We start from the raw sequence: 72,089 nt of genomic DNA on the forward strand, positions 1-72,089 counted from the left end.
ACATGAGTGTGTCCTCAAAGGGTGTGGAGACAAAGTAACCAGTGGTGGGTGTAGTTCTGGGGTCTGACCAGTAGCCAGTGGTGGGTGTAGTTCTGGGGCCTGGCCAGTAGCCAGTGGTGGGTGTAGTTCTGGGGCCTGGCCAGTAGCCAGTGGTGGGTGTAGTTCTGGGGCCTGACCAGTAGCCAGTGGTGGGTGTAGTTCTGGGGCCTGACCAGCTTGCACAGCTAACTGGTCATTCTGGGCAAGCTGAAGCAACAAGGGTAATATCCTTCATGTATGACTGGCAGGGTATTGGGGCTGTGGGGTGATCAGTTTCCATTTCTACAGTTAGCTAAAGGCATTCAGGAGATGCAGCTTGCATACCAAAGAGACCCATTGACTAACTGGAATGTTATCCTAGCCAGAATGATGCTGGGAATATTCCAGTAGTGGAATGGTTGGTTGTCTGGTTGTGAAGGAAAGTCTGTGAAAGGGCTGTCACAAACAGACTTGCCTTTAGATCTTTCCAATGCCTAATTGGCCTGTGGGTGGAGTTGTCTATGTTGAATGTGGCAAAAAAAATAGCACAGCTCCACACACATATACATTTGAAGATGATCCCTGAGCTTTGACAGAAAAGTAAAAAGGTTGCAGAGGATCAAGCATTGTACACAGAAGCCACTATCTCACAGTCAATCCCCAGCCACAATAAATAATCACATACAGCAAGTTTTACCTCTTGTTTACCATGGCATATGTCCTTATAGGGTTGTTGGAATTACTACACAGAACACCATATTGGATTTGGAATCAAACCTGGGGGGGCTAACCAATGTTCACTCAAATTTCTTTGGGCACTGAGCGCAAACTTTAACGTTGTTAATATTCTGTGCAACTTCGAGCAAGCATATTGGCTCCCAAGTGGCGCAGCGGTCTAAGGCACTGCATCGCAGTGCTTGAGGTGTCACTACAGACACCCTGGTTTGATTCCAGGCTGTATCACAACTGGCTGTGATTGGGAGTTCCATAGGGTGGTGCACAATTGGCCCAGTGTCGTCCGGGTTTGGCCAGTATAGGCCATCATTGTAAATAAGAATTTGTTCTTAACTGACTTGCCTAGTTAATAAAGGTTCAATTAAAAAATAAAATATATATATACTGTGAACACTGAGGCTGTACCTGCTTTAAGTTACAGTTATGGCTATTTGATCATAATGTAAGCCTACCAGAGTGGCCTACCATCAAAAACAATGGAGGAAATGCATCCCATAACATGGAAATAGCTGTTCTATCCTTCAGCCTACAGTAGCAGCAAACGTGTGGTGTTCAATGTAAGCCTACATTCCATGAGACTTTTGAAAAAAACATGCAGGGCTTGACATTAACCTGTTTATCAACTTGTCCTTCAGACAAGGAGGTGACTGGACATATTGTTGTGTTGTTTGATGCAAGAAACCACTTTACAAAATACAACTCATTATTATTCCCATAGCCTTATTACAGAGAATCAGACGAATTATGCTGCCCTCTGCCTATTGGCTACTTACCGTAGTTTATTGAAACCGGTCTCCAAATACACCACTGCACCATTAACACACACAAACAAATGCTCATTACCTGACTTACTTTTCAAAGAAATGTTCACGTTTTGTGCTCTTGTAGGAAGCAATCACTCCCCTGTTGCTGACTTCAAATGATCTATAACTGGGCCAATAACTCACTAATTAGCAAACAAAATGTGCGCAAGTGGCTACATGCAGCTCTTCCTTTGATCTCAAAACAAGCGCATGTACTCATGACCGCTCATTCTGTAAACAGTCCAGTTCAAAATTAACTTCACAGATGAAAAAAAAGTAGGCCTACTGCAGCTCTGATTGGTTATACCGCACTGGTCTGTGCAGATTACGGGCTGTGTCGTGCGTGTCACTGCAAATCGTGCGTGTCTGATGCGATCTGCCTTCAACAAAATCTCCTGCAGTTAGTATTGCATACTAAATCTTGCATAGTTCGTTTTGTTTCGGTATGTTGCATTGAAAGTGGCTAACATTGCGTTGATTCGATCACAATTTCTACAGTAAAGGGAACGTTGATATTGTTACCTAACAGGGGAAACTCTAGAAAATTGAGTGAAGTTCGATCTCGTGCTTCTCTGCATGGGTTGATAATGTTTTCTTCTGCGCGGCAGTCCGGGGGGAGCTGGGCGGCAGTCTTTAGAAGCGTAAATTGCCCCTAACATAATTTCAAGAGTAGGGGCTAAACAGGGCCGGTTTCAGGCATACACGACGTAAAAGGTCGTTTAGTATTGGCCACTAGCCTATACTCTTCTTGACAAAGGTGGGATAGTGACAAAGCCACTGACACATCCGCTAAATGAAAAAAACATACTAGGCTGCACGACTGAAAAACTAACCCCAAATGTGCAAAAAAGTATCCCTTTATGTTTACACGTAATTCACCAATTTGCGTGAATGACCTGTTGTAGAATATAAAAGGTTGCCTATAATAAGCCTATAATAACAAATAGTTCATTAATCTCTCTACTCTGGCCCTACATTTCATACAAAGGTCAGTCAGGTGGGCAATTTCTTATACAACTCCAGAAGTGGAATGAAAATCTGACCTTGAATTATAGGCTACACAGTTTACATCCAATCAAATACGTTCTGTATCTTCCTTGATGTGGAAAGTTGCATCGACCTGCAATATTCATTGAAGAGCTTTATATTCTTTCCCACTGGTTCAACGTCTTGCTTTGATTTACATTTGGTTAGTTGTCAACTATGGTCAATTCAACAAAAAAATGTGTGAAAAAAATACGGAATGTCCTGATGATGATGCCTTTTTGCAAATCCAATCAGTTTCCACATGATTCAACTTTATCACATAGATTTTTGGGGGGTTGAAATGACGTGGAAACAACGTTGATTTAACCTGTTATTGCCCGGTGGGTTGTGCGGGGAGCACGAATTTGTTCAACTCAACACCGAGCCAAAGAGAGTTAAGAGTTTCCCTGCACAACAGTAGGCTACTCATCTCAGAGAAGATGATGCTCTTTGCTGATTGGCCCATCTCCGTTTCCACCCGCTGGTGCTACTTACGGTCTGCAGGAGCTGACTGTCACTGTTCACTGTAGAGAGCACAGTCAGCACTCAGGCGATTTGCTACCTGTTTCAGAAAGACGCACGAGTGCGCTTTACCTCTCCAGGCACAGCCAAATGGACCCGGCGGGCTAGACGTGATTACATGTAAAAGGCACCGAAAGAAATCAGCAATGTCTTACAGTTTCATTATCCGCTGCCACAGGTTATTACTTCTGTGTTTTCTGAGGAGGTAACAGAGGAGGTATTGCATGCCAACATGGATTGCCTTTTTCTTTTGATATGGACTTTGCCTATCCCACTTGTCAGCTGCACATCAGTGAAGATTTTATCCACTCTGTGGTTCTGGAACACATTGAAGGCAGGTGACAATTAACTGTATCATCAGATATACTTTTAAATTGCAGTAGGCTTGCCTGTTACAGTAGTACACTGTTGCGCTAGTTGTGCCATTAACTTGTTGCTACCTGTCGTTTTGCAGACGCTGCATATCTACTGCTCACATTCCATTTACTCTGTTTCGTCCACTTTTGCCAGTGACACCAGTGGACTGAATCATGGTTTGTATTTTGCACGGGCCGGTTGTTTACTTCTCTCCATAACTGATAAGACAATGGTTACTAACAGCATTGTAGTCTTCAGCAGTCTGTGACTTTTACAATCCTTCCGAATGAAACAAGAACAAAGCTACTGTTCAGAAAGAATAAAACGCATTACTTGTATATGTTGTGTCAGGTTTATCGATGAGTCACCAGGTAAAGCGCTCATGGTGCCTTGCGCGCATACTGCCTCTCGTCTTCTTGGCTGGTAAATTTAAGCCACGCGCGTTTTGCCGGTGAAGGAATTCCCTGCAGAAGCGGCAGTTTCCTCCTTGAGCAGCCGGCAACGGGGCGGGTAGAGTTTAGATGATTTACATTCTTTGATTTACCAATGAGAGTGGATGTGACTGTAAAAAACGATTTGGATTTGTTTCTGGGCGTTCCTATTAAGCCTACGTGGCGTCTGATACTCATCCTAACTGATGGGTGTCTTTGTGTTCTTATTGAGTAACTGTTTATTAGATTAATATAGCCTATGGTAGTGTAATAATGTTTACAACTTTTGGATCTGAAACTTGGTTTGATTATGAAAGGCCTGAATACACAAGCCAGTATGATATCAAAGACTCCCCTCATAAGTCACTTAAATATTATAACACTGTTTGATCAATTATATGTGATCAGTATAAATAGACTAGAGGGAGTTGAAATGTGTGCAAATGCTTTGTGCCAATAAGATGAACTTCTTGGATGTGGGTTTGGTGGTGACCTTCTCTGTGGTTCTCCCCCAGATTACATGTTTGTGACGCCAATTGAGGTGGATGCTCGGGGTGGGTATGTGTCCCACGATATGCTGCGGCGAGGTCGGAATAAGAGGTCCCTGCCGTCCATGGGGGGCCCTGTACACTACAGGATATCTGCCTTCGGGAGGGACATGCACCTGGACTTACAGCCTGCCATGGTAGTGGCAGAGGGCTTCACAGTACAGGTGCTGGGGACAGAGGGCATCACCACATTGGCACAGGAGCCAGCCCACCAGGACTGCTTGTATCAGGGATTTATACGCAACCTCACAGCTTCCTCTGCAGCCATATCTACATGTTCTGGCTTGGTAAGTGTCCCCTTGAGTCTTTAAACTTTATCCTGCGTCAGGAAACATACACCTGTTTTTTTTCTCGTGATTTAGATTTGTCACCTTTTGTCAAACCACCTTTATAATATGCAATGTAAGCAATGAAAGAGAAAAAGTGTGTGTGTGTGTTTCTGTGTGTGAGGAAGAGAGAGAGGGAGAGAGGGGTGTGTGTGTGGGAGTGAGAATGAGAGAGAGGGGGAGTGGGGAGAAGAAGGGAGGAGAGTGGAAAAGAGACAGTTCTGTTTTTTTAAGTTGCTGGCCTTAGTGCCTCTCTCACTATTTTCTCCCTTAGGCGGACAAGCAGATCACATGTCCCACCCCGGACACTAGGCCTCCATAAAACATGCCTTTATTTTTGCCAATAGCCTCTACCTCCTTTGCTCCTTGCTCTTTTGTCCCTTGTTTGCCCTGCTTCCCCATCTCCGTTGTTCAGTGCAATTAAACCCAGGGTGAAGTTTCAGCCGCTTGGCTGGCAGTGCTAATCTTTGTATTGTTCTTTTCATTAGTAGTAGCTTCTCCACAATAAAACAGTAGTGACCCATTATTTTAAAACTGTGCAAGGACACAATGTCATTTGGGAGCAGATGCATTTGAATAGACTGGAAGGACTCTTTGATCTGTTTTCCTCCTCCCCAGTTTCCTTATTCTTTTTTTTCTTCCCAAGGATGACCTGAGGGCCATCAGAAATTCACTTAGTCTATCGTTTCTTAAAATGTGCTTCTACTTTTAGATTTCAGATGGAAGGGAGGGAGAGCCACATTAAAAGACCTACTTTTACAGTAGTACATTAAAACTGAAAAAAGGGGAAGAGAGAGAGAAATGCACAAGAAAGAAGGTCTGTCTGTTGCACTGAAAGAGGGCATAGCCTGGAGGAGTTTAACCCCACATGTCATCTCTCCTTCACGAGGAGCTTTGGATTAAGTACAAATGAGGACCCATTCATCCCCCTTGATCCTCAGCAGCTTCTTTTGCCTGGAAACAGAGGATAACTGGCAGTCTGTTTGGGTGAGAGCTTGATTTTTTGTGCAAGAAGAATGTTAATTCCGAGTTTGGAGTGGCGCTCCGAGGGAGGATGGTTGCTCTCTCTATGGGCCTATGGAGGCCCTCTTTGTGGTAGTGTAGGTCTCCACTGCTGGCACGCAGACAGACGGTCGGTCAGAGAAGCCCCAGCCTCCACAGTCCACCCACGCTGGTCCTCTTAACTACTGTTTGAGTGCATCATGCCCCAGCAGATGGAGGGGGATTCTGTTTTTAAATCAAGAACAGGCAGACTCTGTATTAAGACCGGGGATAGGGGATTTGCTTAGTAAATCCTGAATAATTTAACATGGTGTTTTTAATTACACTCCTCATGAGAAGGACATGTACTTCCTTTGTGAGTCGAAATTATTTTCTCTTTTTCTCTTTTCCGCTGACCTCAAATGACTTGAAGGCATCCGTTTAAAAAAAAACAACTAGTACAGCTATTGCTGGTTGCACACAGGAGTTCTCTGCCTGCATTCTCTGGTCCAGAGGTCACGGTGGTTGACCTCAGTCACTCCCTCTTTCAGGGTCACGCTGGTCTCAGTTCCTCTGTAGTGCAAGTTCAAAGCTGCTCTCCCATTCCTCTGTGAATGCAGGGAGAGATAAATTAGAGCTCCGCTGTCCTCGCCAGGTCATCGCTCCGTACACTGGGTGACAGAGCCAGCCCTTCCTCACAAGGACCAGTCCCCAAGAGCTGAACCGAACTCAACAAGAACTGTTCCAGCCCATTACCAGTAGGCTTGGATGCACTCTCTGAGACCTTCATTAATATGTCATTTATTATCTTATTGGACGGCGGGATCATTGGTGTGTGGGCCAGCTATATTGTTTGGCTGTTGAGCCATTAGATTGCCCCTTCAGCGGATTCCGGTTCTCTGGCTAAGCGTGTCCGACCATGACAAACTCGACCATGACCTTTCCCAAGCCCCCTCTTCCACGTCAGGGTGCGTGTCTCTCTAGTCTATACAGTTACAGCCACACCTTTGAAGGTTTTAAGTGTTAGCTGAGAAAACGATGAAACGCGCCTCTGATAAGACTTCAAGTTCATCTAGGGGGCATATTTTATGTGGTTGAAATAGTCTGCTTGCATAAAAGTGTCAACGATAACACGTTACGCACGCATTCACATTTTCTCAGGAGATGCTGAAAGAAAGAAATCATATTTCTCCACTCCTGTTCCGAGACAAAATTGACATTTGTTGTATAATTTTACTGCAAGAAATGCATAATTCTGCAAGAGTTAATATTATATTACTTTACATGTGAGAGGTTATAGGCCTGCAGTCAGTGTCCAGATTTCAGTCACTATTCCATTTAACCCAAATGAACTTCAATCAGGAATATTCTGTTTATTTACAGATACAGAGATACTCGCGAACGGGATATCAACGGTTCATGTAAACAGCTTATCCCGAGTAAGACCGAAAGCGGGATATGAGCTACCATCCGGAATACTGTGCGCATGTAAACGTGGTCTCTGTCAGACATCTCTCCTTTCAGTGTTTCCTGTGGTATTAAAGCAGGTCACGCTCTCTTAGGTAACCACATATATTCTGAGAACTCGTTTTTGTTGTTCTTCTTTATTTTATAAAAGAGGCTGGGAGGGTTAGGTGTATTCATTTCCCACAACCCCTGTAGAGTTTGGTGACCGGTTCTAATTAGGGAGGTAATTGAGTCTGTTTTGATGTGTTCTAGGGGTCTTTTTAATGATCCCCATGTACTAGGAGATGAGTGTGAAAACAAACCTCCCCTTTTCCTTTTCTTTCTCTCGTTCCCCTGCTTGTTGCTCGCAGACACCTCAAAGGAGGTTGTTTATTTTGCTCGGGGCCTTATTGCAGGGACAGTTGTGATGTCCTTTAACAATGATCTGAGGAAAGGAAACACGTCAGCAGACATGCACATTTGACCTTCTCAACAAGGTGTAAGTCGTAGGACGTTCCACTGTGTGAAAAAAAAGACACTCATTCTCTTCCCGTGGTGTGGTATTGGTCATGTAACCGGTTTAGTGGGATTATTTTTTATCAGAATTATAGTCGTACATATATTACTAAACATGAGTTATAGGTGATGTAGTGGCCATAAATGATTGTTCTGGAGTGAACTTTTCTCTGGAGAGTATCATATTTAAATGCTGTGCACAGGCCTGAAATAAACAAGATGGCTGATGATCAGTTCTTTCTCAGCACCTCATATGACCTACTGTAAACCACAACTCTCTCTGCTCAGTGTCCCATGGGCGCCATCTCCCCACAATGGGCTCCATATGGATGCAGGGCATACAGGGTGTAGGGCTGAGTCTGACACATGATGAGGAATTCTCAGGTAAGACTTTGGGCATTTGTACTTGTCCATTTTCATAAGAGGACCGGACCAATTGGAACGTCTGTTGGAACTCTGTAGTTACTATGGCTCCCTAGTCCCACTCATAACTCATAGGCTGTTATGCCACATACGATGTGAGCCGGTCATGTTGTGAGCACTGCAGAGGGAGATTCCCTGGTGGTCTCCGTGGTGACAGTGATGTAGTGCCCACCGCTAGATGCCAGTAGGCGAGGGAGCCAGGCCCTCGCCATTCTGCTCTTGTCACAGGCATTGTGCTCGGGTTTCTCACACAAGACGAATGAGGAGCGCCGAAGTGGTCGTCACTTCACAAAGCAGAATCCATACATATTCCTCGACCCGTCTGTGTCAGCACAATAGATGCAGTACCCCCTTTGTTAGGCAATATGTTATTTTCCGACAACGGTTCTGGCTTGTCGTCAAATGAGGATAACGTTTTGACCTGTATGGCTGCTTTAGTGAACAATTTTTCTCTGTGTATAAGACGTGCACAAACATGGTTGCAGAACAAATCAAATCAACATTTATTGGTTGCAGATTTTGCAGATGTTATCACAGGTGCAGCTAAATGCTGGTGTTTCTAGCTCCAACAGTGCAGCAATACGTAACAATACAAAATAATACACACATAATCCCACACATAAAGTAAAAATAAAGAAATTAAGAAATGTCGTAACGAATCCAATTAACAACCCAAATAGCAATGTAACAGTAATCCAAATGCAACCTATACGTATCTACACTGGATTAATTTACACAAGGAATATTCTAGGAATGATATGTACAGCAGTAGATATATTAGAGTGAGCTATGTCAAGAATCCAGTATATAAATAAATATGCGGTGTGCATAAACAGTGTAACTAAAATGCAATGTACAGTAGTAGAAATATTAGTATGAGCTATGTCGAGAATACAGTATTTAAATACACAGTACACAACCCCATAGCAAAATGGATAGAATTGCAGGAAATTAGCTTCCTGAGTCCGGAATATAAATGATACATATGTATGTGAATGGTGAGTATAGACAGTATGGACAGTATGTGAATAGAAAAGGTGTGTATAGCAGTAGATTTTTTATTTATTGAACCTTTATTTTATCAGGGAGTCATACTGAGACCAAGGTCTATTTTACAGATGAGCCTTGAATTACAGAAATGGCAGAAAGTACACACATCAAAATATGAATACAAAATTCAAGTAGAAAGAAAAGCACAGTCATAAAAAACAAACACATTCATCAATAAGAAGGTCCTCAATCAGCTATATAGGATGAGCCATGTCTAGAATACAGTATATACATATAAAGTGGGTAAAACAGTATGTAAATATGATTAAAGTGACTGGTGTTCAATGACTGTACATAGGGCAAAAGTCTCTAAGGTGAAGGGTAGAATACTGGATGGTAGCCGGCTAGTGACCGTGTCCAAGGTTCAGGGCAGAGTACTGGAAGCAATGGAAACAGTAAAGATGTTAGCTTAAATTGAACACAGAACCATATACAGTATATCCCATATTTACTTCAATGTCTCTTTTCCCCTCATATCCTCTCCTTCTCTCTATTTCTGACCTCTGGTGAGTTTGGGAGGGACTGAGTGCCTGAAATAGTGGACTTCCCAATTTGGCCACCTGCAGAGTCATCATCCACTGTCAGAGGAAGTTGCTTCGTCGCAACTGGGCTGACAGGAAAATGAGGTGAACCTTGCCCATTCCATTCAGCTGATAAGGGGGCTGTATAACATCATTAGCCATGGCGTTTCCAGGCCCACCTGTGCTTTATTTGGAGAACAAGAGCTGCTCAGTGGGTGTCTATGCTCTTTAAAGGCAATTAGTGACGCCACACACTCTGTGGAAGGCTCTAGGCTAACGCTGAGGGAAACTCAAATCATTATTGGCCAGGTCGAATGATAGACATGGAGACATAGGCCGCTCACACAGACGAGGGCTGTATTTTGGACTGATAATGGCCTGTATCCTTTTACCATAGCTGACAGACACTGAGTGATGTGGATGCTCTGGTCTGCATTCGCCGACCCTGTTGTCACATGTAACGTTGAGCTGGAGTACAGATGTGTTTTAGAGCTTTATAATCACTGGCTTTGGGTTTCTCACACATCTCTCCCAGTCAACAGCATGTAAGCACTTACTAATTTAAAAATATAATGTCATGGTTGGGAGCCTTAAAAGCAGCTACAGTTTACACAAAGACAAGCTAATTACGTTTTCCCCCGCAACAGATCCTAAGGAACAAGCTGTAAATTGTGACCCGCACTTACACTGAAGACATGCATGGTCGAAATGTGTAAGGTTACAGTATGTAGTCACAGGCCTCAGAAAACCACATGAAAGCAAAAGCAAAGTCATGTTGTAATAGCTTCCATAGGAAAGTCCTCTGAGACCATTGGTGTATTAGCTAATTCCCAACATGTAGACTGTTGGGTTCGGAAAACTGTCTACTCAGAGTAACCATGTGCATTTTATGCTGTAAACTGAGAATGGAGGTGGGGGGGGAGTCAGTCGTCTGATGTCTGCAGGTCTGAGGAGAAATAGACTGGTGTTTAAGAGAGGACATCTCCCTCTAATCTGTGTAACTCTTACAAGTGTACATTTAAGGAAATCACTAGAGGTCTGCCACATCAATATTACTTGAAGTCTGAGGACCTGGTGTCTCTTTACTCCCTGTGAAATTCCATACATCTCAAGTACCTTTCAGATGATATATGTTGTCATGAATAACATCCATTTAACAGCATGTTACTATACATAGCAAGACATGTATTAAATGTAATGCCAGATAGACGTTACTATCGGTATCTGCTTTTTCTGATATTTCATGGCTACTACTATGCTTATGTTTTCTTTGCATGTTGTCCCTCCAGTGTTCTACTTTTACATTTCATCTGGCAGTTCTTCTAGTCTTCTCAGGACTCTCACAGACATACAGTTCAGGCAGAACAAGAAGAGAGACGCACCACATCCCGACAGATGGAATCAATTTCCTCCCATTATCAAGCATAGGCACCTCCATCTGCTAACTGCTGGAAGATGTTGCTAGATATTTTACAGTAACGTTTGGTATGTTTCTGAGACAAATGGAATACATGTGTGATAATTGAGTGTGAGGTGGTGTGGGGGGTTGGCAGACAATGGGAAGCGCTAGCTAGCTAACAGTGGATTTCCTCCAGGGTGTTGGTTAACGTTTGTTGTGGGTTAAAGAGATTCCAGGCTAATATGCTAATAGATTTACACAGATAGAGGTTGGAACCTGGAAGAGGTTCTTTGTCTCCTCCATCTTTGTCTCTTTTACAGTTTCAGTCTGTGTGAGTAATTCGGTCGCTGTCAGATTTGTTAATGCTACAGGCTTCGTTCAGGGTAGCTTTACAAAACATATGCAAATGTTAAAAATGGGCTCATCTGGGGTGAGGTACTACTGTCACCACTGCAAAAATGAGCAGGAAAGATATATCTTTATTGATGTAATGCATAGCAGAGATTTATACAAATAGCATCCATATATCCATGCGTAGGCCTATATTGCTTGACAGTTTGCTGAGAGTTAGTTGGTGAGATCCCTAAACTCGTCAGTTCAAAGGGCTGGAGCAGTCACCAGGCTGCCAGATCTTTACAATGCAGTGGAAAAGTGTAATGAAATGACAGTGCGGGTTACTCTCAAGTCTTGTGGCTATTAAGTAAGTGGAATGGTTTCTAAGTCCAGAATAGCATTGTGTACCCTCCCCAAGTTTGTCAGTGTCTCCCTGCTCTCTGTCCTCACGCTGTCTACTCCTAGATTACGGCCTGCGTCGGGGGCTAGCTAGGGCTGGTTCATAAGGAGGGGTCCTGGCTGTTCTGGCTGACCAGCTGTGATGAAGACATGTTGTACTGTTATTCTCTCTCTGTCTGGACACAGTGTAAGGCCTGTGGGGCTCTGCCGAGGTCACGTTAGAGAAAAGAGGAGGAAAATGTGACACAGGAAGGCAAGGCACACAAGGTACCCTGTGGCTCGGCCAAAATAGACGTCACTGCATTTAGTGTAAACTCCCTTTTGATTGAAACCCATCAGTCGGAAAGAGAAATCACTCTGCCTCAACAAAGCACCGGAGCAACACAGAGAACGAGGCTGACAGACATCGACGGACGCCCGACGCCATTACTGCCCATTGCTATCATGGGAGAAACAGAACCAAATTTGACAAGAGCCTTTTGATCCTCATCGGGGGAGGAATGAGCGATACGAGGTGGTTTGGTGGTTCCGTCAGGTCCTGGGAGAAGAGAGATGGATGGGGTTATGGTGGACTTGGCCTCCCCAGAGTGCCCCTGTTGTACCCCTGTCCTGTCCCAGGAGGTGGGAGTCTGGGAGCGGATGCCTGTGCATGGTGGCAGTCTGCCATGGCCCGCCACTGTTTTCACAACAAGAGCTTCTGCGTGGCTCCCCCTTTGTGCGCCTATGTTTACTTTGCCACCTGCTAGTCTGGGGAAATGTGGATCAGGAGGGTGAAGGGGGAGGTGGGTGTCACACATAGAAAATGGACAGGGGTCATGGGGGTGTGAGGGGTGTGGATGACAATGCACAGCTATTTGGGCTGGATTTGGAGAGTAGGAGGTGAGATTAGATGGCATTCCATGGCCAGACAGAATGTGTGAGGTTCAGCACTCTAGTGATCGATCTCAGACATGGTCAGAGAGTGGAATGAACTGCTTAACGTGGTCATCAAATGGGAGAAAGGACAGAGGTTTGGTGAAACCAAACAAAAACAAACAAATTACCAGGTAATACATAATAATATAGTAGTGCTGCCCAAAAGAAAATACATATTTTTTTCTCTAGTCTGCCAATGCTCATAGAGTCCATTTCACCATTATTCCTCTGTTTGTAACTCACTGTGGATGAGGCCAAGTGGATACACACCACTGTCTAACGCTGTCTAACCCTGCTGACATGAACATCCACAGCAGTGAACGGATGGTCTGTCAGAGGCCAGGGTGTTTATCAGCCTGTCTGTCTGTCTGGTAGCTCTGCCAGGCGGAATAAACCAAACCACTGCTTCTTCATTCTACAGCAACACGACACATTTCACGGACTGAGATAAATGCACGCTCAGCTAGCACAGCACAGCGAACTCTTCCAGAACGTCTTGGATGCGGTCGTTGCTGCCAGATTAATGTTAACTCTGTTCTTGTCTTATATTGCAAACCTTAAGCTGGAGGGCTGTTGCAAATGCATTACAAATGCTCAACTATAACTAACCAAAACTACACTGAACAAAAATATAAATGCATCATGTAAAGTGTTGGTCCCATGTTTCATGAGCTGAAATAAAAGATCCCAGAAATGTTCCATATGCACAAAAAGCTTATTTTTTCTCAAATGTTCTGCCCAAATATGTAAAGATCCCTGTTAGTGAGCATTTATCCTTTGCCAAGATAATCCATCCACCTGACAGGTGTGGAATATCAAGAAGCTGATTATTAAACAGTATGATCATTACACAGGTGCACCTGTGCTGGGGACAAAAATGCCACTCTAAAATGTGCAGTTTTTTCACATAACACAATGCCACAGATGTCTCAAGTTTTGAGGGAGTGTGCATTTGGCATGCTGACTGCAGGAATGTCCACCAGAGCTGTTGCCAGATCATTTAATGTTAATTTCTCTACCATAATCCACCTCCAACGGCATTTTAGAGAATTTTTTCAGTATGTCCAACCGGCTTCATAACCGCAGACCACATGTATGGAGTCGTGTGGACTAGCGGTTTGATGATGTCAACATTGTGAACAGAGTGCCCCATGGTGGCGGTGGGGTAATGGTATGGGTAGGCATAACGAACACAATTGTATTTTACTGATGTCAATTTGAATGCACAGAGATACTGTGACGAGATCTTGAGGCCCATTGTAATCCCATTCATCTGCCACCATCGCCTCATATTTCAGCATGGTAATGCACAGCCCCATGTTACAAGGATCTGTACACAACTCCTGGAAGCTGAAAATGTCCCAGTTCTTCCATGGCCTGCATACTCACCAGACATGTCACCCATTGAGCATGTTTGGGATGCTCTGGACAGCGTGTTCCAGTTCATGCCAATATCCAGAAACTTTGCACAGCCATTGAATAGGAGTGGGACAACACCCCACAGGCCACAATCAACAGCCTGATCAACTCTATGTGAAAGAGATGTGTCACGCTGCATGAGGCAAATGGTGGTCACACCAGATACTTACTGGTTTTCTGAACCGCTCCTCTACATTTTTTTTAAGGTATCTGTCACCAACAGATGTACTGTATATCTGTATTCCCAGTCATGTGAAATCCATAGATTAGGGCCTAATTAGGGCCTAATACATGTATTTAAATTGACTGATTTCCTTACATGAACTGTAACTGAGTAAGATCTTTGAAATTGTTGCATGTTGCGTTTATATTTATTTTGAGTATAAATTAAACTGTCAGCCTGTGGTGATGTTTGAAATAATATTTTACACCTCCATATAATGTAATGGTATAAATAAGGATTCTACAGTTGTATTGTATGTATTATAAATGTTTTATTAATTGGAAAGTGTTCTGTATCAATATGTCAAACTTTCAAAGATGAATCATATTGCTATGGATTGCCAAATGTAAGACTTGGTGCTGAGGCAGTTGCACATGGCCCATAGACAGAAAGCTGACTAGTGAGTAAGTGAAATGCATTCTCAGAGGTGTTACAGTAGCTTGTTGCCTTATGTTCTGTGATTGACCTTTGCCTAATTTATGAAACAATATTTTCACTTTTGACTTGAACATCAACCCCTCTCGCCACCTCCCTATTGCTCCATGTAATCATCAAACTGCACGCACACACACACACACACACACACACACACACACACACACACACACACACACACACACACACACACACACACACACACACACACACACACACACACACACACACACACACCACAGGGAACAAAGGGTGTTGAAGAAAAGCCTAGGTATCTGCCTCGGAGGATGACAAAGAGCCAATTTTGGATCTTTTCAATCAGTGGTTGTCTTGCTGACAGGGTTCCATAGAGAGGCTATCTCATACATCGTAGCCCTCCTCTAACATCTGAAGGGAAAGTGAATACCGCTGTGTTTCAGCTCTTTTCGCTAATCAAATTGATTCAGTCCCCTCCAGTGCTAGCCCCGATAACAGGACCATGCTGATGTTGAAGATTAATGGCCTCCCGCCTTAATGTGTTTTTACAGGCAGTCTCCAAGAGGTTGTCTCAACACTTTATTCCTTTCTTCGGAGTGTATTGGAATCCTTTACATGAAAAGCTGGTTAATTAAAGAGCAGTTTTTGGCAGAGGTCTGTTCAAAGGGACTTTTTTTTTGAGTTGTTGTTTCTGTTGACCTGCAAGCATTTTAAACACTACTAGTTAGCAACCTTTTACCAGTTACACTCTGACTGCACTATCATATATAAAGCTCTTGCATCATGCTACTAAAGTAATCCTTCTAACCCCCCCTTAAAAGATTTAGATGCACTATTGTAAAGTGGTTGTTCCACTGGATATTATAAGGTGAATGCACCAATTTGTAAGTCGCTCTGGATAAGAGCGTCTGCTAAATGACTTAAATGTAAATGTACTTTATATATTTTTTCACTGTATCTGACTGCTGTATCCATGGCGACTGCCAGTACTTAGGTTGTGCACAGCAGTTTTTCTACGGCCGTATTTGAGAGGTAAACTACACTGTAACTGAAGACTGTAATTTATACAGTAAATTATCAACAGTAGAATGGTACTGTTCCTAGAATACTAGGGCCGGTATCGCAATACTGGTTATTATCGTGACGAAGGAAACAAAACACAAAGCATACTTAACTTCTTTAGGAAAACTGCGCTAATGTTGGAAACAAACACCATTATGTTGTCATTCAGAGTCGCATGTATTTATTTTCCAAGCTATAGCCCACAATATTTTACTTACAGCAGGTTTTTAAAGGACCGAAAAGTTTGGTCTGCTTCATGTTTTCACTTTTGGGTACCGTATCATTGGAACGCCAAAAACATTTTGGGTGCATAGAATTGTTGTTTATGGCTCATTAACATGTTTTGAGGCGTGCCTTGTTTAGAGGCTCTATTTGTTGTGATCTAAAACACCAAATATGCATAAATATGTTGTAATGTGTAAACACTTTGCCTAGCCACCAACCTGCTTTTACCAATTCCTTGTAATTATAGTAAAATACTGTGAAATACAAACTCCTCCCCTCAATGAATTAAATGTATCCATTCATTCATTCTGACTACGGTAGCATTGACTTTTGTACAGTATAATACAGTCAATTCTACAGTATTGTACTGTGTGTAATTACACAGTACTTTCTTTGATACCGTATTTATATTACAGTAGGTGTACTGTAATATGAAATACATCATTTTACTTGCCACTGAGCTGCCTGTAAGTTACTGTCAAATTCACAGCAACCCCTTTACAGTGTAAGAGTTGGTTCTAGATTGTCTCAGAACCCACTACCCTTCTGGGTTAGGAATCCTGTGTTGAGGAGCAGCTGCCCCAGACTACCTCTGATATCCTGTGTTATCATCCTGACAGACAGTAAGTCACATTCCTGTGGGAGCCTGACCTATGGAGACACCACCTTGTCCCAGGATTTCTTGTGTCTGTGTCTGGTTTGACATGACTCCTCTCCATTTTTATGTCCCTTTAGACCTTATCTAAAAACTGCTGACAGACCTCTTACTTACGCCATTCCTTAACACATGACAATCTACCTGACTTATTACTGATCCGACGCTCGTCTTCCTTCCACCATGATGACTGTTTAATGTTGATGAATACATCTAAGGCCCAGGGATATCTGTGCTCTTCAGTCAGGTCTGATCCGGATGTCTGATGATGAGTACTTCATCGCCCCCTTGCCCCAGCACCTAGCTGCAGAGCACGACTACAGCTCCCCGAGTGGACACCACCCGCACGTGGTCTACAAACGCTCGGCTGAACACAAAGTCCACGGTGGCCAGAGGTCTATCCACAGCTCCCAACCTGACAACCCATATCTACAGCGCCATCACCAGCATCACCACGACTACCAGCACGGGAAGCTGCAGAGACAACACTTCTGTGGACGCCGCAAGCAATGTATGTAAGGGAACTTCCTTATTATTATGACTGCCTTTGATCCGCTCACATGAGAAAAACACATTACAGTCACGTGGGACTGTGTGTTCAGGACAGTGGTAGTAAAGATGGTAGAGAGACATGCTTTGTAGTTTTATCACAGGAACAGAACGATAACAGTACAATGACAAATAAAAAATGAAGGTCAAAATGTCAAAATGTTCCACTACTGATTGTTTATGATGTAATAGTATATGATGTGTTTTGAAAGAAATAGTGCTAAGATAGTGTAGGGGTATAAAGTAGCTGGCCTTTATTGAAATGAATACTCAGAAGCAGCATGAGGAGTGAATGACTTTGAATACTTCCTGCTCTTTCAACGCTCTGCCGGCCCCGTGCTCTTATCAGGGAAAGGTCCAGGAAAAAGGAGGCGCTGTCATTTGAGCTCCTTTCCAAAGCATTTCTCCCCCTGTCTCCTCTTTCTCTCTCTTCATATCTCTATCCCTCCCTACCTGCCCTCTATCTGTCTACCATATCTCTGCAGACACTCCCAAGCCCCCTGCTGAGGATCGTCTCGTCATGCCTGATGAGTTTGAGCTCCCAGGCAGGGGGAAGCGATCGCCCATCACGTCTAACAAGGTGGGGACCCTGAATGTGGAAACTCTGGTGGTGGCAGACAGGAAGATGCTGGAGAAACACGGCAGAGAGAACGTCACCACCTACGTCCTCACTGTTATGAACATGGTGAGCAGGGGAGGGACACCAGTCAGTCAGTCAGTCATCAGTCATGTAACATATCCCAAAGTAGATTCTATCCTCAAGCAAAACCCTGGCCTAATGCTTGACAAGCAAAGAAAGTCACGATTTATGTATTTACATCACACAAAATGTTAAGCAACGATTCATTTTAACCGAAATGTTAATCTACAACTGGCAATCTGGGTTGGTTTCGTTTCAGGTTTCCAGCCTTTTCAAAGACGGCACCATCGGAACTGATATCAACATTGTGGTGGTCAGCCTACTTCTTCTAGAGCAAGATCCAGTGAGTCACATTGATCTGAGTGCTTGACAATAAAATCACCAGTCTCCCCAACGTCATGAATTCTCCAGTCTCCCCTTCTGATCTCTTCCTCTCTGTCTCCTTCCCAGCTCGGCCTGTCCATCAACCACCACGCTGACCAGTCTCTCAACAGTTTCTGCCAGTGGCAGTCGGGCCTGATCGGTAAGCGCCACGACCATGCCGTGCTCCTCACCGGCCTGGACATCTGCTCTTGGAAGAACGAGCCCTGTGACACCCTGGGTAAGAAGGGGGGGGTGTTAGGGGCGGGGGGAAGTAGGTCAGCCAGAGCTCCTGAGGGGACTGTTGGAGATTAGAGCCCTTAGTCATGGTGCTGCTGGGGGATTAGACAGCACCAGAGATCATGGGGTCACTTCCAGGGTGGGCGGGATCCTGCATGCTCTGCCTGGACTCCCTCCGGCAGGGGATTTCACCTGCACTAAATACACCCTTGTCAAAACTCACTCACACACACTTACACACAAGTATGGCCATGCATACATGCACGCACTCACGCGCACACACATCTTACACCCATCCCGTTCTCTTCTTCTCTTCAATAGTGTGAAAGATTGGCAGCATTGGCAGATCAGTTAAAACTGAAGCATCAGCCAACTATAATTAATTCATCTCAACGGCCCTAAACCACAAGTATGCACTTTGGGACGTACAGTGTGAGGAGCAAGCGAGGCTTTGATTTAAATATGCTCTTTGTAACACAACCCACAGCTTTCATGCTACAATCCATAGCGTTCATGCTCTCCGTGGACCATTTAAACTGTAAAGACTGCCTTTATTGCCATGTAACAGCAGTCTTTGCTCCCTCTAAAAGCAAGATTTGCATTTTTTAGGTTGGCAATAGTAATGCCTGTATTGAAAATAAGTTTGTCTTGTAACACTGCTTACGGCTTTCCTTCTCCCAGAACAGTTATGTTGTCTGATGGTTTTTGTAGATAGACACAGTAGCTTTGTTTGAATACATATTTGAGCCTGATATCTCCCTTACAATACTCTTTTAAATTTCCTCCTCTCCTTCTCCTTCTCCTTCTTGCTCTGCTTATCTCTGCAGGTTTTGCTCCTATAAGTGGAATGTGTAGTAAATACCGTAGCTGTACGATTAATGAAGACACAGGACTGGGCTTAGCGTTCACCATCGCTCATGAATCAGGCCACAAGTAAGTCCATAAATGCCCTCGCAATTAGCACTAGCCATTAGCTTTACCTTCACATGCAGCAGAATAGACCCCCATGCATTTTAGGAGAACAGGAGAACACCTAGTGCAGGTGATGAACGTGTTACAATATAGCAGTGTATTCTTGGGACATTAGTCCTAAGAAATGCATGCAGGCTTAGTTTTTATAGAAAGTCGTGCTTAGTTTGCAATGTGACGGCTTTAATCTACAGTACTACATCAAAGATGCAAAAATACGGACTGAAACAATAGCATTACGCTAGCAAAGCACTTAATTTGCTCCATGACAATGTGTGAAACCATATAAAGTGCCACAGGCGATGGGTATGCTCTGTTTGTGTTTACACGTTTCCATCGAGATAAGAGGCAGTTTATATTTGACATTTGAGATTGAATTATTATGGTAAAGCCCTTTGCCTGCTTGGCACTCTCTCAACACAAACGGGAAAGAACCTGTTCCTTCGATACGCCGAGCCGGTAACATGTCAGAATTTATGTCATTTTCATTGGCTTAATCACTTTGGTCAAATTAATAGGAATCATTCCCAGAATTTGCACATTGTTCAGAGGAAAACCACTTCCAGGCCAAATACCATTCATCACTGACAAATTGAGGGGATGTCATTTCTAAATAGATGACGTCGTCTTTTACAGACTAGTGAACCTCAGCTATGTACTGTTCTGTAGGAGGGTAGACCTTAATGCTGTGTCAACACATGCCTGGTTATAACACATCTGTTTCTGAAACGAGCGTGAGGCAATGTGTGACCCATCGCACTCCATGGAGCGTTACGACTTTTATACAAAAATAAAATGTTGTAAGGTTACTAAGGTAAGAGTTCAAACCTCTCTCTCTCTCTCTCTCTCTCTCTCTCTCTCTCCTTCTTAATGATCTGTCTCTCTGGCAGCTTTGGGATGATCCATGATGGAGAGGGGAATCCTTGTCGGAAAGCTGAAGGAAACATCATGTCTCCAACCCTGGCAGGAAACAATGGGGTCTTCTCCTGGTCTGCCTGCAGTCGCCAATACCTCAGCCGCTTCCTTGGGTAAGCCTTATATATTGACCCCTGATATGGCTGCTATGCATGTAATGATGTAGTGTGGTTCTCATGCACCTGTTCGTGTTTAGGAGTCTTTCATTCTAGGTCCCTGTCTGATTGTTCAGTGTTTTTTGGTTTTATTCCACAGAACAGCTCAAGCATCGTGTCTGGTGGATGAGCCCAGGCAGATTGGGCAGTATAAATACCCAGAGCAGCTCCCAGGTCAGCTCTATGATGCTGACACACAGTGCAAGTGGCAGTTTGGCTCCAAGGCTAAACTTTGCAACCTGGACTTTGTCAAGGTACCTGACACTGATAGGCACATTCGTTACTGGGTTGCATGAAACTGCCTGACAAGGGTGCTACTGGGAAAACTAGGCAGGGTTTAAAACCAGTATTATTTAATTTGCATGATCTTTCTGGGACAAACCATTCTGTCTAAAACAGCCATATTTAATCTCCAATTACAGTATTCAAAACGGGTCCAACAGACTTGAACACAACCCTAAGGGAATGGGCCTCTATAAGCTTCCACTATAATACATTCAACAAGAAATGCATTGACATGCAAATCCAGCATGAATAAGGAACGGGTCAAGAAAAGGAGGTTGTGTGTGGGAAATCAACATCCACACCAGTCCATCTGTAGGATTAGTGCTCATGGTATAGCCTGCTCCATTGTATATCCCCCATACAACCTTTTGTGTTCTCCTGAACCCCAGCCCTAAGTTTGAATCCGTCTCCTGAACCTCGACGTAGGTGACTCTACATCTTAATTAACAAGGATTTGGGATGTTTGCCTCCCCGTGTTTCTTCCCCCTGTTGGGATTCTGCGGTCGTTTCGCACGGTGCAGAGGAGAGCTAATTAGCCGCGTGCTCTGCTCTTATGGCTGGCCGTGGCACACTAGCTCAGTCAGTCTGCTGCAGAGCTAGATTAGCACGGGGGGACCAGCTCTCTCACAACCCCGGTCTCGCTAGCTGTCTGCCAGATGCAATCGGGCGGCACGCCAGCGTGGCACAGGTCCACTGCCTGGCTCCCAATGCATCATCTCTCCATACATACTGCATTGTGGGAAGAAATAAAAGATACATGAATAGCGTGTTTCAGGGAATACAATGATTCGTTTTGACAGGTTTTTTGGAAATGGGGGATTATTGTGTGTAACCATGGCAGTGGGGTGTTGGTGGTGTAGTGGTGGTGTTCTGATGAGGGGAGGCAGATGCTGGACTCACTGTTTGGTGTTTCTGGTCACTCGGCAGGACATCTGTAAGTCACTGTGGTGCCACAGGACAGGTCACCGGTGTGAGACCAAGTTCATGCCCGCTGCCGAGGGCACCAGCTGTGGGACTGACATGGTAAGTGTACCATCTGTTTCCATGGCAATGTTGCCCATCGTGAACGGGATGGGAGGAGACAGGGATTTCCCTCTAACATTATCATTCAGCATAACACACTTTCAAACACACACAGATGTAAAAACACACAGGAACGCTTACACAAATGTCCAAGGCCCAGGCACAAAAGACAGGTTCACTCACAAATCCACATATGCACACACCTGCAGGAGCGTTTTGTGCATTGTTAAATGTCCCATAAGGACACAAGGCTCCTATTCTTTTTCCACAGTGAAAGATGATATTGGGAGAGAAAGAAAGGTGGTGATGTGTGTGAGTGTGTGGTTTGGCTCAGATAGACCTAGGTCTCCAGGTGTGGTGCTGGGCATTCACCCAAACCAGGAACCTCAGCACTGGGGCAAGCCAAAGATCCTACCACCGATACTAACTCTAGTTTTTCCTCTCCACCCCGCCCTCATCTCTCTCTCTCTCTCTCTCTCTCTCTCTCTCTCTCTCTCTCTCTCTCCAACAGTGGTGTCGGCGAGGCCAGTGTGTGAAGTATGGTGACCACGGTCCGAGAGCTGTTAACGGTCAGTGGTCAGGATGGTTGGAGTGGTCGGACTGTTCCAGGACCTGTGGGGGAGGGGTGATGTACAGGGAGCGATCCTGCACCAGCCCCAGGTACAGTACTGTTAGTCATACTAGGGGGTCGGGTGGGGTCATAAGAGTTCACTACTGATTTAGAATCTCACTCTGGGCTCTTTTTATGCATAGCCTACTAAGGGAGAGTGGGGTAAATTGAGCAATTTTTTACGTTTGGTATCACTTTGTCAAGGGAAATATGGTATTATTTTTAACAAAGATATCTACATATATTTTAGGATGTTGTGTATCCCTGTAAATAATCCGAATTCATGTAAAAATTACAGTTTTTAAAACAAAGCTTGTCCCAAAAAAGTGGTATCTTGGCCGAACTTACCCCAGGGATGAGGTAAGTTGAGCCATGGGACAGGGTAGGTTAAGCCATCTACAAATTAACATAGGTCAGGACCTGTTGTTACCTCATATCCCAGCGATAATGCCTTGCATTACGCCTGTAATGAAAATACTTACATTTGCTCAACTTGCTCTTGGCTCAACCATTGGCTCAACTTACCCAATGGCCATTGGCTCAATTTACCCCAAGACAAACATTTTGACTATATTAGCCCACAAAGCTACAAGGATGCACTTTCATGCTAGGTTTAGGACCTCATATTCACACTTATAGAGACCCCAACTGCTGTATAGAACAATCTTAAAATGATCTACTTGAAACATCTAACACACCAAATTCATTTGACTTGGTGAAAATCCGTTTTTTTGGACCTAATTTGACTCCATAAAATTATGACCTCTTCCTAAATATTTGGTCAAATTATTTATGTTGTGTATGGTGGCTTAACTTACCCCTTTGGCTCAACTTACCCCACTCTCCCCTACCATAACAAGCCTAGATTTGCACTGGGTGAACTCAAGAACCCCTGGTAATACCCCAGAGAGGATTATTACTGTGATAGTTACTCCTCCCTCTTTTGAGGCACTTTACCTTGTCTAGCAGAGGTAACGCTCCATACAAGACGGCTGATGGATAGATGAGCTTGAGGCATGATTAGCCACATTTTACCTCAACTGTTGCTTGTCTTCGCTAAGTCTCTACCAGCACTACCATAGAACACATGAAGAGTTCCACATACAGTGTGTCTGCTCTGTGCAAACAGAAGAGGGTTGGATTTGGACAGGTAAACATGGCCTTCCTCCCAGTCAGCTCCCCCTGACTTACTAACTGAGCACCTGAGAGCGTGGCCTGCCTGCCAGTTGGCTGTCAGCCCATTAAACGCTATTATCTGTCAGTCTACAAACAGACAGCAGGCCAGATTAAAGGGTTCTCTCTCATGCCAGTTTAACCTGCTCAGCCCATGGTGTTACTCAATGCTCTGCCTCAAGCTACTCGTCCAATCTTCTGACTTCCCTAGGAAACACGAACCTCTTCTTCTTCAAGCAGTCACAGTCGAGGCAGACACTGAACACGGACACACACAAGTAAATATAGAGACGTAGCACACAAATGCCCCAACACTAGATTCAATTCTCAGGTCCATATTAGTTTGTCAGATCTTCTGTGCACTTGGGGGCTCCCAAGTGGTGCAGTGGTCTAAGGCCCTGGTTCGATTCCAGGCTGTATCACAACCAGCCGTGATTGAGACTCCCATAGGGCGGCGCACAATTGGCCCAGTGTCGTTAGGGTTTGGCTGGGGTAGGCCATTGTTGTAAATAAGAATTTGATCTTAACTGACTTGCCTAGTTAAATAAAGGTAAAATAATTATCTCTTTGCTAGATTGTTCTCATAATACGTCTGATTGATGTCAGGCTTTGTGTGCTTGTTGCCTGGTACACCCACTAGTAGTCAGATTGATGTGAAAGCTCAAGAAGATTCTGGATTAATTTGAGATTACGACTCCCTCTGAGGGCATGTTTGGCTTTGGAGGGCTTGGCTGCTTCAGAAAAGGACAAGGAGCTGAAAGAAGGAGGGACATTATTGATGGACAGGTGGCTTAGATTTCTTAGCATCTGGCTTGTTCTCAGGTTTGTGTCTTGCAGGATGGGATGTGATCATGCCTATTGGATAACATCCAGGCACTCAACCACTTTGATTGCATCAATGATATTGAAGACCTCAACTCAAACCTTTCCAGTGTGTTGAGAACACTGATTTCTTTGTTCCATAATATTGATGAATATGATGATCTGTTAGCCACACTAATTAGACTATGATCGAGAAATGTAATTCAATAAGACTATGATTTAGAAATGTAATGGCAGATATGATTTCCAGGACAGTTTAGTGTGTGTGTCTGTTTGTGTGAGTGAGTGTGTGTGCGTGCGCGCTCGTGCGTGTGTGATGGTGTAAGCCCAGGTGTTTCCTCCCAGCAGTTGCAGCAGGTTGATGGAGGACCTCTCCTCTCAGCACAGGCATGATAGAGTAACCTTCCCAGGCACAGGTGTTCCTATGCTGTCACTGTGTGTAAACCATGTGGCATGGGAAGTCCACCTTACCTTCCTCACTTACGTATGTCTCTTTTCGTTAATGGCGTAACGTCACAATGGCTTTTACTGGTACCTCAAATCAATACATGCAGTCAAAAGCAAGACAAATACAAAATCCCACAAGTGGGAACCCTCAATTGGATTGGATGTAGTGGCTCAGCAGAGAGTTGGAAACTACTTCTCCCTCTCCCCCAACAGTCTGTCCAGTCAACAAGCCATGTGTGTTGGAGGACTGGCATTGGTGAGGTGCTGTCCTGTCTGCTGTACCTGATTGTTCACTTAATCCAGCTTGGACCAGCCTGGGGAGAGAGAGAGCCAGACGCAGACAGACCCTCATGATGTATAATGATACTGACTGTATAATGATGCACATTATACAGTCAGTGATTAGCAGACAGACCATACATGGAGCTGTAGAAGTATAATCCACTTTAAGAGTCATGTTGATTAAAAATGTTTTGGGGCATTTAAGATGTCTTTTTAGTAAGAAGCAACCACTAAATCCTGGTTGATGTTGCGAATTGGGAGTCATGGCGAATCATGACCTAAAATTTTTAGTTTACCTACAGGACCTACATGATCTTAATTTGATCACCCTTTTGCAGGATAACTTTTCTGCAGTGCAGGAAATGTAAAACTTGTAGTGTATTTGATGTTTAAAAAGGCCTCTGAAGTTTATAATTTCCACTTAAAAATGTTCCCTTACGAAAAATGCATCCACCCCTACACAAATGTCCATTAATTATAATCCACATAATAGTTTACATTTCCTCTTGCTGCAGGATTATTTTCCTGCTATAGCAAACTGGCTCAAATTAATATCCTACATCTATACAGTATGGAGCAATGATATTTATGATATCATTGCCCTTTTAGGGCTCCTGAGTGGCGCAGCGGTCTAAGGCACTGCATCTTAGTGCAAGAGGTGTCACTACAGTCCCTGGTTCAAATCCAGGCTGTATCACATCCGGCTGTGATTGGGAGCCCCATAGGGCGGTGCACAATTAGCCCAGCATCGTTAGGATTTGGCCGTCGTGTAAATAATAATTTGTTTTTAACTTGACTTGACAAGTTAAATAAAAAAATCTAATATAAATGATACTTTACTTCTCTGCTGACTACTTTCTGTGTTTCTGACAGTTTGTGGTCCATTACAGTATTAGAATCATATCTACAGTAACTCCATTCTGAGCACAGTGTTTTCCCTTTCACCATTGGACTGTTGGATCTGTTTGTCCCTTTAAATCACATTTTAGCTCTGATCCGTGAGAACAGGAGAGTTTATTTTAAGCAATCTGTCAGATTATTTTGGCAGCCCCCTCTTGGTATAATCTGTGGTTCTGGAGATAGATTGCCCTCAATCTGCCCACTTGTTTTGGCTATCAGGCTGTAACATCCCCATGTAGTTTACAGATTAGGAGAATATGTTCTCTCCTCAAAAACCACAGAACATATTATGTAATGTATTATGCAATTATATTAAGTAAATATTATATCTTTGTTTGCAGAGCTTTAAAACAGTTTCAAAAGTTTCAAATCATCTTGAAGAGACTGTCGATAGCGAGCTAACGTACATCTTTGCAGGTGTTGTAAAATATATATTTTTTATCAGTCTCATTTTAATTTTGTAGTGAGGGAAGCCCCCTCTGAACACAGCAATCACCTGGCAGATGAAATAAATGAACAATCTTGATAAATATGGCAACATAGGTTGGTGTTTGATAGTAAAACCCTTTATAAGGTTGCATGGGACCGGAGATGATCAGATTGCCTGTTTCACGACAGCATCTGACAGGCTCTTAAAGATGCTTTACAAAGGCTAAAACACAGCAGTTATTGGCAGTGTGTATCAGGTATCAAGGTAAGCCCCATTTGCAGATTGTGTGAAGTAACAATGTTTATTGTAACAACAGGGGCATGCAAACGACAGGTCAAGGCAGGCAGGGGTCGATAATCCATAGTAGAGGCCAAGGTACAGGACGGCAGGCAGGCTCAGGTCAGGCAGAGTGGTCAGCCGGGTGGGTACAGAGTCAGGACAGGCAAGGGTCAAAAACCAGGAGGACGAGAAAAAGAGAAACTGGAAAAAGCAGGAGCTGAGACACAAAACGCTGGTAGGCTTGAACAAACAAGACGAACTCGCAACAGACCGACAGAAAACACAGGTATAAATACACAGGGGATAATGGGGAAGATGGGCGACACCTGGAGGGGGGGTGGAGACAATCACAAAGACAGGTGAAACAGCTCAGGGCGTGACAGTGTGTGCAGCCTGTGACGCTATCAGGTTGCAGACCCCTGGGTTAATCGCAGCCTGGCATAGGGGAGGTCCAGTAGGCTCTGAGGGGAGAGGTCAGTAGGGCTCACTGGGGGCTCCGCACCGCACAGAGGGGAGTGTGATCCAGCAGGGAGGCCCAGGTCCCAGCAGGCCTTTGATTCAGGTGGGAGTACTAGTGTGGCGTGACTGGGGAGGAAGCAGGGCAGCAAAGTAGGAGGTCCAGTGGTGGTTAGGGGTGGTCAGGAACCTGAGAGAGATGACCCTGTGCAGTGGTGGTTGCTGTGTGAGGGACAGGGAGGAGGATGAGAGAAAGGGGGGACAAGGAGGGGGAAGGGAGAGAGCAGGTGATGACTAGCCAGACAGGATGACCTCTAGTCCACTGAAGTTTGGACTCATTGCTGTCGCAGTGAGATTTAACGTCCCCCTGGGATGCTGGAGGTACAGCATCTGTTGAGAGAGAGAGAGAAGAAAATAAAAAGGGTATAACAAGAAGTTAAACTTGGCTGCTAGCCCCTCTTATGCATGTGAGTGAGTAGTCAGCTATCCAAAAAGTTTTGGGTGATTTTATTTGGCCACCCCAATTCTTCTGGAATTTTGATATATAAAAAAATGGAATTGTTGAACATGAAAGACTAGAAAAACACCAGCAAATCAGCTCCAAGTGATTTAGATTTTTGAAATCTGTTCCAAAGTATTCCCACACATAACAGAGAGATATATTTGATGGTATAAAAATGTAAGCAAGGTTTGAAATTATTATGTTTTAGTCAAATTTTATATTTGTTTGGGCTTCTTGCGGTCAATTTGCAGTCTACAAATGATTTGTAATTATGTTCCGGCCCCCTGACCACCCGCTCAAGAAAATATTTGCCAGCGGCTGAATGTAGTTAATGATCTTTTACTGCATCTCATCTCCCAGAATGAAACAAGTAGCACCCGAACCCCTGTTAGAACCAGACAACGTCTGGTTGTCTGCAGCCCTCATAAGCAGTCTAACATATGGGCCTGTATGTCTCCGTTCCTAAGCCCTATTAGGATCAGACTGGGAGCTCAGGCCCAGATCTCTGCACACAAAATGAGCGGCGCTCTGCAAACAGGAGGTTTACACAGACACCTTTAATAGAGCCTGTCATTCTGGGCCTTTCTGGCAGCTCTGGGACGCACCAGAAAGAGGTTTGCCACCCAGGTTTTATTTGTGACAATCCACTGTTATCAGCACGTGCATTTCTCTGTGTAAGCTCCGCTCAGATGAGTGTTGACAGTAAAATATATTATGGAATGTGTGCCACTTTGTTGATGAACATAATACACATATCATGTTTTTGCTGTGTGTGGTTTGATAGGTATTAGTGGTTTGAGGTTTTATGCTTTACCACAAATAGGGTTTTTTTAAATTGTGTTTTGCTTTGCTGTTTAGTGTCTGGGCTGATGTTGTTGTGTTAGCTACATATTTGATCTTGCCAATGAAATCCAATAATATTTCCCAGAGCTTGTCTGGGTGACTATGACAAGTGTTGTGTTAATTTGTTTCTATTTTGGTTGGCATTTTAACCCAGACTGTCTACTAATGCACACCCATCTACCCAGGGCTTTTGAAATGAAGACTTATTACTCAGTTACTTGAATGAATCATGGAAGACTTTCCTTCTCATTTAACAACGCACTGTTCCCCATGTGTGAACACGCAAGCACACACACAAATACCAACATCCACACATTCACTTAGCTGTAAGTGAACGCTGGCTCTGCTCCAGCCTAACGGAGATTCATTTGCTTTGAGGTTAGGCAGTGGAAGCCTGCCCAAGAAGTGCACCGCTCCACTTTAAAACAGCCTATCAGGCTCACAACAGGGAAACGGTGTGAGTAGGTTCCACAGGAGGTTGGTGGCACCGTAATTGGGGAGGACGGGCTCGTGGTAATGGCTGGAGGGGAATGAGTGGAATGGTATCAAATACATCAAACACGTGGTTTCCATGTGTTTGATGACATTCAATTCGCTTCGCTCCAGCCAATAATAATGAGCCGTCCTCCCCTCAACAGCCTCCACTGGTAAGTTGTTCCTAAGAACAGAAGGCCTTTTCTATTCATGTGGCTGACTGGAGATACTTGTGGCTGCTGTCTTCACAGGAGTGGTTGGGAACCTGGATGAAAACCCATTAACCTGAGTAGTAGTGTTGTTTTGAGGCTGTCGTCGGATACTTTGTCTTGACTTGATCTTGTTGAGTCTTAAATGTGATTTATTTCATTCTGCTTTGAAACTGTCAAAACAGGGCCCTAGAAATGTTGGCTTGAGTCCCTTCTCAAGCCACCGGACTATTTACATTGATTGGTTTTGTACACTGCTGCTACTCGCTGTTTATTATCTTTCCATAGTCACTTCACCCTTACCTGCTGAGGTAATTTGTGTTGAACGTGAGGAGAAGAGAATGCCTGCCCTAACCTATGTCACATCTGTGTTGAGTCTACGTGGGTTAATTGTCTGTTGTTTTAGGCCACAACACAACGGGAAGTTTTGCCAGGGCTCCAGTCGTCTCAACCAGCTGTGTAACACAAAGCCGTGCCAGCCCAGCGGAGTGAACTTCCGTGCCCAGCAGTGTGCTGAGTACAACAGCAAACCCTTCAGGGGATGGTACTACAAATGGAAGCCCTACACCAAGGTGGAAGGTATGGCAACTATTTGTTCAATTCCCCCTGTAATTAGGAACAGGGTAAATGTTGAATGAGCAAATAGAGTCCATCTAGAATGCACCTCATTCAGCCAGATTTTATAGATTCGCTGTTTGTTAATACAGTGCAAGCTTGTTAAAAGTGCATTTAATTAACATTGCAGATTGATCAAAGCGTTATGTCCTGTTTCAACTCTCAAATTAGGATGACTTTTTGAATCTTTTGTGACAAACCTTGTTTACTAATTTTAATGTTGAAGCCAAAAATGTGCCTCGTGTGCACCATATCAATGTGTCAGTCTACTCATGCCTGGTAGTGCTGATAACCTGTCAGTCTAATCTACATGGAAAACATGTAGCCACCTGCTCTCTCTCAGGGAGAAGGAATATATTATAAAGGAAGCCCTTAAGGCAGGTTTTACCTGTGTCTACAGCATACATACTGTATGAGTGAGAGAGACAGGAGGGAGAGAGAGAGAGAGAGAGAGAGAGAGAGAGAGAGAGAGAGATAAAGAGCGATAGAGAGAGTTTGGCTGTCACACCATTTACCTTAGTGAGACGCTGATTCATGAAGATGCAAGCAGTAGATCCTGAAAAGCCTCTTGGGGCCTGAGTTGAACGGTCGCCTCCGTGATTGTAGAGTGATTCCACACCGCTCGCCCTCCTCTCTCTCTCTCTCTCTCCCCCTGTGGAGGGACACTCCCTAAGGCCCAGCCCCCAGAGCAGCCTGTAGTGTCTGACCGTGGCACCATTTCAGAGGACAAGCTGAGGTATCAGGAGGTAAGGGCAGTCTTATCCTGGTCGAACTGGACTCTAAGCACCAAATCCAATAGACTTCATGAAATCAAGTGCCTTGGCCTACAGAAGTGAATTACTACCATTAAATGTCAAATAGAAATCCATAAGATGCTTCTGGAATGCATTCAGTGGTTCACATCCTCGGTAATGGAAGAGATTGACATTAAGGCAAAACGGAAGGAATCTGAATAGCCTTAGTCCCAAAACTGAAGCTGGTCAGATAATGATGCCCCTGTGCCACCAGGCTGTTGCCATGCTGCTGGTAACACCCCTGTCATTAGACTATGACTGTGTGTTGTACAGTAGAACCCGGGAACCCATGTCTGTAACACTGTGTGAGATCTGTGGAGAAGCTACCCTCCCTGACGTATGTGAATTGTGCCAGAGGTCTGCTACTCCTTTAGTCCCCAGAGGGTCTGCTACTCCTTCAGTCCCCAGAGGGTCTGCTACTCCTTCAGTCCCCAGAGGGTCTGCTACTCCTTCAGTCCCCAGAGGGTCTGCTACTCCTTCAGGCCCTAGAGGGTCTGCTACTCCTTCAGTCCCCAGAGGGTCTGCTACTCCTTCAGTCCCCAGAGGGTCCGTACATTGCACTGCAGTGGACATGCATCGTTAACACAATAGAACCCTGAATACACTATTCAGCATTACTCCATCGATTGGCTCCTAACTTGCCCTCATCCACTGGCGAGTACGGTTCCTTCATTACCATAGGCCTTTCCCAAGCCCCACATTGTAATATGGAGAGTACCAGTGACAGAGAGAGGCCATACGGAGGTTTGTCCTCTTTATGTAGTCCTGGAGACTCACATCTGGGAAGGAGGAATTGGTTAATGCACAGGTGCAGAATTACCTCCATGATCTTGTTTATAACACATGTTAAATCTTCTCTATGTCCTCTGTAGCTGAGGATATCTGCAAGCTGTACTGCATCGCTGAGGACTTTGACTTCTTCTTTGCCATGGCCAGCAAAGTCAAGGATGGGACGTCCTGCTCAGACCACAGAGGGGACGTGTGCATCGAAGGAGCCTGTGAGGTAAAGTGCAGATTTGAGGAACATGATGTACAGCGACGCATTAACTACATCTAAGTCTACTGAATGTGATCTAGAACCCCGGCTGCTGTCTGTGTTATCTAAGTTCCTTCTGTTTCTTCCATCTTGTAGCCAGTGGGTTGTGACCAGGTCCTGGGCTCTAAGGCAACTCTGGATGCCTGTGGAGTTTGTAGAGGGGACAACTCCACCTGTAAGTTCTTCAAAGGCCAGTACGTCCTCCAGCACAGAGCTAACGGTACGTCAAACAAGAAGACTGACGGGTCAAGAGAGTGGGAGCTCTGTTGTAGGACATTTCTGGCACAGTGTTATTGGGGCAGAGTTATCTGAACATGACAGGATGAATTCTCTAGCAGATGCCACTGTGGGGGAGACAGTCCCTTCCTCCAGACCTCATACTATACTCTCACAACTGGCTAAGATCACTGTGTGTGTGTGTATGTATGTATGTGTGTCCGTGTGTGGCCCTTTAAGGGTCCAATAGACAAAGCTCTGTGACTGAACTGAAAAGTGACCGCTTGGCAGACCTAGATGTTGGGTCATGGAGCACAGGCTGGGGTTGCTTCTAATACAGTGGAAAGTTATTTATGTGGCAGCTTGCAGGCGTCGTTACACCAGGGCAGCCGTATACTGCAGAGAGTTATAATGGTTTATGCTGTCTCAGTGAATTAAGCTTACTGTCTCACCTCTTTACTGAAAACACAGCACCATATGATCATGTTATATAAAACACTGTGTAATTCAATGTACAAAGGTAAGATTAAAACCAGGGAAAGTTGTTAGTTGAAAGGAGTTTTCTGCACTGGTAATCTACTTTTGGGTTTGGTCTTGATGATAATGCATCCCAATAAAATACTTGAATATACCCAGGACAGTGTTGCCATGTTGTAAAAAATATGAATCTCTAATAAATCAATTTCCTGACTCTCAGAAGGTAAATGAGCTCTTTCTCTCCCTGTTCAGAATACTACGCCATGGTGACCATCCCACCTGGAGCACGGAGCATCCGTGTTCAGGAGATGGAGATCTCTACCAGCTACCTGGCTGTGCGCACCCTGAAGAAGAAGTACTATCTGACAGGGGACTGGACGGTGGACTGGCCTGGAAAGTTCCAGTTCGGTGGGACGGTGTTTGACTATCAGCGCTCTTTCAACCACCCAGAGAGCCTGTACGCGGCTGGACCCACTAATGAGACCCTGGTCTTTGAAGTAAGCTGCCCCTTCGTCCCCGTCTACCCTGACGTCCGTTAGCGAATTAGCGGTGACAGGGCCTTGGCACAGGGCTCGGATGCTCACTCAGATGAAAACAAGGCTGGGCTGTAGTGCAGGGTGGGCGGGAAAAAAGAGAAAACTCTCAACAACAACGAGTGGTGCAGGGGAGTAACGCTACTGTTCAGGATTAATTGTGTCCTGATTCTGATGTCGTCGGGGCTTTCATCTCTATAATCAAGAGGTCTGGGGTTCAAACAGCTCGCCATGCGCTTTGAACTTCCAGATTCGTGCACTTCATGCAAAAGAAGAAAAAATCTGAAACCAGGCCAGCGGCTTTAACTTCAATAGAATGGCAGGGAGAGGTGTCAAGCATCTCGAAGAGGTGGCCGAGAAAGAGAGAGAGAGAGAGAGAGAGAGAGAGAGAGAGAGAGAGAGAGAGAACGACAGAGTGAGAGAGAGGAAGAGAGAGAAGGGAGAAAAAGTGGTTAATTAGGCTAAACGGGCCGTCATGCTTCCATATTCACCACTGAGGTCAAAGTGGGTGGACACCTCACCTTATGTGTCACAGGCTCTAGTATGTGATCCTATGATTTAGTGTTTTCCTTTTTAAAACGTGTTGTTAATAAGGATGTAGACATAGCAGCTGGTTGGACACTGCACAGTTTACACACCCTTAGCACATTCTTTTGTATTACCTGTCAGAGCAGAGGCCTAAGCTCTGAGGTAAATGCAAGCCATTACTTGTCGTCACTCATTGCTGCAACTGATGGTCGAAAAGAATAGAAATTAAGCTCCTGACAGTCGAATGAAAATAAGTGTTATTGATTGTCCTTGGAGAATAAGTCACTCTCAAGGTTGCTCATGCTTTAGTTTGTAGATTTAAGAGTTAGGGTGTTGAGAGGCAGAGGATATATTCCCCAGATAGCTATGTAAACGGTGGCAAGCTATTTTCTCATGCCCTTTGAACTCTTAAAAACAGAGGGGGAAAACCAGGTGAGTTTGGAAAGTTTGGTTTGTTATCTATCCACCAAAGGCAAGGTGAAAGTCATGTAAAAGCTAGTTTGGACAAAGCCCTCGGCCTCGGGCTACCTGTGAACTGAGAGCTGAAGTTTAAATGGCGCCTATAAATATATGAGAAATGCCATAGTAAAATCCCTGGAATGCCTTTCAGTAATTTTGGTCATTTTGCAGAAAGAGCAGATTTGACCATGTAGTTTCTACATGTTTATCGACATGTTTTTGTTAGCTTTACATCACCACACACAGTTGGAATGACCTGATTTGATTGACTTTAAAGTGCTCCATTCTCAGTGTGGTAACGGCATGCTGCTCGCTGCACTGACATGGTTTCTCCCATGTAGCCTGAGAGTCATGTGTCCACTAGTGCGGTTAGCAGTAGCAGGGTTAGCAGTAGCAGGTCGCTGATCTGCAGATGAGAGGACATTAATCTCTCTAAGTACGTTCCGTAATTACAAAAAAGAAGAGAGAGGGACACAGTTTAAAAGATTAAAAGAATTCTGCAATTGAACTGTATAGATCTGAAGAGCTTGGGTCAGGGCACAGAGAGAGAGACTTAAATACATTCCAAATTAAAAAAGGTAGCAGAAAGGGAAGGAAACTGGGTTCCACTGAGCCTGGCAGATCTTTTATGCTTTCGTGGAAAACTAGAACAATGTTGATGGCTCTGAGACCCTGACTCGGCTAGAAACAATTCATGAAAACAAATGTTGAAGAGTGGTGAAGGTAAACTCTGACAGTGTTCATGTATATAGCCTAATCAGACAGGAGAATGGCCAGAAAAAGGCAGGGAGAAACGAGACACAACATATGGTGAGCTCTAGGGATGTTATTTGAAATAGATAGGGATTATCCTCTGTATTGACATTCTTGTGGCAAAGTGTTTGGTGGGGTCACGTCAGTCGAGAGCAGAGGATTGTGGACCTGGGCAGCAGGCAGGCAGCAGGTGATGCTGGGGAGTTGTAGCCATGTCTGCCACTCTGTAATTCATCATCATTTTCCCCTTAGCCTAATGAGCGCTACAGTGAAATGAATAATATACCCTGGGACAAAGTATTAATTATTATTTTCATAGGCATTAATCTACTCTAATCATGTGAGAATGGCAAAATGAGATGTTGTTAGATTGTTGGGTTTTTGTCTGTTTGAAACCACTGTGGCATATCAGAGAGAAGTCATGGACAGTGAATTAGGTTGAGGCTTGGATGGAAGTGGAGGTGGGGAGAAGGGCATTAAGGGCTGTGGACTATCCCAGGCAGGCAGGGTTAGGGAGGGATATCTCGTGTTGTGTCTGAAGTCAGGGCTCCAGATGGACAGGGGAGCCCCTGGGGCTGCGTTCTGGAACTTGTGTTTGCTGTGCAGTGCCAGCAGTAAATTTGGACCGGTCCTGGACAGGCTAGTGTGAAAGGGTCCAATGGCACAGCTCCAGGGCAATATATTTAGCCTGGAAGCTCTGGGGGTTAGCTTAAAGCTTTATTAAGTTCATAGCTAAGTCAACATTTTCCACCTCACTTTCTCTTTCCCCTAAACCCTCTCTGCAACGACTCCTCTGATAACGCTTTCAATCCAATTCGGTTCTCACCATACCTACTGCCGAGGTTCTTGGTTTCTGTTACCTGTTGTGGACTCACTGGAGAGTGCCTCTGGAGCCCGTACAACTCAGTACAGAGCAGTCTCATGTTCGCATGTCCTGCTTCACTGAGCTTTGGAGAGCGCACGTTTCAACATCTATCCGGATGCACATAAAGTTCATACCGCTGACCGTGCCCACGGGACAGATGTACAGTCATTTTATCTGATCCCAGTACATTGAACAGGAGGACCTTTCCTTCAGACATCTGATGCCAGTACAGATGTCTTCTCCATGTGTAAACCCCCTGTCTTTACTCTAGTTGGACTACAATAGGGATAATCTACGGTGAGGGCTGAGGCTGTTATCATGTTTTGCTGGTAAAACTCTGAACCCCCTGTAGTAGTTAAAGCATGTGTGTGTGTGTATCTCTTACTGGTTTACATACACAACAACATTTGAGACAAATGTTAGAGTTTGATATGAGAGACAATTACTTGTAATAGGTAAATAATTAGCTATTTGCTTGCATGCTTGAATCTATTAAGTCAGTGTCACTGCCGCTGGGCATTGTCAACAAATCCCTCAGTTGGGCGGTTTGAATATTGACCCCAAAATGTTTTGACCAAGTCTATGGGGAACAAAGCAGCCCTTCATTTTGAGAGAGAGCTTTCCACTCCATTAGAAGCAACCCCAGCCTGTGCTCCATAATCCAACATCTATGTCTGCCAAGCGGTCACTTTTCAGTTCAGTCACAGAGCTTTGTCTATTGGACCCTTACAAGGGCTACACACAGACACACACACACACACACACACACACACACACACACACACACACACACACACACACACACACACACACACACACACACACACACACACACACACACACACACACACACACACACACACACACACACACACACCTCCACAACGGCATTGTCACCAAGTCACCAGTTTCCTGCCACTTCACTTGTCTTAGCTTTTCATTGTCATTCTCTATGGTCCATTGCTTAGAACCACTTCAGGATATGCTTAGCCTTGTCTATTTTGGCGGGGAGGGGAATGACTGCTAACCCCCCCTTTGGATGTGCTAATACGTATCCAATACCTCACTGTCATATTCTCCCTCTCTCCCTCAGATCCTGCTACAGGGTAAGAACCCGGGTGTGGTGTGGGAGTACACCTTGCCCCGCAGTGAGAGGAAACCCAACTACACATGGGGAGTAGTTCGCTCTGACTGCTCTGCCCCGTGTGCTGGAGGTGAGCCCAGGATGAGAGAATTCCATGAGTGTGTGTGTGTGTGTGTTTGTGTGTGTGTGGTGCATTGGGTTAGCAGGAAGTGCATTCTGGCTCATCAAAAGCATCTTTGTAAGCGACAGTGAAAAGGTTGCACGGTCTCCCTTGGTCCTTTACAGACCTCCCTGAGTACTTTATCCTATTCACTCATCAATGTATGTCAGCGAATGTGTGTGTGTTTTTATATGTGAGCCTGGATCAGTGGCTCCCTTGCTCTATTCACTCTATCCCAGTAGGGAGGGTGAAAGCAGACAGAGCAGACAGAGAGCTCTAGACAAGCTTAGAGCAGAGATTGCTATCTGCACCCAGTCACTATTTCGTTCATACTTTACTTTAGTTGTCAAGCCCTCCCGTGTTGCTCAGACAGGAGAAGAGTGTGGGCTTTGTGTGTGACCTTTTCAGTGGTTGTAAAAGACAAGGCAAACTGATAAGAATGATGTCTGTCTGCCTCGCTCTCCTTCTCTCTCTCTTTTTCTCTCTTTCAGGTCGGATCTTGACAAAAGCCATCTGTTTGCAAGATCAGCGGACCCAAGTCAACTCGACACAGTGCAACCCTCAGACCAGACCAGTGCTCAGCTCTCACCTGTGCAACACGCAGCCCTGCCCATCCTAGTAATTAACCCTCTCTTTCTCGGTCTCTCTCTGTCTCTCTGTCTCTCTCTCGCTTTCTTTCTGCCTCTCTCTCATTCTGACAGACACGTACCATAACCTCAGCCTACTGTCTGTGCTGTAGTTCCATTGGCGAGCTGCTGTGGCTTGGTCTGGGATACTGGTGTGGTCTCTTTGCTGCGGGCAGGGACCACTCAGCCTTCTCTCCCTGTTGCGTCCTGCTGGAGAGCCCCGTACGTTCCCTACCCAAGGCTCCGGCTCCCAAACCAAACAGGATTAACATACCCTCCAGACAGGGGCAGGCCGGCCTGGTATTCCCAGCGCTGGCCCCCGCTCAAAGCCACAGCTTCTGGACCAGGCCACAGGAGAGAGCTGCCCCAGCCCCACTCATGCTCAGTTTCACTCTGCCTGACCGTCTGAGTACTGCTCGCACTGATAAGGCTCAGCCCAGAGACAGCTCTGAAGAAGACCTCCGCAGCCTCTCGTTTCTCCTCAGTGAGTGGTCTTCACCACCGGAGAGAAAGAATGAAGATGCTAGAAAAAGTCAGACAGAGATCACAGATTAAATTATTAGCCCATTAGTAACAACTGTCTGCTAAATTGGGATAGTCAACAATGTTCTACAACCACGACAGACCAGTAAAAGTAATTTCCAAAAACTTACTGGGCATCAGGAATCCTTTCAGACATTTTGGTTGATCTCATCATTCGGGGAATTTATTTCAGACACCAACCATTTTCTTCAGACACTGGATGCAATTCTCAACTTTGCAAATAAAAGTTGGGATATTGAATGGATTTCACTTTGAGCTCTGCTCCAGTGACAATCCATTCAGTTCCTATGGGACTGACTCGATTTACGATGCTCCATCTTCAAAGGAACAGCCATGAACCCGTCCGTAGAGAGACTCTTTGAGCCTGACACGCTGACAAAGAGATGACAAACGTCTCTCTCTCTCGCCACCCGCCTGTCATCCTCTCCTTGTTGTTGTCTGCCTGTGTTGTCTGATGTCCCACCCCTGCACTCACGTTACAGTACAGCGTATGTGAGTGATGGTGGGTGAGGGGGAAATCAGGACCATACGACTGTTTCCTTAAAGAAACAATAATAACCAGTGCAGCTTTCCCTGTCAAAATCTTGACAAATCGTTCAATAACAGTGGGTAATTGAAATGACTCTAAGCCTGGTGGGAGTCAGTGAGTGCCTTTGGTGTGTGTGTTGTTGTGTCAGCGCAGTACTGTTGCATCTTGGGGAGTGCGTTGGTACATCATTCTATTCTACATCATTATTTCTCGAGACATGTTTGTAGGCCTGGTGCTAGACCACTTAAACCACTCACTTTCTTCTGTGTTCAGGGGACTATCGTCGTAGAAATGTGACAGGAGCACATACCACAGAGATCATCTTCTCTTCTTCTGTGGTATGTGCTGCGGTCACAATTCTACGACGTCAGATTTCCACAGGCGGCTCACTGTATAGAAGGCTAAGACCAGAGACTGTGCTGCCCGCCTGTCTCTGAGAGGGTTAATAACCAGCCAGGGCGCTATCAGTTACAACTTAAACATTCTGCCACTGTTTTTCTGTGAGGCTCCCACCATTTGAGAGGGGGGTTTCTTCCCTGTAATCTGGGTCAAACTATATCTGTTATCTAGGGGAAAGGTTTAAATGGACCAGACCACTAATGACCTCCCCCCGTGTGAGCTGGAGAGGAAGTGTGCCGTCCAGGTGAATGATATCATCAACATAAATCCAAGAGCAGAGTCCTGTTCATCAGTACCAGACTCCTGAATCAGTGGACCCTGTTTCCCGCTGATTAAGTGTCAGGATTTATGGGATACCTTTTACAAATACTTCCAAACTGTATGGGCATGCTATCAAAAACAGAAAAGGAGGAGCGTAAAAGAGGCCCTCTTTCCATCGACTATCTGCAGTGCTGACAGGTCTGTCCATGTTTTATTATAGAGAGAGAGTCTGGATCCCCACAGGGCCAGATCAGTCTAGCCAGCCAGGAATCCAGCACTCAGTCCCAGCCCTATTGCGCCAACTCCAGCCCCAGCACCGGTCTAGAGCCCCAGCCTCAACCAGACAATGCAGGCTTGCCTGCAAGGGCCACTTGCTTGCAAGCAGTCACTGTGTAGTGTGGGGAATGGGCGAGATCAAACACCCCGAGGCCCGCTAGGAGCCAACTTTATCTGCCAGCCCAGGATGTCACCGGAAAGATAAAGGTTAATGCCTTAAAGAGTTTTGCAGTTCCCCTGGTGCATCCGTTTCTACTCTCTCGCTCTCTCCTTTCTTCTGTCTGTCTCCCAATGTTACTTTTGCTTCCCTTCTTTATTTATTTGATATGATTATTTATTTAGTTTATAGTTTATTTAGTGCTCTGAAGAAGATTCCTGTAGGCAGGCTGCAGCTGTAGAGTTACTTGTCTGGCTCTTCCTGGGTAGTTGTGGCACGTGTACCAAACTACGGGAGAAACAGAGAGACATCAGCAGGTAGGCCCAGAGCAGGGAGTAGGAGGAGGTGCTCAGAGAGGCTGCTGTTTTAGAGTGGTGCTTGAAGTTCTAACCTGAAGTGCTGTTGGTTGCTGTGCAACTGCTACTTTACACTTGAATAGATTGTTAGTATAGTAACAGGTTGTGCATCAGATGGAAAGTCAACGTTTGCCAGTGAAATGCAGCCCGTACCATGACAGTAAAATGTAACCACTGCATGAATGTAAAGCCATCCAGTATTTCTCAATATTCCCAACATTTTTCAAGTTAAATTGTATGGCTGGAAATATGGGAGTTATTGAAAGATTCCAGAAATACAAATTACAGCTAAGCCAACATTGGTTTGCAGTGAAGCACAGTAGTTCAACCTCATTCCAATGACATATTCTTATTTATATGGCAGTGAAAAAAGAGAGAAGAGAAATCTGAACCGGTGCTTTGCTAGACGGGCCGTGTTTCTCCCCTCAAAATTGCAGTTCAGCCTTCTCCCTCATTTATCAGAGATGGGTTTGAAGGGAAATGAAAGGTCTGACAGAAGGGCAGTAGGAGTGGCTGGTCGGCACCGGAGCCTCAGAACTCGACTGAGTCAGCTGTCCGTCCTCCATGCCCCTGGTCATGTGGTAGTTGGAGCAGTCATTTGTGCTAATCTCCCTGCGCCCAAAATGCCAAGACATAGTCTATTTTAGAGGCTGGCTGCTTTCATCGGAGGCTGAGAATGATCCACAGATACCAGAAGGCCACAACTAGTGGAGACGCTGAGTGTAGAATCCTGTCCCTCCCTACAGCCAGACCAGACCAGACCAGGCCAGGGGAGAGGAGAGTTGGGCTAAGGGGAGCTCTAAGGGGAGCTATGGGGTTAGCCTTATACTGTATGGTGGAAACCTTGCACTGTTTTAGTATGTTGTACACAAATCAAACCACATTTTATTAATCACATATTTGTAAAAAAAAAAGTGGACTTACAATGAAATGCTTACTTACGGCCCTTCCCAACATTTTTTACATTTGTTTTATTTAACCTTTATTTAACTAGGCAAGTCATTTACATTTACGTAATTTAGCAGACGCTCTTATCCAGAGCGACTTACAAATTGGTGCATTCACCTTATGATATCCAGTGGAACAACCACTTTACAATAGTACATCTATATCTTTTTTGGGGGGGGGTGTAGAAGGATTACTTTATCCTATCCCAGGTATTCCTTAAAGAGGTGGGGTTTCAGGTGTCTCCGGAAGGTGGTGATTGACTCCGCTGTCCTGGCGTCGTGAGGGAGCTTGTTCCACCATTGGGGTGCCAGAGCAGCGAACAGTTTTGACTGGGCTGAGCGGGAACTGTGCTTCCGCAGAGGTAGGGAGGCGAGCAGGCCAGAGGTGGATGAACGCAGTGCCCTTCTTTGGGTGTAGGGACTGATCAGAGCCTGAAGGTACGGAGGTGCCGTTCCCCTCACAGCTCCGTAGGCAAGCACCATGGTCTTGTAGCAGATGCGAGCTTCAACTGTAAGCCAGTGGAGTGTGCGGAGGAGCGGGGTGACGTGCGAGAACTTGGGAAGGTTGAACACCAGACGGGCTGCGGCTTTCTGGATGAGTTGTAAGGGTTTAATGGCACAGGCAGGGAGCCCCGCCAGCAGCGAGTTGCAGTAATCCAGACAGGAGATGACAAGTGCCTGGATTAGGACCTGTGCCGCTTCCTGTGTAAGGCAGGGTCGTACTCTGCGAATGTTGTAGAGCATGAACCTACAGGATCGGGTCACCGCCTTGATGTTAGCTGAGAATGACAGGGTGTTGTCCAGGGTCACGCCAAGGCTCTTAGCACTCTGGGAGGAAGACACAATGGAGTTGTCAACCGTGATGGCGAGATCATGGAACGGGCAGTCCTTCCCCGGGAGGAAGAGCAGCTCCGTCTTGCCGAGGTTCAGCTTGAGGTGGTGATCCGTCATCCACACTGATATGTCTGCCAGACATGCAGAGATGCGATTTGCCACCTGGTTATCAGAAGGGGGAAAGGAGAAGATTAATTGTGTGTCGTCTGCGTAGCAATGATAGGAGAGACCATGTGAGGATATGACAGAGCCAAGTGACTTGGTGTATAGCGAGAATAGGAGAGGGCCTAGAACTGAGCCCTGGGGACACCAGTGGTGAGAGCACGTGGTGCGGAGACGGATTCTTGCCACGCCACCTGGTAGGAGCGACCTGTCAGGTAGGACGCAATCCAAGAGTGAGCCGCGCCGGAGAGGAGGATCTGATGGTTCACAGTATCAAAGGCAGCAGATAGGTCTAGAAGGATAAGAGCAGAGGAGAGAGAGTTAGCTTTAGCAGTGCGGAGAGCCTCCGTGACACAGAGAAGAGCGGTCTCAGTTGAATGGCCAGTCTTGAAACCTGATTGATTTGGATCAAGAAGGTCATTCTGAGAGAGATAGCAAGAGAGCTGGCCAAGGACGGCACGCTCAAGAGTTTTGGAGAGAAAAGAAAGAAGGGATACTGGTCTGTAGTTGTTGACATCGGAGGGATCGAGTGTAGGTTTTTTGAGAAGGGGTGCAACTCTCGCTCTCTTGAAGACGGAAGGGACGTAGCCAGCGGTCAAGGATGAGTTGATGAGCGAGGTGAGGAAGGGGAGAAGGTCTCCGGAAATGGTCTGGAGAAGAGAGGAGGGGATAGGGTCAAGCGGGCAGGTTGTTGGGCGGCCGGCCGTCACAAGTCGCAAGATTTCATCTGGAGAGAGAGGGGAGAAAGAGGTCAAAGCATAGGGTAGGGCAACGTGAGCAGGACCAGCGGTGTCGTTTGACTTAACAAACGAGGATCGAATGTCGTCAACCTTCTTTTCAAAATGGTTGACGAAGTCATCCGCAGAGAGGGAGGAGGGGGGGAGGGGGAGGAGGATTCAGGAGGGAGGAGAAGGTGGCAAAGAGCTTCCTAGGGTTAGAGGCAGATGCTTGGAATTTAGAGTGGTAGAAAGTGGCTTTAACAGCAGAAACAGAGGAAGAAAATGTAGAGAGGAGGGAGTGAAAAGATGCCAGGTCCGCAGGGAGGCTAGTTTTCCTCCATTTCTGCTCGGCTGCCCGGAGCCCTATTCTGTGAGCTCGCAATGAGTCGTCAAGCCACGGAGCAGGAGGGGAGTTCCGAGCCGGCCGGGAGGATAGGGGACATAGAGAGTCAAAGGATGCAGAAAGGGAGGAGAGGAGGATTGAGGAAGCAGAATCAGGAGATTGGTTGGAGAAGGATTGAGCAGAGGGAAGAGATGATAGGATGGAAGAGGAGAGAGTAGCAGGAGAGAGAGAGCGAAGGTTGCGACGGCGCAATACCATCTGAGTAGGGGCAGAGTGAGTACTGTTGGAGGAGAGCGAGAGGGAAAAGGATACAAGGTAGTGGTCGAAAACTTGGAGGGGAGTTGCAGTGAGATTAGTAGAAGAACAGCATCTAGTAAAGATGAGGTCAAGCGTATTGCCTGCCTTGTGAGTAGGGGGGGACGGTGAGAGGGTGATTTCAAAAGAGGAGAGGAGTGGAATGAAGGAGGCAGAGAGAAATGAGTCAAAGGTAGACGTAGGGAGGTAAAAGTCACCCAGAACTGTGAGGGGTGAGCCATCCTCAGGAAAGGAACTTATCAAGGCGTCAAGCTCATTGATGAACTCTCCAAGGGAACCTGGAGGGCGATAAATGATAAGGATGTTAAGCTTGAATGGGCTAGTGACTGTGACAGCATGGAATTCAAATGAGGAGATAGACAGTTAAAACAAATTCTTATTTACAATGACGGCCTACACCGGCCAAACCCTCCCCTAACCCGGACGACGCTGGGCCAATTGTGCGCCGCCCTATGGGACGCCCGGTTCTGATACAGCCCTTGATTGAACAAGGGTCTGTAGTGATGCCTCTAGCACTGAGATGCAGTGCCTTAGACCATTGTCCCACTCGGGAGCAGAGAGAGAAAATAGAGAAATAATAGAAAAGTAAAACATGTAATAATAAAAGTAATAATAGTTACACAATTAGTAACAACTTGGCTATATACAGTTGAAGTTAGAAGTTTACATACACCTTAGCCAAATACATTTAAACTCTGTTTTTTCACAATTCCTGACATGTAATCCTAGTAAGAATTCCCTGTCTTAGGTCAGTTAGGATCACCACTTTATTTTAAGAATGTGAAATGTCAGAATAATAGTAGAGACAATGATTTATTTCAGCTCTTATTTCTTTCATCACATTCCCAGTAGGTCAGAAGTCTACATACACTGAATTAGTATTTGGTAGCATTGCCTTTAAATTGTTTAACTTAGTGTCAAACATTTCGGGCAGCCTTCCACAAGCTTCCCACAATAAGTTGGGTGAATTTTGGCCCATTCCTCCTGACCGAGCTGGTGTAACTGAGTCAGGTTTGTCGGCCTCCTTGCTCGCACACGCTTTTTCAGTTCTGCACACAAATGTTCTATAGGATTGAGGTCAGGGCTTTGTGATGGCCACTCCAGTACCTTGACTTTGTTGTCCTTAAGCCATTTTGCCACAACTTAGGAAGTATGCTTGGGGTCATTGTCTATTTGGAAGACCCATTTGCGACCAATCTTAGCTTCCTGACTGATGTCTTGAGATGTTGCTTCAATATATCCACATACTTTTCTTTCTCATGACGCCATCTATTTTGTGAAGTGCACCAGTCCCTCCTGCAGCAAAGCACCCCCACAACATGATGCTGCCACACCATGCTTCACGGTTGGGATGGTGTTCTTCGGCTTGCAAGCCTCATTATGGCCAATCAGTTCTATTTTTGTTTCATCAGACCAGAGGACATTTCTCCAGAAAGTACAATCTTTGTCCCAATGTGCAGTTGCAAACCGTAGTCTGGCTTTTTTTATGGCGGTTTTGGAGCAGTGGCTTCTTCCTTGCTGAATGACCTTTCAAGTTATGACGATATAGGACTCGTTTTACTGTGAATATAGATACTTTTGTACCTGTTTCCTCCAGCATCTTCACAATGTCCTTTGCTGTTGTTCTGGGATTGATTTGCACTTTTCGCACCAAAGTACGTTCATTTCTAGGAGACAGAACGCGTCTCCTTCCTGAGTGGTATGACGGCTATGTGGTCCCTTGGTGTTTATACTGGCGAACTATTGTTTGTATAGATGAACGTGGTACCTTCAGGCGTTTGGAAATTGCTCCCAAGGATGAACCAGACTTGTGGAGGTCTACGATTTTTTTTCTGAGGTCTTGGCTGATTTCTTTTGATTTTCCCATGATGTCAAGCAAGAGCCACTGAGTTTGAAGGTAGGCCTTGAAATAAATCCACAGGTACACCTCCAATTGACTCAAATGATATCAATTAGCCCATCAGAAGCTTCTAAAGCCATTACATAATTTTCTGGAATTTTCCAAGCTGTTTAAAGGCACAGTCAACTTAGTGTATGTAAACTTCTGATCCACTGGAATTGTGATCCAGTGAATTAATTATAAGTGAAATAATCTGTCTGTAAACAATTGTTGTAAAAATGACTTGTGTCATGCACAAAGTAGATGTCCTAACCGACTTGCCAAAACTATAGTTTGTTAACAAGAAATTTGTGGATTGGTTGAAAAACGAGTTTTAATAACTCCAACCTAAGTGTATGTAAACTTCCGACTTCAACTGTACACCACCGGTCAAAAGTTTTCTATTTACTACATGATTCCATATGTGTTATTTCATAGTTTTGATATCTTCACTATTATTCTACAGTGTAGAAAATAGTAAAAAATTAAGAAAAAGCCTTGAATAAGTAGGTGTTGTAAAATTTTTGACCGATAGTGGACACGGGGTACCAGTACCGAGTCGATGTGTAGGGTTGCGAGGTAATTGAGGTAGATATGTACTAGGAATAAAGTGACAGATAGTAAACAGTAGTAGTAGCGTATGTGATGAATAAAAAAAAGTTTGTGCAAAAATGGTCAATGCAGATACTCTGGGTAGCTATTTGGCTAGCTATTTAGCAGTCTTATGGCTTGGGGATAGAAGCTGTTCAGGGTCCTGTTGGTTCCAGACTTGGTGTATCGGTACAGCTTTCCGTGCAGTAGCAGAGAGAACAGCCTATGACTTGGGTGGCTGGAGTCTTTGACCATTTTTAGGGCATTCCTCGGACATCGCTTGGTATGGAGATGGATGGCTGGGAGATCGGCCCCAGTGATGTACTGTTTATGTTTAGATTCTCATGTGTGTGCTGCGTGCAGAGGTGGGTGCTGATGCTTGTAGAGCACATATGCAGTATATTTGTGTGAGTGTGTGTGCGTGTGTCTCTGTCCTTCCTGTGGGCACAGGGGAGAGAGTGATGGGTGTATTTAGACCCCAAATAAATTATACATATTTAGGAAATCTGTGGTTCCTTGCCGGGATTAGGGATCTGTGTCATGTGGTTGACACGCTTATGACAGAGGTTAGGAGGGGAAAGTAAACAGCCAAATCATCTGTTTGGAATGGTTCCCTGCTGACTGTGCTGAGTTCAGCAGTTATTCTGCGTGTGTGTTTATGACTGTGAGATTATGTGCAGGTTTATGAGTCACTCTAAGAGCTATACCGCCATTCTGTTTCTCATAATTCAGTGACTCTTTTTCGAGGGGCATTTTTTTAGTTTGGTACTTGGGCTGACACATCTCTCTCCATTTCTCTCCTCAGCTGGACGACAGGGGACTGGGGGCCCTGCAGTCGGTCCTGTGGGGGTGGGCAACAGACACGTCACATCCAGTGCTTGCGTAAGGTGACGTACCAGCGGGAGGAGGTGGTGGCTCACTCCCTGTGCCCGGTCATCGCCCCAGCCCAGGTGCAGCCCTGCCACACCCAGGCTTGCCCACCTGAGTGGAGCTCGGGAGCCTGGTCGCAGGTAGGCCACACTGCATGACATGCCCATATACTGCCTATTATAGTTTGAAAAAGGCCATTTTGTAATTCTTTTTTAAATTGCTTCTATAAGACTTTGAGATGTGTCAGCTAGCACTGCAATTAATTAGCAAATGTCTGTGGTGGCTTAATGTATGGGGAAAACACTTCTCTGCCCTCTGCTGGACACATGGTTAATTGCGTACACCCTGGCCTGAGAACAGGACACAGACTGCAGAGAACTATTTAAATCATATTATCATCATTAATCGCACACCATTATTGTGAGTCCCTCAATTTAGTTGGCTAGGCAAAACTGACATGGCCAGATTTAGGCTATGATACCTAGTCGTGATCAGTGTTCTCCATCTTAGTCAGTAGTGACTGAGATCTCCATCTGCTGTTTCTATAAAAGCCTGTCTGTCAGTGATACCGCAGATACCTGGAGGGATGTTTCTCTTTACTGCATTATCTGATGTATATGCTTTTATTAAGCAGTGCATAGTATATGATACAAATAAAATAACTTGAATTCCAGGTCTTTTCACGGCTTATTCAATACTTCAAACATACACTGTTACAGTACGTTATACTGTCTTTCAGAGTTCTCAGGCTATCTCAAGTTGAGTGTGTCTCTTTGCAGAGAGAGCCCAGAGTGATTTAGTGCACTGACTACATCCCTTATTAGCTACATCCCTTATTGGCTACATCCCTTATTGGCTACATCCCTTATTGGCTACACCCCTTATTGACTGCATCCTTCACAGGGTTCAGACGCAATTCATTCTGAGCATGCCTCCCAGTATGAGTTCAGGCTGAGTTTACCAGACCCTCTGTTCCTCTGCTCTCCTCTCAGTGTTCCAAGTCGTGTGGGCGTGGGATGAAGAAGCGTGGCGTGTTCTGCAGAAGCACTGACCCCGGAGCAAAGGCTGTGGTGGTGCCGGACAGTATGTGTAAGCCACACCACAAACCCAAGGCCCAGGAGACCTGCGTTGTGCGCCGCTGCCCCAAGAATGACCGGCTGCAGTGGTTCACAACACCCTGGAGCGAGGTAGGGACTCACGGAGACAGACAGACGCAGATGCTGTACAAACACACCCACACATACTTTGTATAACCTTGTACACACCGACGCACAAAGAAACCCAAACATGCATTGAAGATTGTCTAGACAGAAATGCATTTGCGACAAACATACACATCCAGAGTGCTGATGCTGTGTCCCCTCGTCAAAACAAAGCAAATAGCCTGAATACCAAAGGCAAACATTTCAGACATTCACTTTATAAGTTGAACACTGTTGCTATGGCGATGCGGGGTGACCTTGCCTTGTTCTCTCCACTGGGGGACCAGCTGTTCTCTCTGAGAGTTCTCACATTGTCTTATTCTCTCCGTTCTCTTTTTGCTAATGGTGCCTCCTCTGGCCATTCTCTCCGCAGTGCTCCACATCCTGTGGTCCAGGTGTCAGAAGGAGAGAGCTGCGTTGTAGGGAGAGGGATTCACAGGGGGGCTACACAGAGTTCCCTATGAGAAGGTGCAGGAACCTTCCCAAACCCTCTGGGGAGCTCCAGCAGACCTGCAGCACGGGGCCGTGCCCAGAGCCTCGACCTGTCGTCCCAGGAAGGACAGCCAGTGCAGTGGTCTTGGGCTGGTACTCTTCTCCTTGGCAGCAGGTATGTATATCCACTCTCCATCCACCCTGCCTGTTCTCCCAGACATGATGGGGATTTATGTTGAATGGATGTGGATTTAGTGAAACATCCTCTCTCGCTCTCGACTCTCGACTCTCGCTCTCTATCTCTCTGTTGTCAGGCCCAAAGGGGGTGGTATTCATGTATATGTATGTAGTATCTACCAAGGCAACCTCTTACAGTCTGACATCTGACTTCCCCTTGATCAGGGGGCCTGTGATGTCTGTATGCACGTAGGCTCTCTCTCTTCTCCCTAGACATAGCTTGGAGGTAATGCACATGGTGTATGCATTCGTAATCTATTCTATGTACGATCTTCAACCACCTCTCTCTCTCTCTCTCTCTCTCTCTCTCTCTCTCTCTCTCTCTCTCTCTCTCTCTCTCTCTCTCTCTCTCTCTCTCTCTCTCTCTCTCTCTCTCTCTCTCAGTGTTCTGTATCCTGTGGGGGAGGGGTACAGTCCCGTTCTATCCAGTGTCTGAGACAGGGACGTCCTGCAGCTGGATGCCTGAACCCCCAGAGACCCATAACATCCCGGGCCTGCAACACACACTTCTGTCCTGCTCCTCGTCCTGCTCCTCCTGTTCACGTACCTGCCCACATTCCTGCTCCTGGGCCAACCCTCAAAGGTGAACTACTTCAACAACTCATAGAAACTATCGTAAAGTTCTGTCTGACACTTTTGTTGGTGCGCGTTTAATAACACTATCCCCTTGATCTTCTCTCCATCAGACGAACAGTCTTGTGTTGACTTCTTCAGCTGGTGTCACCTGGTTCCTCAGCACAGTGTGTGCAATCACAAGTTCTACGGACATCAGTGCTGCAAGTCCTGCAATGGCAAAAAGCTATAAGTTCGGAGGACTCTTTTTCCCATGAGCCTCTAGCTGCAAATTGCGTAATATGCGCTACAACTCTAAAGGTTGCTGTGGTTGAAAATACATTTTGGGCCATAATGCACAAGAGAACTGAGGTGCAGTCTCTGTTCCTGGAGTACTTGACTAACAGTGGTTAGCAAAATAAAAGAGAATAATCTCCATCTTTCTGGATACGTTGTGCTAAAGATGGCAATGTGGGCAAAGACATTCATGCGAAAGCAGCATCTCATAACTGGAAATACAGTGCAACTAATCATTGCAGGACATTCTCTGTGTAAATATATGTATTGTATGTCCTGATATTGTCAACATCTAACTCCAAGTCACCAAGAGAGCTCTGATAATATCTGCATTTTAGCTCACTCATGTTTTGGATATTTAAAGGCATCTGGTTTCAGACGTCATTTTAAGTTATTATGGCACACATGTAATTTAGCATTTGTCAGGTATACCATGGGCTTTGTGTGCTGCATGTGCTCCATGTTTCAAGCTCTTTACATGTAGCAGGCTACCTATCACAGAAACTCAGCAGGTTCAATAATTAGACTGTACATTATACATGTAAAACTTTAAAAGGCATTTTGAAGTTGATCACAACTCCCAAATGCACTTATCAGGCCTGGTCCCTCTATCTCTCATGGTTCATAATTGGTGCTTTATTGTGTAACAAGAGACAGTACTTACAGTACATGTGTACGTTCCATACGTCTTCATGTTGTGAATACATGCATATTTGTGTATGAGAAAATAACATTTGTTGACCCATATTTTAATGTATGCTCCAAGTGTCCTGAGCAAGGCAGTTAACCCACTGTTCCCCGGGCGCCGGTGACGTGGGCGTTGATTAAGGCAGCCTCTCACACCACTCTGATTCAGAGGGGTTGGGTTAAATGCGGAAGACACATTTCAGTTGTATGCATTCAGTTGTACAACTATCTAGGTATCCCCCTTCCCTTTCTTGTGAAAATATTGGTGCAATTCTGACAGCCGCCGGGAAACCGTATGTTCTTTCCCCATCCATCATAATGATAAGGAAACATCCTCTGTCTATTGGGCCAGCAGCACTGAACCTAGGTCCTCTCACACCGGGTAGATATGATGCCAAATCATTAACTAGCGCTGGGTATAGCCACAGAGGATCCCCCAGACTTCCACCACTCATTCATGAAAATCAATGTCTGCAGGCTAGTAAAGGGAGCTGTGGATGGGGCCGTGTCAGAGAAGATGCTTTCTTTCCTCGGCCTGGCCAGGTGGGAGATGTGGAGAGAAGTGGTAGGCGAGAGTTGGCGGCATAGTTGGGAGGGAGGAAGGGGTAGCCAGGGTTGAGGTTGTCACTTGCTCTCGACATACTTTTTCAGAATGCTAATTAGTCACAGAGCCTGGCGTGGTGGGAGCAGACAGACTTTGGGGGGGGGGAGCAGAGCAGAGCAGACCAACAAAGGCCTCTAAAGAGGGCTGCTGCATACTTCACTCTGTTTACTCTGCCCCTGCTCTCACCATCCAGACCAGCTCTGTTTGGTTTGTTTGAGAAAATGTCAGCATCCCTCCACTCCCCCGCTCCCTCTCTCGTGACCCCCACCTTCATTTTTAGCATCAGTCAGTGCTATGAAATACTGTAGATCGCAGCTACGTGATGGTAAATCCCATTTTTGCACTATTGGCCATGTGGAAGGCAATGGGATAGCCAGTTGTACAGACAGAAAAGGCAACCTACTTCCAGCCAGCAGGGAGAGAAACAGGAAGACCATGGCTAGAGTGTACGATGTTGTTTGCTGTAAATCATAAAGATCCTAAGTCTCCCCCTGCTCCCCAGAGAGGGATGGCCCCATACAGAGAGAGCTGTCTGGTCTGGTCAGAGGCTCTGTGACCAGGGAGTTGTTTTTCCTCCTCCTCAGCCTGCTCTCCATCAGTGGCTTGGAATGGAGAGTGTAGAGGGACAGAGAGAGAAAGACTGATATGATCGTGAAGGACATTCCTGAGCGGTGGCTCTCTCTGTCTCTGGTCTGGCCTACTCACGGCTAACACTGTCATTATCATGGGAGGCTACCATTCCTTCCAATACCACAGCTTCCTCCCCTGCCTTCACCAGGCCTGAACAGCATCCCTGCAACCTACGCTCACAAAGGGTCAAGATGGACTGTTGACTTTTCCTTCTCCCTTTCTTGCTATACTCGCATGGTCATTTTATGTTTTTGTTTGTTTGTTATATTGGTTATGAACTAGTTTCCACCAGGGATGGTACTCTCTCTGTGTTATAAAACCACTCAATTAGTTTCCAGTCCCTGTGAATTGTCTGTGTGAATTATCTCTAGTTAAGTGTGTTGAACTAATGCTCTCAAATAGACTTTCAAATGTCACATTGGGCTGTAGGAGGACATGGGAGTGGGGAATATTTGATTTTACGTGTGTTTTTCATCAGCCTTGCATCATTCATATTTCTATATGTGTTGTTCGTGTTATTTTCTATGTCCTGTACAGTTGTTGTATACTCTATTGTCTTTTCACCTGTAAAGACAGGAAAAGTGTGTAATTTATTACAGTTTCATTGGATCTGAGATACTGAACACTATTGGTTGAGAGGGGAGCTGCTTGTAATATAGAGCATGACCAGTGTAATATTTAATAATTTTTCTCTAAGTTTTATAATAAAACTATGACAAAATGTATTCCCCCTACCTCTCCGATGCTCCTAATACTTTTGTGCCAAACTCGGCGGGAGGGATGATTGGGTTTAATCAACACGTTTCTCTCAATCTAACCTGAATCATGACGGCAGGAATCCCCCATCATTTCCACTGCACGCTTACTACCCTACTGAGAGGCAGGCACGGCAGGGTGAATTCTAAACACCTAGCGGATCATTGCAGCCATGTTGTACATTTTCAGGGGTAGTGATGGGGCTGGGAGTTGTCGGTTTTTCAGCTATATTCTTTCCTTTGTTCATGGGAAGATGTATGCCTTGTCATGGTCCTGTGCATAACAGCCCCCTTTGTTTCATCCATGATCACCAGCCCGCTCTCTGTCAACTCCATCCTCCCCAAACACTCACAACACCGCTCACATACAGACCTGTCACCACGGTACAGTGCACCCTTTGGTTATTTCTCCTCATTATCTACTTCCGCTCATTTATTTAGAAATACACTGTAGAGATGATTCATTTCAAAGAACATGCTACTGTGTCTCTGTATATACTCTGTCAGCATTCAAATGGGTCTGTCACTGTTTCTGTGTTTTGATTTGAAGCTGAAAGACGACAGTCTTTCTCTTTCTTTCATACTGAGCATTGAGTTAGTTGTCGTGGGTGTTTCTCAAGGCAGTGGAGCACAAGTTGCCATCTGACCAACTCCAGCTAAGTTGTAACTTGGTGGTAACCCCTGCATGCCACGATCCTTCAGCCGCACTCAGGCAGTCACCTCTGATCCTCCCTGTGAGGTGAACCTTTGGAGAGCTGCGCACTTCTGACAGTCATTCTAATCACATTTGAACAGAGCTCTGTCCGTAAGCGTCTCCTTTTCTGTGCGAGAGTGATCTCTCTATGTCTCCCAGCGCTCAGGCTAAGGGCAGACTTCAATCGAAGTGAGAACTGTCATATTTCAATGCCACCTCTCTCATCACCACTACAATGTCAGACAGAGTTCACTGAGCACGTACTTGTGTGTGCGCGCACACACACACACACACACACACACACACACACACACACACACACACACACACACACACACACACACACACACACACACACACACACACACACACACACACACACACACACACACACACACACATTCTTCTCGTATGCACACATTCTCAGACAGGGTGTGTGGAGTCTGTCTGATATTCCCAGTGGGGTTATATCAGGGGGATTAGGGCATCAGGTGGGTTTAGATCTGTGTGATTGTGCAGGAGCCCAGGCACACGCCTCATTTGTTGCTGTCAGGTGAAGTTGCCCATTTTTCTCTGTAATTTAAAGATGGCAGGTTCCTTCGCCCCATTTGTCACTGGCAAAAATCTCTCAGATTACCATCTCAAAGGAATTGACAGCTTCTCACCCGCCGTTATGTTGCCATCACATCGACTGAATCAGAAGCCAGCACAAACCCCCCTCAACCCCCTCTAGCCTTTCACCCCCACCCTCCCTAGTACCCTCCAAATCCAGCCCTGAGCCCTGACTCCTAAACCTTCCCAACTTTGTAGAGGTTGACTCGCAGCATTAACCCCCCCTGTCTGAAACACTACTTGGTTTGTGGAGTGACACCTATGCTTTAGTGCTCTCATAGGGGGATCCAGTGGTATTAGAGCATCTCGCTGCATTGAGCACAGCAAGACAGGGCTATGAGAGAGCAGCGGAAACCATAGAGCCACCCCATGTAGTGTAAGTCAGTCAGGACTGGCAGATTGGAGTGGATCCAAGAGGTGATCTGTCCACATGGAGTGTACACTTCTATAAAGCTGATACACTATGTTTCTCATGGTTGTCATAGCGAGACGACATGAGGTAATAAGGTGTTTGTGTCAATGTGACTTGGTTTGTAATGAAGGGCGTAGTCTTCAATTGATAAGGGCGTAGTCTTCTTATCAATTGGTTCTATAGCCATGGTGATAAAACACAACAGGAGCATACTACATGACACATTTGTGGCCTTGTCTGTGTATGACTTTAGATTACAGGCATACTCTATAATATCACAATGAACATCTGAGCACAAGGTTGAAACAATCATTTCTTCAAAGTGCAATTAACCAAGCCATTGCCTATAGTACAGTAGATGTACAAACTCAAGGCTGAATGTGCATTGATATCCTGAACAGTGATTATGCAATAGAGTGTCCTATCAGCATAAACAACTACTGTAACTTAAAGGAGAGACTGTACGTGGCTCTGGATAGGAGCGTCAGCTAAATGACTAAAATGTAAATGAAAAATGTAATGTTATTATCGTAGTTTAATTATCTGGATTCATAGTGAATCCTTCTCAAGATCAGTTATATTTCATTCCTGAACAGACACTTCATAACAACATGGTGGCCAAATGTGTCTATGCCTTTATGTTTGTGTCCACCTGCACATTTCTCAGAGTTCTCTCATTTTCTTTCCACTCTAAATAATCCTTGAATTGCTTATGGAGAATTTACAGCCACATTCCTCTGCAATCCCATTCAAGTTCATTGATTAAACCTGTTATTTATTTTATTTTGTCCTTTGGGCTATGCATATTATTGATCTGTGTGTTTGTGGCGGCCCTCTCTCATCTATCTTCCTTTGAGCGACTCGTTCTCATCATTTTCCCCTTGAAATGTTAGAATTGATTACGATCCACATCCCCGTGGACACCAGCTGCAGCCACCGAGCCTAGCGGATCACGCTCTGACCTTGAGCAGAGGAAACAGCAGCAAAGTAACAGCAAAGGATTCAGTCCCTCTCTCTCTCTTTCTCTCTCTCTCTCTCTCTCTCTCTCTCTCTCTCTCTCTCTCTCTCACTCCTCTCTCTCACTCTCTCTCTCTCTCCTCTCTCTCTCTCTCTCTCTCCTCTCTCTCTCACTCTCTCTCTCTCCTTCACTCTCTTTCTCTGGCATTGCCTTCCCTCTCTTGCTCCAAGGCCACACTGCAGAATTTCATGACTCTTAAATTGTCGTAATGTATATTCGGAAGACCTTCCTTTTGACACCTTTGAATTAATCAATGTAATGCTGTGAGCGGATCCATTTCCACTGTTGTATTTCAAAGTGCTGATGTGTACCCGACTTGTAAGACAGCGGCCCACCCCCCTCCCTAGAGATGCATGGCGTTGGAGGACATCCATTTATTTTACATAGTAATACAAACACTGGGGTCACCTATAGTACTGCCAACCATGTGTCATTTTGTGGGCACATACAGGTCAGAGCAACCATTTATGATTAAGCACTGGATACATTATTAACGTTGAATCTGACTGTACAGTAAGCTACAGTTCTTGTGTAAGGATAAAGACAAAATGTTAGGACAGTGACACTGACTGTGCTGTGATGGAGACACTCCATTCTAAAATATATCTATTACTTTTCCGTCCACCAGAGGACAATGCTCACCAAAAAACCCGCTCCGACAGAGTCCACTACATCCTCTTCTCAGTAGACCGTTTCCTTCGCCAGGGTGACCCGTATTGTCTGAACAAATGATGAATACGTAAACCAGAGATAAGCTATAAATGTTTGAGGAACAAATCACAGTTTCTGGTGTTTATTATAGGCATTAAATCAGTAGTGCAATTGTCAAAGCTTTAACCGAAGGCATGTTATGTCATGTTTCCTCCCATATCAGAATTTGTATTGCTAACATGCCACCTCGTGTTTGATAATATCCATTTGATAATAATAACCTTTGCATACTACTGTACTTTATACCTTATTCATGTCTGGCCTCTTCTGACAAGCATCTGTATGGATTGTTATTGTGTGATTCCATTGATATGCATTCCTAAACCATTGGTTACAAATACAAACAGCGATAGTAAGAGCATTCTTGTCCCAAGTGTTACCCCTGATGAATAAGGGAAAACTGGCATTGTTTTGGTGTGCCAGTGATCTAATAGGTAAATGGAGCACTACCCTGCCAGCTAAGGGAAAACATTAGCACACCAGACAATAATCACACAAGGTTGAATTCTTTTTTGCAAACAAAGCAACAAGGTGTTGTTTTGCAGGGCCAAGGTGCTCTCCAGCGTCATCGCAAAACAAGGAGAGCATTTGTATGTAATTGGCCAAGGTTAGAAACCTCAATAAAACAAAGAGGGCCAGCATCGCTTCAAACAAGGACAAGCAAGCAAAATTACTTGGCCTACTAGTGAAACACTGTTTCAAAGATAACTATAAGCTGGCAACATCGCATGCACTACTGTATGTGGTGCATGAATCATCCGCTGTTCAACTGTACGTATCTTTTAGGTTGATATATTGTACTATTGATTAAGCTTTCTCATTATATTTGCACATTTTAACAAGCCTTTAGCGTGAATCCTTTCTGAACCTCTGCACTCCTCCGTTAGGAAACAATGACTTCTGAGAACAATGTGAAACCTGCTTGATGCGGCTTAGGCAGCATCTAAACTAAACCCTAAACCATTGACAGAGCGGCTTTTTACAACACCCGGAACAGAACAGGAGCTATTTTTATGTGCAGCCGTCTCTGAAGATCCCTCATGCAGACGTGTGATAGGCAGGTATAACTCAAGACAACTCCCTAAGACAACAGCAGCAAACCATTACATGGATCTCTGCGGCTTCAGAGCTGTCAGATTTGTCCCTGAAATGGAGAAAGTAGGAGACGGCGTCCGTGACGGCGTCCTGTGACAGGCACTCCACACAGTCAATTCTTTTCACATCGCCTCTGGTAAAGTGAGCATGAAAGCCACGAGGTATTGCAGCGACGCTATTTGCCGATGTTATTACACACAAAACAACTGTCACCAAAAACGAAGGAAACAATTCTGATGGGGCTGCATGCCTTAGACTTAGCTCGGTCGGCTCGGCAAAACGCAAAGCAAATAAAGGATACACACCTCTAATAACTCCTGAATAAATAAATCATATTTACAAATGGATCTGCTTATTAGACATAGCATCAGCGGGTGCCTCAAGCTCCCTGTGCTCTACCATCTCACTGGAGCTGGCGGAACAGCTGTCAACAACGGTAACAATTACAATAGATATCAGCACAAATTAAGCAAATCAATCAGCCCACCTGCTCCCCTCCTTCTCAGAACAACAAAGGATAAACAATCATTAACTTTCTCGTGAGCCAATGTGCACGGTTCGTTTTGGGGAGGCTCTGGTTTTCCTATATGAGACCGTGGGGGGAGGTGGAGGGGGTTGGTGGTGAGTAGGCATGTCTGACTGCGCTGTGGAGAACCAGTTATCCACTGTAATCTTCCTTCTCAGCAGTCCACCAACCCTCAAGGAGCCATTGATACCTTGTCTGTCCCCTGCAATGGCCTCAATTAGTGGAGAATTAAAGTCCCATTCCCTGGATGAGATTCACAGGGGATGGTGGAGCTTAATTACACAAGTTCTCTGCATGCTGTTGTGGAATGATTGCAAGGCAAGCACCCAAAAAGAGCTATTTAGAGGCTAGCTTGAAATCAGCAGGAGGTATAGATTAGTTATTCAACTAACTCAATGGTAAAGAACCAAAAGAGTTACTTTATTGTGTCAATGCTTCCTGCTGCCTCCAACGGGAAAGACAAACTGCAGCAAAAGTGACGCATGTGTACATGAGGAGCCTACTGCGAGAACTCCACTGCCATTTGTGGCATTTTCATAAGGGGATGAAAATAGCAACTCAATTTATAGATAAGTATAATCACAGATGATATCATGCTCCACATCATATTTCTATGGCAAACCATTACCCACAGTATTAGGCAGGTACAAAATGACACCATTTTCTAATCAGAGATCTCAATACAGGCATTATAAGTGGGTGGAATGTTAATGTGTCTGTTCTCTCTCTCCCTGGAACAAAAACCAAAGCACCATTGAGCTTTTTATAAAGTCCAAAGAGCCACTTGTGCTCTGGGAGATGGAAGTGCTTGCTATTCTGGCAGCATCCTTGATCATTGAATACCCAAGAGCTTTGGTGGTCACCGCATCCTTCCCCATATGTTATTTATGCCTTCTCTAGGTCAGCCTGGAACACAAAGAGGCACAAGTCACTGAGAGAGGGCAGATACTAGGGGAAGGTGAATGTTGATTTAGACTGTTCAGACCACAAGGGACGATTCTCATTCATCGCCAATCCCTCGGTTGCCGCAGGTTCCCGATTTATAGCTGAGCCAAAGACATCCAAAGACATCACTTCGCAAGAGATGACTTCCAGACGGCGTGTTAACATAGACAGATATGTGCACATATGAACACATACATGCATACATATCCTCACCGTCATGCATACACTCCTCTGACAGCATCTGAAAAGAGAGCGAGAAAAAAAAACTCCCATGTGGTTATGCACACGTAAGCATGGCAGTACATCAAAGCCAGACTAGACTAGTACAGGTCGTAATAGTTGAATTGATGGGACCCGGAGTGGAATGGATGGCATTATCTCGCTATATGCCGTTTCCATTAACTGTGTACTCAATTGGGCTACCCCAACACCTAAATCTGACAACAACAGTAGGACTGACAGAGACTACAGTGGTTCAGACAGCGATGCTTTATAGTGCCTTACAGAAGTATTCATTCCCATTGGATTTCTTCACATTTTATTGTGTTACAAAAGTGGGATTAAAATGTATTTCATTTAAAAAAAATGTCAACCATCTACAGTACACAAAATACTCTGTATTGTCAAAGTGGAAGAAAAATGTGTAGTTGTTGCATAAGTATTCAGCTCCCTGTGTCAATACATGTTAGAAACAACTTTGGCATCGATTACAGCTGTGATTCTTCTTGGGTAAGTCTCTAAGAGCTTTTCACACCTGGATTGTGCAATATTAGCTCATTACTCTTTTCATAATTCTTTAAGCTCTGTCAAGATGTTGGGGATCATGGCTAGACAGCCATTTTCAAGTCTTGCATAGATTTTCAAGCAGATTTAAGTCAAAACTGTAACTTGGCCACTCAGGAACATTAACTGTCTTCTTGGTAAGCAATTTCAGTGTAGATTTGGCCTTTTATTGTAGGTTATTGTCCTGCTGAAAGGTGAATTCTTCTCCCAGTGTCTGGTGTAAAGCAGAATGATGCAGGTTTTCCTCTCGGATTTTGCCTGTACTTAGCTCCATCCCATTTATTTTTATCCTGAAAAACTCCCCAGTCTTTGCCGATGTCAAGCATTCCCATACCATGATGCAGCCACCACCATGCTTGAAAATAATGAGGCAGTTACTCAGTAATGTGTTGTGATGGATTTGCCCCAAACATAAGTCTTTGCATTTAGGCCAAAAAGTGTTTTCCTTTGCTGTGTTTTTTTCTCCCAGTATTACTTTAGTGCCTTTTTGCATACAGAATGCATGTTTTGGAATATTTGTATTCTTCATATTCAATCTGTCATTTAAGTCATTATGTTGAATGTATGGGGGGCAGAGGAAGGGTTAGCCATTCAAAAATCATATCAATCCCTATTATTTCACACAGAGTGAGTCCATGTAACTTATTATGTGATTTGTTAAGCCAGATTTTACTCCTGAAATTTTACTCCTGAACTAATTTAGGCTTGCCTAAACAAAGGAAGTGAATACTTATGCAACAACTATATTTTAGTTATTGAATTTCTATCAGTCTTTAACACATGTACTTTGTAACATATTAAAATGTGAAGAAATCCAAGGGGGTATGAATATTTTTGCAAGGCACTGTATCTCTGTGCTATGGCAAGACAGCAGTGGAGTTCAACTTTCAGCTAAAGCTGACAAATTATCTCCCTTCATTCATGCATTCAAATCTTTATTTGCTCCAGAACAGTTCTTGCGGGTAGTTTAAGAGTTGGGACACCTTTTGAGTTCAAGCGTTGTGTTTTCTGTGCACGTTTAACAGACTCTCCCCAGGCGGTGCTGCAGCTTGCGTAAAAGCAGTCCACTGAGGACTCATCAGCTGGTTGGCATTTGATCAATGCAGAGGTCCCTTTGTGCTGGTAACCCATAGATAAAAGACATTGTTATCAGCTGCTGAGGATCAGCTGCAGATAGCCGTGTCTGAGAGGGAGAGCTGGCGGGAGGCTTCAGCAAGTGGAGAGGGAGGCGGGGGGTGGTGGCGCAGTGGAGTTCAACACCTTGATACAAGCCTTTACAGCTGTCAGAGGGCCCCAGAGAGATAGTGCGAGGGAGAGATGAGGAGAGAAAGAAAGAAAGAAAATGGCATCTAAATGACAGGCAAACCACAGCAGGCTAAAGTCTATAGCAGCAGCGTTCATTTAACCAGGCTGAATGCTCGACATAGGAAAACGATACATATCTCCATATGCGACTCACACCCTGTGTGGTTTGGCCAGTGGGAGGACATTATCAAAACACGAGTAAAGCTTGACCGTGCTGGGAACAAACCACATAGCATGCTGGGAATAGGAAAATAATATAGGATGGTCAGGATGGTCATGACTTTCTGTCCTCACCTCACCAGTACACGCAGCCTGCCCAATCAACCCCCCGGATACAGACGAGACCAGCCATGCACCCTGTCCGTTATTAATGTTTAATGATGGACAAAGACTCAACAATATTTCACCTCAGACTGATAATACTGAGGCCTCCATTAATCTGGCCTGGATGAGACATTCTTGCCCTCATTCTGGCATCCAGTCAAGACAATGTCATCATTTATCATCAGTTCTAAATGAAGGTGGAAAATCTGTTATATTCACCCTCCATTCTTACAAGTTACTTTTTCAGTAATGCTGTTGACAACTTTGTCAACAGTTTCCTTTGTTTCATGTAGCCACCGATATTCAATTTAACATCACAGAGGTCATTTCAGAGCACTACTTTTAAACAATATAATGAATTAAAGGGCCCAATTCCATAGAAAATGGAATACACAGGACCCGGGAAGAGAAAAAAAATGGCTAATTCCGTCGGGTGTGTGACAAACAGAATAATGACACGATGAGCAGAGTGCTTCATTTGATGTGTATTACTCATTGTGTCAAAGAAAACAGAAGTACAACAAGAAGCTGACAGATAAGCTGTATTGTCCCACATGAAAACACATGAAACACAGACACATATGCATACTGCCTACAGCTTGAAAAGAGCTGTGTTTTCTTTCTCACAACATTTGACAAGACAGGCATCAATTTGCAGGAGAAAAACAAGACAGAGTGACGCCTTTATTTATTGCGGAGAGAGAAAACTAGGGAAGCTAATGTCGCCCTTGCTCTCAGCAGCATGGTTTGAATCTGCACGAAGGAGAGGGGAGTCGGTGGAGGTGGGTGTGTGTGTGTGGAGGCAGCGGTTGAGGAGAGGAGAGGAGAGAGAGATGAAGAGGGATGAAGGAGCGTTTGACGTGGTGAATGGGCCAGGCCACCGGGTGTCGGTGATGTGGAGGAGCATCTAATTGGAGAGGCTCTCTTTGCATCATGCAGTCCTCCCCAGATACACCGCCTCGTGTCGGTAAGCACTCTTAACGCCGCATCCATATGCAGAGCTAGAAAGCAATCTCAGAAAGCTCTTCTCCTTAAATACAAACTATCAGTAGGAGAGATGGAAGATGGAAGAAAACACTTTTTTCTCTCCTCTACTCGCTCTATGTAAAGTGGGGGCCCTGAGTGGGAGACAGTCAGCAGGAAGGCCAGGCTCAAGGCCCCTGTGGGGTTGCAGGACCTTTTACCTCCCCTGACCTTTCCAGACACACTGGAGACCTCCCTAGTCTCATCCCTACCACCCCCATACTGTCCCCCATTGGCTACTCAGCACAATGTAAAAATAGACCATTAATAAAGGTGTGGAGAATGGAGTGCGTTGCCAGGAGGGCTGTGGGATTATCTGGCTAACCAGCTGTGGGAGCTCATAATCAATGTGGCTTGGTGCACTTTGTGAAATGTTAATGGCCAGGCTGCCTGTGTGGAGCAGGAGACTGGAGGTGGCTGACGCTGGGAGATTGACAAGGTTTATCGCCTACCGTGGAGTGCCCATCAGCTACTTGTCCACCATGTGACATGGCCTGTCATGCTGCTGTTTGTCACAGCAACAGAACCGCCCACAGAGGAGGTAGGAGGACATCCTCCTGTCACCTTGTTGTTTCCAGGAAGAGAAAGCACAGGGCAGAGGAGAAGGCAGCCTCTGGGTTGTGTTAGAAGGAGATGAGTTGTGCATGGATGTGTGGTTTAACTAGGAGAAAAGGAGAAGAGTGTATGGATGTGTGGTTTAACTAGGAGAAAAGGAGAAGAGTGTATGGATGTGTGGTTTAACTAGGAGAAAAGGAGAAGAGTGTATGGATGTGTGGTTTAACTAGGAGAAAAGGAGAAGAGTGTATGGATGTGTGGTTTAACTAGGAGAAAAGGAGAAGAGTGTATGGATGTGTGGTTTAACTAGGAGAAAAGGAGAAGAGTGCATGGATGTGTGGTTTAACTAGGAGAAAAGGAGAAGAGTGTATGGATGTGTGGTTTAACTAGGAGAAAAGGAGAAGAGTGTATGGATGTGTGGTTTAACTAGGAGAAAAGGAGAAGAGTGTATGGATGTGTGGTTTAACTAGGAGAAAAGGAGAAGAGTGTATGGATGTGTGGTTTAACTAAGAGAGATAAGGCCGCTACTATGCTACTTATTGGCTTATTTGAATTCTAAACCTATTGAGCAGAGAGTTCACTCGCACACAGACACCCACACACGCAAGCGGGCACACACACACACACACACACACACACACACACACACACACACACACACACACACACACACACACACACACACACACACACACACACACAGTGGTGTGTTCAAGACCACCTAAAGCGAGACCAAGTCAAGATCAAGACCGGAGCAAATTGAGTCTGAGTCAAGACCGAGACTGTAACAATGCGAGTCCAATCCAAGACCATGATTGGAATCGCCAACATAATAAGAGTTGAAAATGTCTGTGTTCATAATTCAGTCGAACATATGGATTATTTATGCATGCTGAGAAATAAAAAGACACTTTACAAAAGATCACTAACTAAATCTGGCCTATAAATAACAGATACAAATACAAAATATGCTACAACTTCCTCCGGTTTCCCTTTAGCGAGCGCGCCACTCTCAAACTATTTCCCCTTGTCTCCCCTACTAGCAGGGCAAGGAAATTCCGACAAGCACGACAAGGTTTGAGGATATTTTCCCACTAAAATGTAAAGGACAGTAATGTTATGAGTAAAGTAGGAAGCATACTTTATAAATATGTATAAAGTGTGTCATGAAAAGAGTGTGGATATTTGGCCTAGCAAAGCGGTTTTGTGTGTTGACTGAACGGGGCTGATAATTCTGTTTTTTTCCACTCCGCTGGTGGTCTCGGGAAGAAATTACAAGTCCTCATTGTCCAAGACCGGAGACAAGACCAAGACTGGTCTCAAGTGTTTTACTAACATGTGTGTGTAATCCCATTCAAAATCCTATTTTCCCTAACTCCTAACTCTAACCCTAAACCTAACGCCTAAGCTTAAAACAGTATTTTTCCTTGTGGGGACTGACGAAATGCCTCCACTTGTCAGAATCTTCCTTGTTTTACTATCCTTTTGAGGACTTCTGGTCCCCACAAGAATCGTAATACCAAACACACACACACACACACAAACACACACACACACGTGCAAAGCATACACATATACACATTTGATATCTTCTGGGACCACAACCATCTCCTCCCTCTCTATGTATCTATTTTTATCCAGCTGGAAATCCATGTTCTATGATGTATCTCCAGGCTTCCCTCAGTGATCACAGCTTTCTTCCCCACAGAGACCTGTGAGGAATCTAACATGGATCCCCAAGTCAAAATAAAACATTTCAAAATATGACCCAGGATGACAGCCTTACGCCCAAAACTCCCTGCCTTCCTGACCAACGCATTCAATGCTTCCTTCAGTACTCCCCACTTGGTAAACAGTTTGAGCACATCATTAAAAAACACTGGTACATCTTGAGCACTGATCCACAACTGGAAAACACGTTTAAAGAACCCCCACGGGTAGTCTTCAGACGCGCCCGTAACATCAGTCAAATGGTGGTGAGGTCTGATCTTCCACCAGTGCCACGCAGTATCTTTCTAGACAATGTGCCGGACGGTAACTATAGATGTGGCGGGTGCACCCAGTGTAACTTCACAAACAAATGCACAATGTTCAATCACTCTATTACGGGCAAGGCCATTAAGATTAAGGGCATCATTACATGTTGCACAAAAAATGTGATATCCCTGATCAAATGTATTTATGGTCTATTCTATGTAGGAAAAACCAAACGAGCTCTGAAAACAAGGATAGCAGAACACAGGAGTAATATCAGGACCCTAGACCAGAGAAACCCTGTGGCTGCTCATTTCGTGGAGGCTCGTCACAACATTAGCTCTTTGGCATCGAACATGTCAAGACTCCCAGGAGGGGCGGAGATACTGATTATCTATTATTGAGAGGAGAATTGTATTGGATTCACCGTTTGTGCACCATGTCTCCTAGAGGTCTGAACCAAGAGTTTGATATCAGTCCATTTCTTACAGGAATATGTCACTTCACTTTGATTTGTCTTGCCTTACAGGTTACCCACTTAGTCATTTTGTAAATATATATTATGTTTTGGAACCATTGCATACACCCATCTCATTGTTATTTAATTATTAGAGATAAACGTGTTTTTTTTTGTTGCACCCACCATGCGTCATGTCCGCAATGGTCATGTGAGGTGAAATGTGTATATTTTGGGATGTGAACACTCAGTGTGTTTGACCTGACGAAGATCTGTTTCGGATCGAAACGTTGTCAATAAAGCGGTGAATTGGGATCTTTAACAATGTGCCGGCCTTCTTGTTCTATACGAGTATTCTTTATTAGCCAATCGCCTAAGTTTTTTAAGGATGTGCGTATGACCACAAACTTTTGCACATGTGATTTCTAATTCCAAGTCTCCAATGTTATGCTATGACATTACAACAGTCAAACCAGTCCCGAATGAACAAACATACAGTATGTGTCACACACATCCACTGTTCTTATTTTTCATTCCCAGACACCCTGACCATGCCTTAGACCTTTAGAATCTGTCTGTTCTCCTCTTCCTCAGATAGACTGACCTTTCCCCTACACTTCATCCACTGGTGAAGACAACAGCAGCTGAGACCAGCTCTGGATACTATGCATTACTGGAGGAAATAGGATGGTGGATCGGGCTCAGTAATAGCAAGTATAGTGTTATAGCACTATCTAAATGATAACTCAACTACATTAAAGTAGTCAAACCTGTTAATAATGAATAATGATTACACTGGTAAATTCACAAGAGATGCATGTTAACAGGCATTAGGGCTGAGTAAAGGAGTAGAGCGTTGGCTATAATGATATTAATGGAAGAGCCTTTGAATTCTGGGATTTCAGCACAGTCAATTCTTAAATCAATATTCTTTTCATGACTTATCTTGTGTTCACATCCTCTAATAATAATAGTACATCATTATTGTGTGCACTATAAGTGTGCCTGTATTCAGGGCCCTGCAGTCTACCATCTTCATTGCAAATACCTTTGCCTAGTCAAAACCACATGATTCGTCAATGTAACGAAAGTGCATTAAGTAATGACCATTTTCATAATTGTGTTGCATTTTACCCCTCCTCCCTCCCACTGCATCTCTCCCTCGACCTCCGCTCGTCTGTGGTGGACCATAAGCATCAATTTGCGGGGCTGTCACACAAATGGTTATTAGGCAGCGCCTCTGACTCTTTCATATCATCCCTTAACAATTACAGATAACAAGATGAACATTGGAAATGAAAAGTCATCAGGGTCCCTTTCACCGAGTGTGAGTGTGCGTATCGCCACCCTCCATCTCCACATTAACCTTGGCTTTGTGCTCGCTCATGCTCTGGCTGCTTTATTGGGTATTATAATCAAGAGCGGTACGGGCAGCACCATTCACGGGTTGTGTAGTCATTTTCAGCCTTTTTAAAAACTCCATCTGCTTTGCTGAAAAGATTTGAATTTTCGATACAATCACCCTCCTTGACTTTTAATGCAGCAACATACTGTACTGTAGGGCTGGATAATTGTGTGAGCCTGGTTGTAAATGCTACCTGTCTCTCTTAACGAGAGTGTCCATGTAGATAACCCCAGCGTAGATGCATTATGTGCAGCTGAAAATAGTCATCCAGTGTAAAGTGAATGCAGGCTGATACTACGATTTTGATAGAGAGCATCAGTGCTATGGATCTTAAAGTCTGATTTACTGCACACACAGCAGACTGAGAGTGGATGAAAGAGAGAGAGTGAGTGAGAAACCGGACAGAGAGATGCTAAATGCTGTAACTCTGCCTCCTGTTTTAGGCGTTGTGGATGGAATCTGATAACAAGGGAATCCTGTGCCGTCCCTTGTTTTAGACTTACAGGAAAACACAGCACGTTTTGTTGTTTATCATCAATCCCTTCATTAGAAATCAGCCAGATTAGCCTTCACAATCTCACAGATGAGAGGCTAACAAACAGAGCACACAATTACCATACTAATGCACATCAAAGTAGTTCCAAGTGGTCTTTCCATGTGAGCTTTAAGTCCCATTGCTATGGCAGTAGCGGGGATAATACAACTCCGACTGACCTGCACCACGCAGGGATAGGAAGAGTGGAACACAGACACAGCCAAGGAGCTGTAGATGAGTCCATCAAGCATGAGGACAAAGAGTGTGTACACACATAAAAGATCCTCTAACATTCGATGTTACCTAAACCTAGGAGCAGCTAATGGATGAGGGCTGCCAGGTTTTCCATTATAGTCTCAGACTCTCAGAATGAAGGTCTACTTATCATACTCTCACAAGATGGCAGTGTATCGCCTTGGTTCCTCTAAGACAGTGGATGCCAAACTTTTTATAATCCCGTACCCCTTCAAACATTCAAGCTCCAGCTGCGTACCCCCTCCAGCACCAGGGTCAGCGCACTCTCAAATGTTGTTTTTAGCCATCATTGTAAGCCTGCCACACACACACTATACGATACATTTATTAAACATAAGAATGAGTGTGAGTTTTTGTCACAACCTGGCTCGTGGGAAGTGACAAAGAGGTCTTGTAGGACCAGGGCACAAATAATAATATAATAATCAATAATTGGAGCTCTTTGTTTAACCATCTTACATATTAAACTTTATTTGTTCATCGGAAATTGTGAATAACTCATCACAGGTTAATGAGAAGGGTGTGCTTGAAAGGATGCACATAACTCTGCAATGTTGGGTTGTATTGGAGAGTCTCAGTCTTAAATAATTTTCCACACACACAGTCTGTGCCTGTATATAGTTTTCTTGCTAGTGAGGGCCGAGACTCCACTCTCACATAGGTATGTGGTTGCAAAGGGCATCAGTGTCTTATCAGCGTGATTTGCCAAGGCAGGATACTCTGAGCGCAGCCCAATCCAAAAATCTGGCAGTGGCTTCTGATTAAATTACATTTTCACAGAACCGCTTGTTGCAATTTCGATGAGGATCTCTTGTTCAGATATCGGTAAGTGGACTGGAGGCAGGGCATGAAAGGGATAACGAATCCAGTTGTTTGTGTCATCTGTTTCGGGAAAGAACCTGCGTAATTGTGCACACAACTCACTCAGGTGCTTCGCTATATCACATTTGACATTGTCCGTAAGCTTGAGTTCATTTGTACACAAAAAAATCATACAATGATCAGTGGTGGTTCTAGACCATTTCAACAATAACGTCTAATGTAACTGGCCCCTCTAACAGTACAACTGGCCCCAGCCAAGCTGGCCCCTCTAACAGTTGTACTGTTAGAGGGGCCAGTTACATTAGACGTTATTGTTGTCATATCGTTTTCTTCACTGCATTGCAGGCATTAGCAGGCAAAAGACCATGTTCATAATCATCATCGTTGCCACTGTCTAATAACGGATGTAAAAAAAAGTACGATAGCAAAAATTAGTTACGTAAAAATGATTTCATACCCCAGATTTAGGGGGGCCACAAGGGGGTCCCCCCCAGAACCGCTAGTGACAATGATGGAAAGACCTGTGTGCTGTCCATGTTAATGCAGACAGAGATGAGCTCCAACTTCTTAATCATAGCCTCAATTTTGTCCCACACATTGAATACAGTTCTGGAGAGTCCCTGTAATCCTAGATTCAGATCATTTAGGCGAGAAAAAACATCACAAAGATAGGCCAGTCGTGTGAGAAACTCGTCATCATGCAAGCAGTCAGACAAGTTAAAATTATGGTCAGTAAAGAAAACTTTAACCTGTTGAGGGTAGGGGGCAGTATTGACACGGCTGGATAAAAAACGTACCCGATTTAATCTGGTTACTACTCCTGCCCAGTAACTAGAATATGCATATAATTATTGGCTTTGGATAGAAAACACTCCAAAGTTTCTAAAACTGTTTGAATGGTGTCTGTGAGTATAACAGAACTCAAATGGCAGGTCAAAACCTGAGAGATTCCTTTACAGGAAGTGGCCTGCCTGACCATTTATTGTCTTTCTTTGACATCTCTTTCAAAAACTTAGGATCTCTGCGGTAACGTGACACTTCCCATGGCTCCAATAGGCTCTCAGAGCCCGGGAAAAACCTGAATGTCGTCATTCCAGCCCCAGGCTGAAACACATTATCGCCTTTCTCAAGTGGCCGATCAAGGGCCTGTGGGCTTAGGCGCGTGCACTGGCTGCCCCCGTCTTTGTGTTTTTTCCTCTGTTTGCCGAAAAGGAGATTCCCGGTCGGAATATTATCGCTTTTTTACGAGATAAATTGCATAAAAATTGATTTTAAACAGCGGTTGACATGCTTCGAAGTACGGTAATGGAATATTTAGAATTTTTTTGTCACGAATTGCGCCATGCGCGCGACCCTGATTTACCATTTCGGATAGTTTCTGGAACGCACGAACAAAACGCCGCTATTTGGATATAACGATGGATTATTTGGGACCAAACCAACATTTGTTATTGAAGTAGCAGTCCTGGGAGTGCATTCTGACGAAGACAACAAAGGTAATAACATTTTTGTTATAGTAAATCTGATTTTGGTGAAGGCTAAACTTGCCGGGTGTCTAAATAGCTAGCCCGTGATGGCTGGGCTATGTACTTAGAATATTGCAAAATGTGCTTTCACCAAAAAGCTATTTTAAAATCGGACATATCGAGTGCATAGAGGAGTTCTGTATCTATAATTCTTAAAATAATTGTTATGCTTTTTGTGAACGTTTATCGTGAGTAATTTAGTAAATTGTTAGTAAATTCCCCGGAAGTTTGCGGGGGGTATGCTAGTTCTGAACGTCACATGCTAATGTAAAAAGCTGTTTTTTGATATAAATATGAACTTGATTGAACAAAACATGCATGTATTGTATAACATAATGTCCTAGGGTTGTCATCTGATGAAGATCATCAAAGGTTAGTGCTGCATTTAGCTGTCTTCTGGGTTTTTGTGACATTATATGCTAGCTTGAAAAATGAGTGTCTGATTATTTCTGGCTGGGTACTCTGCTGACATAATCTAATGTTTTGCTTTCGTTGTAAAGCCTTTTTGAAATCGGACAGTGTGGTTAGATTAACGAGAGTCTTGTCTTTAAATAGCTGTAAAATAGTCATATGTTTGAGAAATTGAAGTAATAGGATTTCTAAGGTATTTGAAAATCGGGCCACTGGATTACACTGGCTGTTGCGCAGGTGGTACTAATTCGTCCCGCCTAGCCCAGAGAGGTTAAGCTTGTCTCTCAATTTAAAAAAAAACATGTTAGTACTTTGCCCCTTGATAACCAGCGCACTTCTTTATGTTGTAAAAGCGTTACATGGTTGCTGCCAATATAATTGCATAGTGCAGAAAATACACAAGAGTTCAAGGGCCTTGCTTTAACAAAGTTAACAATTTTCAAGTTGTTGAAGTGTCCAAAACGTCTTTCAAGCTGTCAGGCATTCCCTTGGCAGCAAGAGCCTCTCGGTGAATGCTGCATTGTACCCAAGTGGCATCGGGAGCAACTGCTTGCATGCGCGTTACCACTCCACCATGTCTCCCTGTCATGGCTTTTGCGCCATCAGTACAGATACCAACACATCTTGACCACCAAAGTCCATTTCATGTCACAATGCTGTCTTGTACTTTAAAAATATCCTGCCATGTTGTCCTGGTTTCCAGTGGTTTGCAGAAGAGGATGTCGTCTTTAATTGACCCCTCATAAAGGTAATGGAAATATACCAGGAGCTGTGCCAGGCCAGCCATGTCTGTTGACTCGTCCAGCTGTAACGCATAGAATTCACTGGCTTGTACGCAAAGCAGTAATTGTTTCAAAACATCTCCTGCCATGTCACTGATGCGTCGTGAAACAGTGTTGTTTGATGAAGGCATTGTCGGTATTGTTTTTTTGACCTATACCCCCAGCATTGTCCCAGCCATATCCACGGCAGCACGAAGAATTACTGTAAGTCCTCCACAATAGTATGGGGATTGCCTGTCCCAGCCCCTCGGTAGCTCACCATATAAGATGCTTCTAGCCCTTCTTATTAATGGTATCTGTTGCTTTTCTACATGTCTTATGACTCGAAAGTCGTCTTAATTCTCGCTCAAAAAACTCCTGGGGCTTATTTTCCAAAATGGCATGTTTTGTTTCTAAATGTCTGCGCAAGAGTGAAGGTTTCATCGAGTTGTGAGATAGTACTTTTGCACATACAGTTGAAGTCGGAAGTTTACATCCACCTTAGCCAAATACATTTAAACTCCGTTTTTCACAGTTCCTGACATTTAATCCTAGTAAAAATTCCCTGTCTTAGGTCAGTAAGGATCACCACTTTATTTTAAGAATGTGAAATGTCAGAATAATAGCAGAGAGAATGATTTATTTCAGCTTTTATTTCTTTCATCACATTCCGGTGGGTCAGAAGCTTACATACACTCAATTGGTATTTGGTAGCATTGCCTTTAAATTGTTTAACTTGGGTCAAACGTTTCGGGCAGCCTTCCACAAGTTTCCCACAATAAGTTGGGTGAATTTTGACCAATTCCTCCTGACAGAGCTGGTGTAACTGAATCAGGTCTGAAGGCCTCCTTGCTCACATACGCTTTTTCAGTTCTGCCCACAAATGTGCTATAGGCTTGAAGTCAGGGCTTTGTGATGGCCACTCCAATACCTTGACTTTGTTGTCCTTAAGCCATTTTGCCACAATTTAGGAAGTATGTTTGGGGTCATTGTCCATTTGGAAGACCCATTTGCAACCAAGCTTTAACTTCCTGACTGATGTTTTGAGATGTTGCTTCAATATATCCACCTACTTTTCCTTCTCATGATGCCATCTATTTTGTGAAGAGCACCAGTCCCTCCTGCAGCAAAGCACCCCCACAACATGATGCTGCCACCCCCGTCCTTCACGGTTGGGATTGTGTTCTTCGGCTTGCAAGCCTCCCCCTTTTTCCTCCGAACATAACGATGATCATTATGGCCAAACAGTTCTATTTTTGTTTCATCAGACCAGAGGACATTTCTCCAAAAGGTACGATTTTTGTCCCAATGTGCAGTTGCAAACCGTAGTCTGGATTTTTAATGGCGGTTTTGGAGCAGTGGTTTCTTCCTTGCTGAGCGGCCTTTCAGGTTATGTCGATATAGGACTCGTTTTACTGTGGATATACACTGCTCAAAAAATAAAGGGAACACTTAAACAACACAATGTAACTCCAAGTCAATCACACTTCTGTGAAATCAAACTGTCCACTTAGGAAGCAACACTGATTGACAATACATTTCACATGCTGTTGTGCAAATGGAATAGACAACAGGTGGAAATTATAGGCAATTAGCAAGACCCCCAATAAAGGAGTGGTTCTGCAGGTGGGGACCACAGACCACTTCTCAGTTCCTATGCTTCCTGGCTGATGTTTTGGTCACTTTTGAATGCTGGCGGTGCTTTCACTCTAGTGGTAGCATGAGACGGAGTCTACAACCCACACAAGTGGCTCAGGTAGTGCAGCTCATCCAGGATGGCACATCAATGTGAGCTGTGGCAAGAAGGTTTGCCGTGTCTGTCAGCGTAGTGTCCAGAGCATGGAGGCGCTACCAGGAGACAGGCCAGTACATCAGGAGATGTGGAGGAGGCCGTAGGAGGGCAACAACCC

The 72,089-nt window shown here is 44.6% G+C and overlaps 1 protein-coding gene across 1 annotated transcript; it reads left to right on the top strand.

The window, feature by feature from the left end:
* The first annotated feature begins 2,938 nt into the window (after nucleotides 1-2,938).
* LOC106587290 (A disintegrin and metalloproteinase with thrombospondin motifs 18) lies at nucleotides 2,939-50,744 on the top strand. The gene is made up of 23 exons (XM_014175539.2): nucleotides 2,939-3,438; nucleotides 3,559-3,637; nucleotides 4,408-4,727; nucleotides 16,988-17,255; nucleotides 17,779-17,978; nucleotides 18,193-18,276; nucleotides 18,384-18,534; nucleotides 19,361-19,466; nucleotides 20,393-20,530; nucleotides 20,673-20,826; nucleotides 21,785-21,880; nucleotides 22,392-22,540; nucleotides 29,714-29,886; nucleotides 31,589-31,719; nucleotides 31,849-31,972; nucleotides 32,698-32,942; nucleotides 36,677-36,797; nucleotides 37,319-37,445; nucleotides 46,570-46,774; nucleotides 47,627-47,821; nucleotides 48,210-48,443; nucleotides 48,890-49,088; nucleotides 49,192-50,744. The coding sequence occupies exons 1-23, from the start codon at nucleotides 3,337-3,339 to the stop codon at nucleotides 49,308-49,310; spliced, it is 3,720 nt and encodes a 1,239-aa protein (XP_014031014.2). The 5' UTR covers nucleotides 2,939-3,336; the 3' UTR covers nucleotides 49,311-50,744.
* The last annotated feature ends 21,345 nt before the right edge of the window (nucleotides 50,745-72,089 follow it).

The sequence above is a fragment of the Salmo salar genome, chromosome ssa26, assembly GCF_905237065.1.
Source record: "Salmo salar chromosome ssa26, Ssal_v3.1, whole genome shotgun sequence".
Lineage (NCBI taxonomy): Eukaryota > Metazoa > Chordata > Actinopteri > Salmoniformes > Salmonidae > Salmo > Salmo salar.

Bases quoted from the DNA above. Each gene is read 5' to 3' on its own strand.
- LOC106587290 (XM_014175539.2), top strand. From the start codon at position 3,337: ATGGATTGCCTTTTTCTTTTGATATGGACTTTGCCTATCCCACTTGTC. The intron at 21,881-22,391 runs GTAAGTGTACCA...TCTCTCCAACAG, and splicing joins CCAGCTGTGGGACTGACATG to TGGTGTCGGCGAGGCCAGTG. The intron at 47,822-48,209 runs GTAGGGACTCAC...TTCTCTCCGCAG, and splicing joins TCACAACACCCTGGAGCGAG to TGCTCCACATCCTGTGGTCC.